The sequence below is a fragment of the Phocoena sinus genome, chromosome 4 (genome assembly GCF_008692025.1).
Source record: "Phocoena sinus isolate mPhoSin1 chromosome 4, mPhoSin1.pri, whole genome shotgun sequence".
In the NCBI taxonomy this organism is placed as follows: Eukaryota; Metazoa; Chordata; class Mammalia; order Artiodactyla; family Phocoenidae; genus Phocoena; species Phocoena sinus.
In genome coordinates, this window is record NC_045766.1 from 60,819,036 (window position 1) to 60,879,983 (window position 60,948).

General features: G+C 39.2%; 1 protein-coding gene and 1 pseudogene across 5 annotated transcripts; both read left to right on the forward strand.

The window, feature by feature from the left end:
• Positions 1–10,720: 10,720 nt before the first annotated feature.
• LOC116752807 lies at positions 10,721–10,902 on the forward strand (annotated as a pseudogene).
• Positions 10,903–19,258: 8,356 nt separating this feature from the next.
• KLHL24 (kelch like family member 24) lies at positions 19,259–58,815 on the forward strand. Of its 5 annotated transcripts, XM_032630267.1 has the most exons (11): positions 19,269–19,378; positions 24,105–24,235; positions 25,662–25,703; positions 29,441–30,421; positions 39,768–39,829; positions 41,113–41,155; positions 42,169–42,353; positions 43,507–43,625; positions 47,223–47,411; positions 48,514–48,702; positions 53,743–58,815. In XM_032630267.1, the coding sequence occupies exons 4-11, from the start codon at positions 29,502–29,504 to the stop codon at positions 53,941–53,943; spliced, it is 1,908 nt and encodes a 635-aa protein (XP_032486158.1). In that variant the 5' UTR covers positions 19,269–19,378; positions 24,105–24,235; positions 25,662–25,703; positions 29,441–29,501; the 3' UTR covers positions 53,944–58,815. The 5 variants fall into 5 exon arrangements, with proteins under 5 accessions (XP_032486160.1, XP_032486158.1, XP_032486159.1 ...); XM_032630269.1 differs by lacking the exons at positions 39,768–39,829; positions 41,113–41,155 and having other exon boundaries at positions 19,259–19,343; XM_032630268.1 differs by lacking the exons at positions 39,768–39,829; positions 41,113–41,155.
• The last annotated feature ends 2,133 nt before the right edge of the window (positions 58,816–60,948 follow it).

Genomic DNA, 60,948 nt, shown 5'->3' on the forward strand with positions numbered 1-60,948 from the left:
AAGAAAACACTGGTCCCTAACCTCACTCCCAGGGTCTGTATGTCAGGCTTCCCTCAAACTCTCTTAGCCCTAAGCTCTGGTTCTATGGAAGCATGAGGGCTGTAATCCCTTGTCAGTCCATCAGTTAACCACATCACTCCCTCCTAGGCAGACTCTCAAATGAGCCCCCTTTGAAATCCTAGTCTCCTATGAGGCTGGAGGTGGGTGACAGAGGCTGATAGTCACAGGACCATCTCTGCCATCTTTTAGGAGGCCCTAAAGGTATGTCTAACAACATTCTTTAGAAGGGGGAGAGATGTTTATCACTGGCTTTGAGAATTTAGCCAAAATTCTGAGACATCAGAAAAATCCCATTTCATACCCTTTTATAACAGCAATTCAGTTCTATTTCTTGACATGGTTATTGGTTACTCAAGTGTGTTCACACTAAGAAAAATTCATTGAACTGTGTGTTTATGCTTTGTGTATTTGTCTTTTTGTAGGTTATGCTTGCATAAAAGTTTACTTACAGGAAATGATTCTGAACCCATTGTGTGTTGGATTCTGTGTCAAGCATTTTACATATCTTATCTCATTTAATCAGGCTGACTACCATTCATTAAGCACCTACCGTATGTCAACACAATGCTATATTCTCTCTTTTAATTTTTATTGTGATATATAACATATACACAGAACATGTTCAGTTTAACAAGTAAAGTGAACACACATGTAACCACCACCCAGATAAAAAAAATATATTGCCAGCACCCCAGAAGCCCCTCATGTATCCTTTCTTGGTAACAACCCCCTGCAATATTCTTCATATGAATAATTTGATTTAATCCTTACAACAGTCCTGGGAAATTATCAGTGGTTGCAAGCTGGAAAATCCCCAGAGCTCACCTAGATCTAAGATACATTTGAGTTCTGATCAGGCAGAGTGCAGAAACCCCACTGAGCACCTGGGTCATTCAGTAAAGACCCCAGAAGGGGTTTAGGTCTTTCTCTGTCTGACTTATTTCATTTAACATAATGCCCTTGAGGTTCATCCATGGATCAAGCATCTTAATCAGAAACTGAGTCTTAAGTCCCTGTTCAGTTTCTATGATACTGGGTTCTGCCCTGCTTTCCATACCCAGAGGCTGGACTAAGCTCTTGAGGTCCAGTCCCTGGACCTATAGCTCCTGCAATGTTCTGCTTATCTCCTTAGCACTGAATTCCTAGATGTGCCTGGACACTGGCCACTAGAACTTACTCCTTTACCTGCCCCACCCTCATGAGTCCCTAGGCTCTGGTTCCAATCACCCAGGGTCTGGCTCACTCATTCATTCAACAAGCATTTATTGAGCACCTACTATGTACCAGGCACTAAGCAAGGTCCTGTAGACACAGCCATGGACAGGACAGACAGAGTCACTTTTCCAAATACGTTGTAGTCTATTGGGGGATACAGAAAAGTCATAAGACAATTACAGAACATTGTCATAAGTCCTATGAGCAAGCAGGTCCTGGAAGCTTTGAAAGTATAGAGGGTGGATGCTTAATTTGGACTTCAGGTTTAAGAAAGACTTTTTAGAGGTAATAAAATCAAAGCTGAGACTTGAAGGATGAGTCGGAGTCAGCCAAAAGGATAGGAAGAGTAGTAGAATGTTCTAGGCCAGAGGTTCTCAAAATGTGTTTCCAGACCAGCAGCATCAGCATCAACTGGGAACTTGTTAGAAATGCAAGTTCCCAGACCCTCCCCCAGACTTACAGAATCAGAAATTCTACGTTTTGGGCCCATCAGTATTTGTGATTCTAATGCATAGTATAATTAAAGAATCATTGACCTAAATTGGGGAACAAAATGTACAAAAGCCTGGAGGGAATGTGGCTTCCTTCCCCTACAAATCATACCACAGTTATGAGAACGATGATTCCAGGGCCTCATCTGAGATGGCAACTCCAGGCCATCCCTGGATAACAGAAGAACAGAATAGGAAAGGACTATCATTTGTTAAATACACCTATGCTTCACATAGTTTCTTTTATCTACTTCTCACTACATGCCTATTATCATGCCCTTTTCACAGATTTGGAAACTGAGGTTCAGAGACAGTAAGGAGCTTTGCCTAACCTCACTCAGCCAGTAAGTCCCAGAACTGGGATTTGAACCCAAAGATTTTTCTACACCAGCCTACTGCTTCCAGGGAAGAGAGCTCAAGATTGAGAGATGAGGACAAGATCAGAACATGGGTTCAGCTCTGGGTGAGCCATACCAGATAGGGTGGGGAAAGGAAATCCAAGTCTCTCCCTGTGTTCCCTCCTCTCAAACTCCCACTCCCCAGAGAGGACATGACCAACAGGCAAGAGCAAGGAGGCCAAGCTCTTCCACTCAGGTCTGAAATGGAAGTAAGGAAACCAAGTCCAGGTTTTCTCAGTTGAAAAATCCTTGTTAAAGCTTAATCATTAAAAAAAAAAAAAAAAGCTTAATCAAAGTCTATGTTTGAGACCGAAAGCTTGTTGGAAATAAATGGTATAATTATCTGGAAAGCAACTTGATAATATGTAGTAAGAGCCTTAAGCTTTCAGATGCTAACATAATTGTATCTGTAAACAAAACATAACCATGAGAAGAGTTGTGATATATTATTAAGAAAAAAGGTGGAATAAAATTATTTATTCAGTATGATTCCAATCATGTTTAAAATGCCAAATAAAAAGACTAGAAGTGAACACACCAAAATGTTAAGATAGTTCTCCTCCCATCTAATACTCACAAAAGAGCTTAAATTTAAGAGAATGATTTATGTTCCAAGATGCTCTTTATAGTATTTTAACAGCAAACTAGAAGCAACCTAAATAGTCCACATAATCAAAAGGGATAAATAAATTACATTTTGATCATGTGATAGAATATAAAGCAATTATCAAAAGTGACAGTTGAAAAAAGTATTTTTGCCAAGTCCTTGGCTCCTGCCTGCACTCCTCTGCCCTGGAGGCAGGGTCCAGATACCCTCCAAAATGATGGTGAGAGGCAGGGCCACAGAGGGCAAGAATCAGCCACCTCTTCTGGGGCTTCCAGGAAATTTTCAGTTATGAGATAAGGTCCTCGCTTTCCTCTCTCAGAGAACTCATGCCACTGTGTTAGGTATTAAATATGGACCCAGGGAACCCCAGACTAAATGGGGCTTAAACAGATTTAGACAGAATGCAATCTGTTTAAATCTGGTCTCTTGCTGGTTTAACCCCCAGCACCCTACACGTCTTAGATGGTGAGTTTCCTGTAAGTAGAAATGTGACCAGTTGACCTCTGAATCCCTGAGGAGGAGAGCATCATCATTTCCATTGTCAGCTGTGATTTTATCAGGGGCTGCCCCTTGTTCTGCACTGGGGCAGGCCAGGCATTGGACTCTCTACACCCAGAGTCATCCAGCTGCCGCCCACGACTAAATCTGACCCATCATCTGCTCTGTACGTAGTTTTACTGGAACATACATACACAGACACACACACACACACACACACACACAGTATATTTGTGGCTATGAGAATAGCCATGATATTTATTTTTTATTTATTTATTTTTTAAACATCTTTATTGGGGTATAATTGCTTTACAATGGTGTGTTAGTTTCTGCTTTATAACAAAGTGAATCAGCTATACATATACATATGTTCCCACATGTCTTCCCTCTTGCATCTCCCTCCCTCCCACTCTCCCAATCCCACCCCTCCAGGCTGTCACAAAGCACCAAGCTAATATCCCTGTGCCTTGCTAGCCATGATATTTATTAAGGAACAAATGTGGGGAAAAAATTATATATACAGTGTGATTCCAATTTTAAAATGCTTAATGAAAAGAATAGGAGGAAACGCACCAAAATGTTAAAATAGCTTCTCCCTCATCTAATATGACAATCCATTATAGTAATTATGCCCACTCCACAGGTGCAGAAGCAGGGTGATTGCCTCTGAAGAGTGGAATTGTGGGCGGCTTATTCCTTTTCTTTACCCTGCTTTCTATATTTTCTATAATTCCACCACTTGTTCTTATCCCAAAAGATGGGAGGCCGAGTCCTGAAGGAATAATCCAAAGATGATCCCTTATCCTCAAATGAATCCCCTCTGCCCAAAGGTACAGCCTGCCATCTGTCATGGGCCTCTGGGGAAGTGAGGATGCAGGTGGGCATTGGGCTTCCCTGAGAGGTCTGGTCCCTGCAGGCCTAGAAAGACCATCCTGTGCATGTAGCTGTCTGTAAAATTTAATTAATTTTAAAATTAAATTTAAATGCAAAAACCTGAACCATCCCTGATTAATTAAACTTTATCCCATTTCTTTTTCTAAAAAAACCTGATCCAGGGCTTCCCTGGTGGTGCAGTGATTGAGAGTCCGCCTGTCGTTGCAGGGACACGGGTTCATGCCCCGGTCTGGGAAGATCCCCCATGCCACGGAGCAGCTGGGCCCGTGAGCCATGGCCGCTGAGCCTGCGCGTCCAGAGCCTGTGCTCCGCAAAGGGAGAAAAACCTGATCCAAGGAGGGCTGTGCCCTCCTCTCAGGGAAATTTGGAAATTCCCTGGTGCTGTCTCCAGCCCTGCAGCCTCCATTTCTGCCATATCCACTCCTCTGGTTCAGAATCTTTTTGTAAATCAGAGAACCCAGCTTCCCTCTGAGGGTTTACTGATCTGATACCTCTTTATGCCCACAGCTCCCCCGGATCCTGTCTGAGCCCCTTGGTGACCCAGCCCTTGGCTTCTGCCAAGCCCCTGATTCCCTGCTCTGCCCCTGCTGGCTACCCACCCAGCCAGCACACTCACACCAGCTCTTGATCTTGTCTTCAGCACACAGATAGACACAACATTTTGTTAGTGAAGGTAGAGATGCAAAGGAGTCAGATTTTATTTCTGATGGTGACATCAGCAGGAGTTTGTGTAGCTCCTGGCTAGAGTTGACAGCACAGAAACTAGCTCAGGCAATTCGAGTGCTCTCCATTTTTGCTCTTTCTCTTTGTCTGCACTTTCCACTGCCTCTCTTTTCCCACCAAGCTTTGCTGTTACCATTAGATGTTGTCTCAAATAGAAGTTCTCTGATTCTGAACGGAGTCAGACCCATCAGCTGGACCTTGAGTCCTCCAGCTCCCAGTGGTTCTTTAATAAAGGTTGAGAACTTGTGAAATAAACAGAGGGAAAGGTCTCTAGCAGCACTGGCCAGCTCCCTGCTCTGTAGGGCTTTATACATTACCTCCCTCTAGGTTGCAAATTCACTTTACACTCTAGGGCAAATTTCATTCCTGGGAAGTCTGAGGTACCTGGACCAATAATTCAGGCCTCTGTAACCTCATCTTGTGGCCAGTTCCACTTTGAACCCACTAATGGAATGGGAATGGTTTATAACCAAGGCCCTGTCTTGAAACCTCAGATGACCTTGATCCCCTTCTTGGGTTCCCAAGTCCAAGCCAGGTTGGCATCCCAGGGATATGAAGGCAGTTACCCTACAGAAGAGCCATGTCCTTCTTAAGTACTGTCTCAGATGCCTTGACAGGTGCTGTTGTGAAGTGTTGTGAGCAGAGGTAAGAGGACCCACCCTGGGGTCTTGGCTTACCTCTGGCCTAAGGTAAATGGGATGGACCTTGGGTGGTAACAAAGGGGTGTCAGCCAGACCTCAATGGGACAGGAGCCTTAGAAACTGATCCCAAGACCACCAGCTGCTGGGGTTCTGCCCCGCCTCCTATTGGGCTCTGAGAGGGCTCCTAAATTATGTTGGGTTTAGCCAGCAGAGGATATCTATGACCACAGTTAGGAGTCGGTAAGGCAAACTCAGAGTCCTTTCCCCTCAGTAATAGTCTGGGCTCCCCAGAGAAACAGAAGCAATGGGATTTATTATAAGGAATTGGCTCACAAAATTATGGAGGCTGAGAAGCCCTAGGATCTGCCGTTGGTAAGTCGGAGAACAAAGATGAATGGTATAGCTCCAGCCCAAGTGACCCAACAGCAGGAGAAGACTGATGTCCCAGCTCAAAGACATCAGGCAGAAAGAGAATTCTCTCTTACTCCACCTTTTGTTCTATTCTGGTCTTCAACCAATTGGGTGAAGCCTACAAACATTGGGAAGGGCAATCTGCTTTATTCAGTCTACAAATTCAAACGTTAATCTCATCCAGAAACACCTTAACAGACACACCCAGAAATAATGTTTCACCAAATGTCTGGGCACCCCATGGCCCAATCAAGTTGACACTTAAAATTAACCATCACACCCTCACTGGGCCTCAGTTTCCTCAAGTACATTGAGGAGATTGGATCTGGTGATATTCAATCTTATTTCTGGTTCTATGAATGGGCCTAGGCCATTCTGTAATCAGACAGGATAATAATGTTATCTAAAAGGTATGTGTTGTGAGAAGCAAATTAGATATGTAGGAAAGTGCTCTATAAAATAGTGAGATTATTGATATTATTAAAGTGCAAAGTTTATGTGATTATTATTGCTATTAATTATCATGTCCTCTCCCTGGCTTTTAACCATATACCCTGTTAGTTAATGCTACTACTACTGTCAGTTACATCTTGCAGCCCTACTCTTCCCTTACATCGTCACAATGTTTCACCCACCATCATCTCAGTCATTGTTAACGTTAGTATCTGTTTTAAGATGTAGGTTTCATTATTATTCAAGTATAGTGAGGCCAGCACAGGAGGAGGTGACTGCCATTGAAAAGATAACTCATTATTCAGAGTTCCCAAAAGGTAGGGGCACATCATACCACACAGGGCCACAAGGGGAAGCACTAGTGTGGATCAGGGGTCAGAAAAATCAAGGGGAAAATGTGGGCAACACCCTTTATTATGGTTTTCACAGGAAGGAATAGGTGAGGCAGGGTATGTAGGTTTAGGATTGTCTAGTTTGAATAATTTCAGCAGACTCTGGGGCGTTGGGGCCGTCTCTAGTTGCCAGGTACCTAGCCCTGAGGTGATTAGGACAGGGGAACAGTGGCCCAAAGGTGAGAGTCCTGGGAGCACCCAATAAACCAGGTGGTTGGGGTATGATCTTGAGTTGGTTGGTTTGCGTTCCCAGGGGAATTGTTTGCTTATCTGTAGGAATTTCCTAACCCTGGGAAGACAGAACCTTCTGGTGTCAGCTAAGCTGCAAAAAGTGTCAAAAATAAAAAGACTTAACCCATCCCAATTCTTAATACATACCCTGACTAGGTATTAGTCCTTACTATCACAGTTAATTCAACTGAAACTGAGAGTTCACAGTTAAGAGAGGTCTTTCTTTCTCTAACCTTCATTTATTCACTCAACAAGCATATACTAAGCACTTACTATGTAATGAGCACTATGTTAAGCCCTGGGATACAAAAAAGAAAAACAGACAGTCCTTTTCTTAGGGGGTAACAAAATAAAATAAGTTTAAATGTCTTTAATAAACATTACAATAACAGGAAGTCCGGTGTTCCATAGTAGGAGAGGCCCCAAACACAGCCTGAAAGGGACGAGATTCCATAATGCCCCAGTATCCCTACCTCCGCACCTCCTCCAACTCCATAGTGTGGGGTTCAGGAACAGAGCCTGTGGCTAAAAAACTGAATAAATTTTCCTGTCTTCTCCCAACAGCTCCTCCAATAAGCTCCCTTTGAATAAAATTATTTTCCCTTTCCATTTCTGAGGACTAACCATAAGGAAATCATGCAGTAGAAGCAGAAATCTATATGCAGAAACTGATTCATTGCAGAGTTATTGAAATTGGGGGAAAAAATTTGATGCAACATAAGTATCCAAAACCAATGGAGTAGTTTAACAAAGTATAGCATATCTACCAAGGCACATTATTAAGCAAAAAGAACTGTATAATGATTCAGAAGGAGCACAGACCCCAGAGCCAGATTTTCTACGCTCCAGCCTTTGAGCAAACTAGTTAATGTTCCTGAATCTCAGTTTTCCTGTTTATAAAAGCGGGGGCTGGCTAATAATAGTTGCTACCTCAGAGTGTTGCTGTGGAGATTAAATAAGAAAATGCAGGTTAAGCACTTAATAAACACCTGGAATAGTGCTCAATAAATGTTGGCCATTACTGTTCTCATTATTAATATAAAGTCAAAGAAAACAGTTAATTGGGTGGACTTAATACACCACAGAAGATATTCCTCATAGAGTTTTAAGTTAAAAATATATATATTTATATAATAGTATGTAATCAAATTCTGAGCCTATGTGAAATGTATATGAAATGTTTAAATAGTTGTATTGGTAGCATAATGGCATTATGAGTAATATTTTAATGAAATATTTACTTTAATCTTATTGCAAATTTCTGTTTAATAAGAAATGAAAAGGGGGATATAAAATTAAAATAAAAAGCAAGGGAACACTGAAAGAAATTGTATGCTAAGAAATTCAAAAAACATCAATAAATTTGTCCTGGTATTCATATCTGCAGAGTTGATGAACCTAAATCATCTTCACTTGGGGGACAGATATCTTTTTTTTAGCATATAAAACTCTAACTCTTCTCAATATTTAGTAATAACATGCTGATGTAAGCTAGTTCCAAGCTGCAGGTCAGTGTCATTGGGTCTACCAAGAGGTGAAAGATCAAGACAGATCAGAGAGAAGGAAACAGAGGGCCACCTATTAAATGGTGATATATGAGAGTTTATTTTGCATGTAAGTATTAACTCAAATATGCAAAAATATGTATAACTAGCTATAGACACACTATAAATATAGATACAAAGAAATAAAAGATTGGAAATATATCGCTAACAGTAGCTCTCTTAGGGTTGGAAGATCATAGATGATATCCAATTTCTTCCTTATCCCTCCTAAAGTTTCCTACAGTTGGCATGTAATACTTTTAAATTTGGAGGAAGGGGACTTTAAAAACTATTAATTTCTTCTTTTTAAAGCAAGGGATTATTAGTGAGAAGGTAAGAGGGAGAGTGGGAGCCAGTAATGTCATAAATTCCCCAGTGCATGTGAGCCAGTAAATTCCCCAGTGGGAGCCAGTAATGTCATAAATTCCCCAGTGCTTCCCAAAAGTCCCTGAGTTGGAAGTTAAAAATAGAAAGAGCTGAGGGCTGAATTTGGGGGGGTAATGAGTCCCACAAGAAGGGCTGTGAGCAGGGCAAACTGAGGTGAAGTACAGGAGCGGGGTGACTTGGGGAGAAAGGTGGGTGACTTGGGGAGAAATGTGGGTGACTTGGGGAGAAAGGTGGTTGATTGGGGTCCACCCTTAAGAGTAAGGCTACATAAGCAGGGCGTGCTGGTCCAGGGATCCAGCTTGGAAAGGCTTTGTGGAGGGTATTGCTTCAGGAGTGGGAGAGTTGTTTTAAAGGTTCAGGAGAGAAACCGAGTTCAGTCTGATCACAAAGGAAGCAGCCGTGTCCTCCCCAAATCCCATTAGCCTATCAAGCAGGCTTTTCACTCCCAGAGCTGGAAACTGATTTCTGGTCATTCGCAGCCTCTTACAGCCACCCACCTCCTTCCCAAAGAATTCTATGTGCTCCCAGGAATGTCTTGATTTGGGTGCTTGTTGAACCAAAAGAACTGAAGTCCTTTCAATCAAAAAAATACACAAGGGGCTTACCTGGTGGCGCAGTGGTTGAGAGTCCGCCTGCCGATGCAGGGGACACAGGTTTGTGCCCCGGTCCGGGAAGATCCCACATGCCACGCGGAGCGGCTGGGCCTGTGAGCCATGGCCACTGAGCCTGCGCGTCCGGAGCCTGTGCTCCGCAACGGGAGAGGCCACAACAGTGAGAGGACCGCGTACCAAAAAAAAAAAAAATACACAAACTTCCTGTACCTCTAAAACTAGACAGGCCTTTAGAAATAGTTCACCCAAACACCTTCATGGTGGAAGGCACAGTACTCCTTTTAGAGATGAGGAAATTGGGACTCAAGGAGATTAGGTGATTTGTCCAGGGTGACTGAGTAAGTTATGGCAGGGCTCCCCAGGATCCCTCTCTTTTCTATGTATTTTTTCCATTACCCCATGTTGTTCTTTGTTAAACAGGAAGAATCTTCCTTTGCTAGGATCTGTCAATGCACCATTATGTCCTGTCATAATAGTAATTATCATTATATTTTGACAAAATAATACTTAACCATTATGTCCTGGCTGAATAATACTTAACCATTTATTGAGGTCTATGTGCTCTTTTCATAAGCATTTAATTCTCATAATAAGAAGGTATTATTATGTTTCACACAAAGAAGCTGAGCTTCAGAGCAATTAAATAAACCATCCACTGTCACCCTGACAGTGGTAGCAGAGTCAGGATCTGAACCCAGTCCATCTGAATCCAAAGTTACCTTTCTGATTCTCCATAAAGAAACACTGTTGGCTATATATACACAATGGAATATTATTCAGCCTTAAAAACGAAGGAAATCTTGCTATTTGCAACAACATGTATGAATGTGAGGGACATTATGCTAAGTGAAATAAGCCAAACACATAATGACAAATACTGCATGATATCATTTGTGTGTGGAATCTAAAATATGTTGACGCTATAGAAGCAGAGAACAGAACGGTGCTAATAGGGGCTGGGGGCAGAGGGACAGAAAGATGTGGGTCAAAGGATGTAAAGTTCCAGTTATGCACGATGAATGAGTTCTAGAGATCTAATGTAGAACAACATGGTTACAGTTAACAATATTTTGTTGTATACTTGAAATTTGCTAAAAGGGTAGATGTTAAGTGTTCTCACTGCATAAGAAAGGAAAAGAAGCTGGGGAAGGAGTGGCAGACACCATGTCCAGCTGCAAAAGTGGTAAGAAGAAGCCCAAGAAGCAGGCCAAGGAGATGGATGAGCAAGATAAGGCATTAAGCAGAAACAGAAAGAGGAGCAGAAGAAACTTGGGGAGTTAAAAGCGAAGGCCTCAGGGAAGGGCCCCCATGTCACAGGTGGAATTAAGAAATCTGGCAAAAAGTAAGCTGTTCCTTGTGCTTGAGGCAACGATGGTCCTTAATTCTATTCCTGTTTAAACATTTGGATCCCCTGCCGTAACATCTGTTGCCACCTATAGCTAGAAAAGTGTAGTCTTATTCTTTTTTAAAAAAAATAATTAATTTATTTATTTCTGGCTGCGTTGGGTCTTCATTGCTGTGTGCGTGCTTCTCATTGTAGTGGTTTCTCTTGTTGTAGAGCACGGGCTCCAGGCGCACAGATTCAGTAGTTGTGGCACGCAGGCTCATTACTTGTGGCTCGCGGGCTCTAGAGCTCAGGCTCAGTAGCTGAGGTGCACGGGCTTAGTTGCTCTGGCATGTGGGATCTTCCCAGACCAGGGCTCGAACCCGTGTCCCCTGCACCGGCAGGTGGATTCTTAACCACTGTGCCACCAGGGAAGTCCCTGAAGTGTAGTCTTAGAACCTATTCTACATTTAAGAATAAACTTATGTTAAAAAAAAAAGGAAAAAAGAAACCGGTAACTATCTGAGGTGATAGGTATGTTAATTAGCTTGATTGTGGTAACCATTTCACAATGTGTACGTATATCAAACCATTAAACTGTACAAACTGTACTGTCAAATACACCCCAGTAATTTTTTTAAAGTACATAAATAAAAATACCTTGACTGTACACATACCAAAAAATCCTCTGTTGAGTCTTGTCTTTCAAGGAGCTGATTCTCCATTAAATTCAGCATTCCATAAAATTCTCTCATTAGTGGGCTTCCCTGGTGGCACAGTGGTTGAAAGTCAGCCTGCCGATGCACGGGAAACAGGTTCGTGCCCCGGTCCGGGAAGATCCCACATGCCGCGGAGTGGCTAGGCCCGCAAGCCGTGGTGGCTAAGCCTGTGCATCCGGAGCCTGTGCTCTGCAACGGGAGAGGCTACAACAGTGAGAGGCCCGCGTACCGCAAAAGAAAAAAAAAATTATCTCATTAGTGAAATTGTCTTTTCTTCAATTAAAATGGCAACTTTTAAGCATCTTGACATTATATAAGAACTAAATCCCTAAACTGGATACATCCTAAACACCTCCATAGAGCTTTTACCTTGGATTTGTTTTTACTTCACTTGAGTGTGCAAAGTATTATTATGATGTATTAGTATAATAATGATTTGCACACTCAAGCCAAAAAAAAAAGGAACTCAGGGTAAAATTTTTATGAGAACTGTAAAGGAGAAATCTTAGATACTCCCTTGTGTTTGTTTGTTTTATTTTCCATTCTTTGGGACTTCCCTGGTGGCACAGTGGTTAAGAATCTGCCTGCCAATGCAGAGGACACGGGTTCGAGCCCTGGTCTGGGAAGATACCACATGCCGCGGAGCAACTAAGCAACTAACCGTACTGACCCTGAGCTCTAGAGCCTGCAAGCCGCAACTACTGAAGCCCGCACGCCTAGAGCCCGTGCTCCGCACAAGAGAAGCCACCACAGTGAGAAGCCCACGCACCACAAGGAAGAGTAGACCCCGCTTGCCACAACTAGAAAAAGCCCACGCACAGCAACGAAGACCCAAATTTATTTATTAAAAATAAATTTATTTATTTATTATTTATTTATTTATTATTAATTTATTTATTATTGAAAATAAATAAATAATTTTTTTTAATGGCAATCTTCAAAAGTTTTGCATTATAAAACATCAACTCTGGCATTTAAAATAAAGTAAATAAATTTAAAAAATAAATAGTAAAAAGCAAGGTGACCTCCAATTCCTTACTCGTGTTGGGGACAAAGATCACTCAGAGTTCATCCTGAAAATCATCTAAATTTAGAGATTTCCTACCGGAGCAAAACTTTCATGCACCAGTAATAGAACCAGGCAGCCTTTCCAAAGTATGTCAGGCATGTGCTTGCAATGCTGTCACAAGCAGCGTCGAGTATCTGTCCCTGTGTGCTGGTGACCTAGGAGCCCTCGCTGTTTTCTAGGCCAGTTGCAGAGAGATCTGGGGCTGGAAGCAAAAGAGATTGCACAATAGTTAGCACAGGTGCTTATTTTTAATCACATTAGTCAGGCAAGCACTTTTTAAAACATTTTTTTAAATTTGAAAAGTGTATATATGTAGGTAGTTTTTTTTAATTGTCAAAAGCTTACTGAAAAAAACAAAGGTCTCGACCCCTACTCTTAGTCCCTCGGTCTGCATCTCAAAGGCAACCATGGTTTAAGTTCAGCGATGTGGCCTTTGAGTGTGGATATTTTATGAGCAGAGGCAAATTGCTTTTCTACGTCTTGTGGGCAGTCTCTCTCTCTCTTTTAATCTTATAAATGCCCATTGGGAAAGACAAAAGAAGTTAGAGGACAGCACTCTGGTGAATGTTCAAAAAGTCTGGCTTTAGTTTCTAGCTTTTCTAAATCACTTCATGTCTTCAGGCTTTTTTTTATCAAATATAGTTTACAAAGGCTATATGTTCTTTTACTCCTCCTTTCTTTCCTTCTTTACCCTTCCTAAAGCAAAGGACAGAGCATAGAGGACATAGCTAGAATTGATGGGGAAGGGGACAGTAATAATAGTAATAAATTTGGTTGTTATTGAGCACTTACTATATCCCAGGCACTATATTTTTTTTCTCATTTCATCTTCAAAACAATTCTATGAGGTAGGTGTTTTTATCCTCATTTTTACAGATGAGAAAACTGAGAAAGATTAAGTAATTTACACAAGACTATATAGCTAGTAAGAAAAAAAGCTAAGTTTTGAACCTAGACTCTTCAAGTCTAAAGCGCCAGTGGAAACAGTTAGGTTTCAAATCTTCATAGGGAGATAGAGAACATGACTGTCAAAGTGCTAAGCTATGTAAGGGAGTGAAAAATAACAGCACAAGTGAGGGTGGTCCTGGACTAGCAGTGTGTGGGAACTGCTCTGAGATCTGCATTAAAGTTTTTGGGAGGTTGCACTGTTCGCAACAGATGCTTCAGACAGAGCATCCAATGAGCAGTGAGAATCCTTGGGCTGGAGATAGGTAGGCCAACCTCAACCAACACAATTTCCTAAGAAACTGGATGGAGTCTTTCAAGAATAGGAAACGTCTGCTGCAGATATTCGTGGTCAGGTCTAGCCCTTTCATACCTGCTGAAGGATTCTTGGAAGGCTGCCCATCAAGCAAAAGGGATGGACAAGACACACTGTCCTAAACTGCAGGCATTTGGAAGAAGAGTGCCAGAGACAGCAGAGGAACATCAAGTTGGAATTAGTACATGCCTCTTAAATGTCACAGGGTGGCAAGAAACTGGAGATGAAGTCAAAGTCTGCTGGGACCAGCAGCAGGAATTCTATGTGGACTCACAGCCATCTGTGGGACAGACTGCTGAGCAGCCTGTGGGATTATGGTCATTTTTAAAAACTGGCCTAAACTTGTGACCAGATGCCATGAGCAGGAGAAGACACTTTCCATATGTGTTCATACCTGAGAGGGTTCTGCAGCAAGTCAGAGGACAAGGTGCTATGAGGTGTCCCTTGGAGAATCAGGCCTACCTAGAGAAGTCAGGGCAGGAGTAACTTCCAAAACATCAGGTTTCTTCAGAGACCAGAGGGGCCACCTAAATTCTCATTACTGGGGAAGTAATCAGGAAGAAGAGAGGGAGGTGAAATCAAATGTCCTTGGGGCAGAAGAATGAAGAGAAAAACAGGGACCAGCATCACATGCAGGGAGGATGGAAGTATGTCTCAGTCCCCTGAAGTCAGAGCCCAGGGCTCACGGTGGTAAGCAGTCATCCTTACCTGCATCTGGTGTGGCAAGTTTGGTCACAAACAGGATCCGAGGCACCCAGGTACCAATTCCTGGCACCTCATCGACTTCAACCTGTGAAGGATGGTTTCGAGAACAAAGCAAGCCTTGCCACCACACCCATACCACTCCCAAGAGAAACATTTCTTGTTTCAGAAGGAAAAGCTCGGGAGCAGGGGTAGGGAGCTCACCTTCTAGGTGGCAGAAGACTTACCTCTTTTCCCAGATCTCAAAATGGAAAATTTTCCATCTATGTCTTTCCTTGCTAAATCCTAATACTACTGTGTTTGACTCCAAGGTTTAACTGGCCTAGTAGGGCCCACGACTGTCTGGGCCTGGGTCAGACAGCCTTCCTGGTAACTATAGAGTCAGAGAGAGTCAGACCTCTGTATCCAAAAGAGCTGCAGAGATGAGTCACATCTCTCTTCACCAGAGAAGGGAGGGAAGGGGTAGGCCTCAAGACTGGAGAGGCTCAGGTGCCACGAGCAAATAGTGTATTGTGTTCACTCTTGTCTCCACTCAGCACTCTGAGGAGTTATTGTGTAACAGACTTGCTGATATATTAAACATGTCTGTGGAGGGAAAAAGGGTGGGGGTGGAGTGTGCTGAGATAATTTGTTATTTATGGTATTCTCTATCTTCTGAAGAGTGGAACTCTCTTGTTTGAAAGGTGATGAGTGTGAAAATGCAAAGTACTGAAAAAGATGGCGGGGGGCGGGGTGGAAGGGTAGAGGGGATTGTCTAGGGGGAAGGTGGCAGAGATCACGGAAGGGGAGGAACCCCGATCTTGTGGCTGGAGAGAGGCCCAGAGAAAGGGTGTATGGTGGGAAAAGAGGAGTAGTTGGTACCAAGGAGGAGCTGAGGTGAGGGGGCAGAGATGTTTAAAGGGAATTGTTAAGGAGTTTTGCGGTGTGAGATGCTGTATAATTCTCTTTGTGAAACCTTCAGTAAAATCTCCATTCATCAAGTGCTTTGCAGCTGGGGCTTGTTGCAGGGAAGGGGCAAATGTGCCGAGCCCGTAGCTGGTCAAAGGATCCAGCTGCATTCAAGGGCTGGGTATAAACACAGTGCTAGTGTCACATTATAAAGGATGTGGGAGGTGTGCACAGCTTCACAATGGGTGAGGGAGAGAGGAGAGGAGAGGATCAGAACAGGTGGCACCAGAGATGGGCCTTAAAGGATGACCAATATTTCTACTGGAATTTGGGACAGGGGGACTTCAAGTGCAAGAGACCTAGAGCAGAGGCAGGGAAGTCTGAAAGTGTGTGGTATGTTTAGGGAGTGATGATTTACTATGTCCCAACTGTTGTCTGCATGGGGAAGAGGAGCAGGCTGGAGAGAAATAAAAGAATGGCTGGAGGAGCTATGGAGGCTTGGCCACCTTCAGACCTTAAAGGCTGTCATGAATGCTCTGGAGAGCAAAACAAGAACTTCCATGTGGTAAGTGCAAGAAGACAGAATATGCAGCAATATACTGTATCCCTGAAAGGAGAGGAAATTGGTCTGAAGACCCTCGGATTCCCCTCAGTAGCTACCTACTTCAAATGATCAAACTGACCTGGATTGTAAACACTGCATAAAATACATCATGTTACAGGGGGAGGGGGGAGGGATGAATTGGGAGATTGGGACTGACATATACACACCACTCTATATAAAATAAAAAACTAATAAGAACCTGCTGTATAGCACAGGGAACTCCATTCAATACGCTGTAATGGCCTATATGGGAAAAGAATCTAAAAAAAATAAAAAGAGTGGATATATGTATATGTATAACTGATTCACTTTGCTGTACACCTGAAACTAACGCAACACTATAAATCAACTATACTCCAATAAAATTTTTTTTAAATCATATTACAATCACTCAATTTCAGCAGATTGCCCCTGGACTTGACACCTCTGCTTCTGTTCCAGTCCCAGCTGAGGAAAACGCTGCCAGGCGGGCACGCTCACTGATTTGTGGGGTACGCATAACTCTCAGGGCCCTCTACCAATGCCAAAACCACCTCTATTCCGGGGACTGCCTGAGGAGCTCCCACACCCATCAATAGGCCCTTGCCTGTCTCCGGGGCTGCTGTCCTGTGAGTCCCCTCACTCCTTTCCACTCTCAGAATTGTGATTGATCACTCTGCATCCATCTGCCCCAAGAGAATCTGAGGACCTCATCATGCAGGCCAGTCCAAGGGCGTCCCAAGTGGTCTGGAGGCACTTTTATTTCTCTCAAGGCCCCTTTACCTCAAGAAGTAGAGATCACTCACCGGTTAACAGATACATATTGAACATCTACTTGGTATACTGCAACACAAAATGAATAAGACATCATCCCTGACCTCAGGCATTTCAGAGGATACTCAGTTGGGAAAGGCATGTAAATATATAGCTGACCCTTAAACAACAAGGGTTGAATTGCAAAGGTCCACTTATATGCAGATTTTTTTTCAGTAGTAAATACTACAGTACTACACCATCCAGGGTTGGTTGACTCTGTGGATGTGGAAGCAATACAGAGGAACTGGGTATGTGGAGGACTGACTATAAACTATACACAGATTTTCAGGTGCGCAGAGGATGAGAGCCCCTAACCCCTGCATTAGTGTGATGTCACACAATTAGTATGATAATTGCTGGGAAGGAGGTAAGGATGGGCTGCTGCGGGAAGAAGGAGGGGAGATACCTAGCCCAGAGGGCAATGAGGATGAATGGAGGGTTTCCTGGAAAGAGGACTCACAGGTTGACTCCTGGAAGGAAGAGCAGGAGCTAACCTAGTGAATGGGGTGAAGGGGAAGAGGGGGCATAAGAGGCATAGGGAGCAGGATATGGATGGGAATGGCCTGCAGACAGAGAGCGAGAGTCCTTTGGGCAAGAGTCCTGTGGGAAGTTCACTGAGGCTGGTGTTCAGGCTGCAGAGTTGGGCCCCAGGGTGCATCAGGAAGACCCTTAAATGCTCTCTCAGGGAGTTGGAACTTTATGATGGTATTGAGGACCCCCCAGGTGCTTAGCTGCCTTTCTACCCAAGGAAAAATGAAAAGCCATCCAAGAAAGGAAGTTGTATACTGTTTAACTCATCGTTGAACAATAAATACATAGTCTTAATAACATAAACATTAAATAATTAGTTAAGCAGAAATGTAAGATATTGGAAGGATGGGGGACAGGGATGACAGCTCCCTTAATGGGAAATAGCCATACATTATATGGAAAGATAAATGTAAATATCAGAATAGCTCAAATTGTTGAAAGTGGCTGCTTCTGGAGAATGAAGAATGAGGAAGGGTGGGAGATGGTACTCCTGTTGTACTACTAGACTTGTAATATTTAACTTTGTAAATACACTTTTTAGATAATTATGTACCTATATTAATACATATATATATATATTTTAAATGTGTCAACCCCAGCCTCAACACTTAATAACTGAGTGACGAGGGCCAAATGTTTATCCCTTATGTGGCTTAGTTTCTTCACCTGTAAAATGGCATTATAACACTATCTTGCTGGGTTATTATGAAGATTAAAGGATATACGTAAAGTGCCTAACACTCTGTCTGGAGCTTAGTAGAAACTCAATAAATGGTAGGTATTTTCATTTTTAATAACAGATGGAAAAGAGAACTAAAAAGCCTGTTTAAAAGGCCTGGACACAAGCCTTCTATATTATATACACCTCTGATCACTGGAACACATCCTCTTATTTAATAAAAGCATGACTATATTCATAAATTATGGAAGAGAGAGAAGTTATAATTTTGATATCAGAAACCAAAAACTAGTTAAATGTTTCAAAATCTGGAGGTGTACTCAACCTTGAAAAAAATATTTGCTGAAACAAAAAGATAAAATAATGTCTTTTGGTGTATATATGTCAGTCCCAATCTCCCAATTCATCATGCCCTCACCCCCGCCGCTTCCCCCGCTTGGTGTCCATACATTTGTTCTCCACATCTGTGTCTCTATTTCATATACACTAATATGTATAAAATGGATAACTAATAAGAACCTGCTGTATAAAAAAATAAATAAAATTAAATTAAAAAAATAATACTGTCTTTTGGGGAATCAGAAAACAGGGATTTGTGAAAACTTTGTCTGATTTGCATGTACTTTTAAAATAGAAAGTTAACCCAGGATGATACAGGTGACAGTAATAGATTTACAGTGAAATTTAGTTTCCCTGCACTGTCTAGCTTCTAGGGTTGTAGTCCCTTTCATCTCTCAGATCCTCAGATTTCCCGATTCTATACCAAGGGGTCAAATTAAAAGGTCTCTAAAGCCTGGTCCCAAACTCTAGGGTTCTGAGAATTCTTGATTATGTGCTTTTGCCTAGGGACGTGGCAATAAACATCCGACTGAGGTTTCCCACTAGGCTCCTAACACGGATGCAGTTTCTTAACCTATCTCTACTTAAAACTGTTTCCAAGTCAATAGCCCTTGGATTGGATCTCAAGCCCCACGTCCGACACCCGCCCTATAGCGGGAAATCCAAGCTGCCGGGGCGGCCACCCCCCCGGAATAGGAACTACAACTCCCAGGGTCTCCCGGGGCGGGGGGCGCCCACTCGGATTGGCCAGGGTTGCGTGACGCTCAGTGTTTTGGCCCGGGCGGTCACATGTTTCCTTTGTTGTGAGGTGCGGAGGGGCCGGTGGCTCGAGGAGACGCCGGCGCAGGAGACAGCGCTTCGCCGCCGGAAGCTTAGGTACGGCGGGGGCCGCCTCCAGCCTTCAATGAGAGGTACCTGGGGATGAGAGCTCCGGGACCGGCCGAAAGGCGAGGAACCGGCCAGAGCCGGGGGCGGAGGGGCGGCCGAGGTCTTGACCACGGGGATGTCTGCAGGAGGGAAGCCTAAGGCGGTCGGCCTCTCGGAGCCAGAGGAGGGGTCCGAAGAGAGATTGCGGGTGGGGCTGCAGGGCCCCTGTTTGGGGCGAGAGGTCTCCGGGGCTCCCCTGGGGGTTGTCAGCCCCGGTTCCGCAACCACACTCTGAAAGGAAGGGCACCCCCAACTCCTGGCACTACCGCCCCGGAACCGCGGCGCTGCTGGCGCACCCGCCGGGGGCGGGTTGGGAGGGGCATGGCCGCCGGGGCGGGGGGTAGCAGGTGCGGGTCACCCTGAGGGACGGGGAGCAGCTGGCGGACAGGGCTGGGGAGAGGGGTCCCGCATTTTGCCGATGGGCTTCGAACGGAATGTCGCTTTTTTAATCGAAGACCTTCGATTAAAGGTCTTCGCTGAGAATGCGAAGGTCTGAAATCAAACCTTCCCGCTTGGTGGGGGCGACAGTTTGATCCTAAGAGGGAGGACTGACGGGTCAAGTTAGGTCCCAGGGCTGCAGGCTAGAGAATCCCCATTAAAGCAGTTGCGAAATGTGCTCGGCGCCGTCACCTGACCGTTACCCCCGCCCCCACCGCCAGCGAGCCTTTGTTTACCACCGCTCGCCTGGGGGCCCGCTCCGGGAGCCCGGCCCTGGAAAGAAGGTTCCCCGGAAGCGGGCGCGGGCGGGGGAGCGGGCGTTCCGTCGGTGGAGTCCCCGCCTAATCTCCCCTTCCCACCAGTCCAGGCCTCGGTTTCTTAATTTAGTTCCTAATGGTCCCGCCCCCAGGTTCTAGACACTCGGGGCGAAGACTGTTAACGCGGCGGGGATTGGGGCCCTGCGGGTGCTTTCGGGCGGAACGACTGAGCGAGTTCCGAGTGTTTATTGGTGGGTGTCTTGTCGCGAGGTGGACTTGCCCAGGCAGTTCTTCCCCGCCCCCTTGAAGGTGATCTGGAGGACACGCGGGAGCGCGCGCTCGCCTCTTGTGCAGCTGCGACCCGAGCGGAGCATCTGGCGGCGCGCGCTGCCGAGCCTGGGGACTCGGGAGCTAAGCCCATATGACCCGCTATCCTTTGGTGGCTGCCGCGGCTTCTGGCTGAGCCTGTTCTGGGGCCCGCGGAGGACCGGAAAATTACCCCTCTTTAACTCCTGTCGCCCTGTCTACCCAGATGGTGGGAAGAAAGCCGTCAGGCGAATTAGTTCCTGCCTATTCTGTAAACAGGTTTTAAATAGCTAAATAAGGACCGTAAAGCCACATTTTAGAGTGCCTCACAGTCACCCCTGAGGCGGCGACCTTTCGCAGTTAATGTTAGTGGATTTTAATGATTAATCACTTGCTCTCTTGAACAGCTTTTTAAAAATCATCTCTTAGTATTTGCAGCTACAGACTGTTTATGTCCACCGGCGAGGTTGGTTTTTGTCAAATACGTAAAATAGATGAAAAATCTGCTTGCTGTCGACTAAGATGTAAAATTAGAATTCTATTTTTTAAAAAAATAACTTGAGGATATCCTCCCCCCCGCCCCCCCAAAAAAGTTAAGATTCTTCTATACCCCGGTTTAGATGAGTTGTTTCCTTGTTTGGGGGATTATAGCTCACTCTTCTATGATGACAGTAATAAAATCTACAAGAACAATCATTTTAGCCACAGTGTGTTGAAGATGCGGTTTTCCTAATCTGTGATTTAATAGGTAACTTGGGTTTTATCAGGTTTTGTTTTCCTATAAATCTGTAGGAATTCACCCAAGACAGTGCATTTCTGTAGGAGGTAGATTGAGCACCCTGAGTGAAGCAGGAATTGACTATGAACAGTTCTCATTGTATGCATTCTTAATTTATTTTTAAAATTCAAGTTGGGATGACTATGCCCGAAGGAACAGCTTCTGTGATCCTGAACTGCCTCATCTCTTGTGCATTGAAGGCATTTAACATTTCTAAATAAGTACAAGTTGCAAACCTCTAACCTTTGTAAAAAATAAAACCACCACTCATAAGCCTGCTTATCCAGACAAAGCCTACTTATCCAGACAAACCTGTTTAGTCTCTAAACAGGAAGAAGAAATAATATTCTGAGTTGGAGTTTACTATCAGCTTTAATTTAAACTTTCTTGGCTTTTGTCCAAGTTGCTAAAACCTTAATGCTTTTTCAGAAAACTTTGTATTAGTTTCTTTGTTTTTCTGCCATTTTATTAAAACCCAAAGGTCAAGCCTGTGAAAAACAAATACTATTCATTAAATGAGGGACTGCAGTTATTTTTTTGTATATACTCGTTTTTTTAAAAAATATTTATTTATTTGGCTGCACCAGGTCTTAGTTGCAGCGCGGGGGGGTCTCTTAGTTGCAGCATGCGGGATCTAGTTTCCTGACCAGGGATGGAAATCTGGCCCCCTGCATTGGGAGCGCAGAGTCTTAACCACTGGACCACCAGAGAAGTCCCTGTATGTACTTTTTTCTTACCTAGGAATTTGGGACATCCTTTTTCAATAAATATTTAGGTATGGACTGTATAAAAAATGTAAATAAAATATCCTAGTATATCCTCATAAGTATATGAAATATATAAGCATATATATTTTGTATGATTCTATTTCTGTTGTGACTGAAACAAAGAGTATGTGGCCACTTGACAACTGTTGATATTTTAAAACCCTATTCTTTCTCCTATTAAAAACAATAGCTAGGGGCTTCCCTGGTGGCGCAGTGGTTGGGAGTCCGCCTGCCGATGCAGGGGACACGGGTTCGTGCCCTGGTCCGGGAAGATCCCACATGCCGCGGAGCGGCTGGGCCCGTGAGCCATAGCTGCTGACCCTGCACGTCTGGAGCCTGTGCTCCGCAATGGGAGAGGCCACAACAGTGAGAGGCCCGCGTACCGCAAAAACAAACAAACAAACAATAGCTAAACTAGCTTTTTTAAATTAAAGATTGTCACTCTGCCTAAATTCATCACCCAGGGGCTACAATTTTTCAGCATTTGGCACATCTTAAAGTCTACTAAATTGATGTCTAAAAGTCATTAGGCTTTGCTCTTTACTCAGTGCTTTCTAAAACTTACTTCTGTAAATAATTTGTATCACCACTAAGGTAAATAAAAATCACTGACTTCAAAGTGCTTTTATCCATAGAGAGGTCACGAAAAATATTGGATCTCAAACTTGTTCAAGTGGCAGAGTACTGGGTCATGTCCTTGCAGATTTAATTAATTCTAGTAAGAGAACCAAAAACAATTTTTTAAAAAAAATTTATTTTGTTTATTTTTATTTTGGCTGCGTTGGGTCTTTGTTGCTGCACACGGGCTTTCTCTCGTCGCGGCAAGCGGGGGCTACTCTTCATTGCCATGCTCAGGCTTCTCATTGCGGTGACTTCTCATTGCGGAGCACAGGCTCTAGGTGTGCAGGCTTCAGTAGTTGTGGCTCGCGGGCTCTAGAGCACAGGTTCAGTAGTTGTGGCACATGGGCTTAGTTGCTCTGCGACATGTGGGACCTTTCCGGACCAGGGCTCGAACCCGTGTCCCCTGCATTGGCAGGTGGATTCTTAACCACTGAATCACCGGGGAAGCCCCCAAAAACAATTTCGCTAAAAGAAAGCATAACTATATATCTACAGGTCTTAAGATTTTAAAATAAAACAATGCATTAGATATCTTCTAGCAAGATAAAACCAAGGACATTAAGTTTACATGTCAAGTAGGTTCAGTAGGACAGCTTTATATCAAGTATGATGATTAACAATTTTTTTTTCTTCCTTTGGGGATTGGGGAATATTAGTAGCCAAAAGTTTTAAAGCAAGGGAGAGAAACAGTGAATGGAGAAGTTCAATTTTTTTGTTCTGTGATTTGGGAGAAGACAGTATTCTTTTTTTCAGTTACATAACCATAATTGTTTAGTCTGACACATTGCTTAAGAACTCCTAAATTTTTCATCATCAGATACCTCTTATTTCTCTTTCTCTCATTAATCAAAGTAATAATGTATTGACTATTTCAGGTTCATGTAAACAAGGAATAATCACTTGCTATAATTCTAGACAAAGAAATTTAAGGGGTTTTTTTTGGTTTCTGATATCTTATGGTGAGTAAGTATGTTATTGGTGGTTTCATTAAGAAAAAGAGAAATGTTGAAAATAACAGCTTGAAGACTGGACTTTAGGTGTTGCATTTGTAAAATTTGGTTCAGGAACCACTACAAGAGTAAAGGTTTAAATTGAAGAGTATAAATTTACAACTTTTAAAAAGTGGTCATTAAATAGAATGGTTCAAATAAATTAGCGTTTGAGAAAATGTGGTGAAAAAAACTGCTTGGTTTCATATACTTCCATGTTAAATATTTCCTAGTTATTTTTAAATAATAGATTTACTATGTTACAGTGTTTTCTGACTTTCCTTCTGTTGAGTTACTGTATATCTTTAAAGATAAAACTCTTATTCTTTAGTAATTTTGCTGTTTCTGCTATGTTGTTCTTCATTCAAAGTTCAATTTGAGAAAATGGAGTAGTGTGGAGCATAGCATGTAGCAATTCATTACTGCAAGTTGCAGAGACCATGTTAGTCAAAATGTTGTTAGTTTCCTTTACCATCTGGTGTTTATTAGTCTTTGTAAACCCCTCACTAATCCATGCTATCTTAAGGCTAATAGTAACTTGTTTCTTTGTATAGGGGTCCTGCATACTAAAGGAAAAATAAGCTTGATTGCTGTTCTACACTCTAAAATCAATTCTGATACTATATAACACCTTTGGACTTCGTACACTGACCTCCTCGGTCCCTAGCCCTTACTGATTAGGTTGGTAAGTATTACCTAAAAACGCTGCAGAAAATGCCCGGGTGAGTTGCCTTGCCCTTCTACTCCTTAAGGTATAATTCTAGACTAGATCAGTTATGAGAGAATGTATTCCCATTTGCACTCCAGCAGAAAAACAATTTGTGTTTTCTGCTAGAGAAACACTGAGAATTTGAATCCATTGTAGTATCAATCTTTGAGTTCTTGTTTGATTCTAATCTTAGCCAACCCCACAGCATCTAAAATTGGATCTGAATCCAATATTCACCACCCCAGTGGCAGACAGGGGGTAGGCTCTCTAGAATTGTTTCTTGAATTGACTCGAATCCCTGCATTGGCTCAGGATCTTACTGTCTTATTGGGGGAAAAACTTACTTAGCTAGGACTAACAATCCCCTAATTTGACCAAGTTGAAATATTCTTTACCAAGATATACACAAGTTAGATTGACTCTGCAAATAAGGAAACAAGCAAGATAACATTCACTTCGCAATCAAACAATAATCAGGGTATAGAGATGTGTGTTTGTGTATACATGTAGAAAAAAAATCAGTAGTCCATATCTTGGTTTTCTGGATCCACTTTTGAATTTGCCTAAACTTGTTAAGAATTTATGAGTTCTATTTATAGATATCTAGGCCAGAAACCAGAATCACTTGTGCTTAAATACTATTGGTATTCTGTGTACAGTTCAAGGTTCCAGTATTCTCTCTTAAGCATTCCTCTCTTCCCCTTCCAACAACAACAATGAAAAATTGTGCTGAATTGGTTCGTTTCTACAGGTACTAAAGTCTATACGGATCAAAAAAGCAGAAGAAATATGCATTTATATACTAAAAGATTTAACAATAATTACTTGATAGCATGGTGATTCTATATGGATAATCTAGATAACTAAGAATTAAAAAACTGAAATGTTTTTCCTGAATTACCCAGAATACTTGAGATTTTGTCATTGCTTTCATAGTTATATAAAATATATAATGACTAAACTGTTGCTTTGGGGTAGTATTGGTAGACCAACTCAGAATAATTTAATGAGCCCAAACTCAGATGAAACATTAGTTACCAGACAATTCTTCAAATATCCAGTGCAGAGTTATCATAGGATTATGTTTCTTCATCTCAATTCCACCGTTAGCTTGATGTTGACATGAATATTTGTTTACTCATCTTTCACTCAAGAAACCTTACTGCAGGATAAAATTGTCAAGTAAGGAAGTTGATAAATAAGGAAACTATTTTAGATATAGCATAAAGTTATTAATTTGCTTTAAGGATTATTCAGGATTGGTTTTCCTATGCAGAAGTAAACTTCCAGTCACAAACTGAAATCTACTAAAACTTTCTTTCAACATATTAGTAAATAACACCGATTATACACAAAATGATTACTATCTGATTTATGTGTTGCTGTTTTCCATTTATTTTAGGTGTGGAAAAACTGGGGCTTTGATCAAGCAAATGCTAAAAAGGTATTATATTTATAAAGTTTATAAACTCTCTAAGCATTGTTATTAGAAAATGTAAATCATTTTCCTTCAACCAGGGGTCACATACCATCAGAGTAACAGGGAACAATTCTATCCTCAAGATCAGATAGGAAGGCAGCATCACAGACTTTTCTGTTACCAAATAAACTTCTTTTTTTTCTTTTAATAAATTTATTTATTTTTGGATGCATTGGGTCTTCGTTGCTGCATGCAGGCTTTCTCTAGTTGAGAGCGCAGGCTCAGTGGTTGTGGCTCATGGGCTTAGTTGCTCCGTGGCATGAGGGATCTTCCCGGAACAGGGCTCAAACCCATGTCCCCTGCATTGGCAGGCAGCTTCTTAACCACTGTGCCACCAGGGAAGCCCCCAAATAAACTGTTTACACACTCATTTCTACTCCTTCCGAATATCCTCACTCCCTATTCTACCGTTTCTCCAGTCCAAAAGACACTAAAATAAGTTATCTCCCTTCATTTTTCTGGGACATAGGCCAAAACCAGGTAATTTTTAAATCTACCTAGCAATCAAAACTAGGTCTACAACATTTATGAGTTCTGTAGTTGGAAATAAACTCTAGAGTACTCTTAACCAGAAGAATCTTTCTCTTAAAAATCTTCCTTTCAAGTGAGAGTTTAGTTCCAAGAATAAAGCTCCTGAAGGAAATGAGAGAAAGAAAGGGATACTACCTTTTCTAGACAAATTATGTGTCTTTGGCAATCAGTCATTGAGAGTCCAGTCACCCTTGCATCCACTAACTTATGTAGGTATTATTTTCAGTCATTATATTTCTTGGGAACAAACATTGTCGTCATGTTTTGCCTACTTATTTACTACTTTTTCCTGATGGGAATAATGATGCTTTGATATTTGCTAAATTTTTAGAAGAATTCAGTCTAATTTTAAAGTCTAGTGAATTACATCTGGAAGCCCAAAGGATACACTCTGAAATGCATCTCATATTCCTAAGACACAATTGCATAAATCATTTAGTGTGTCATCAATACAAAGAGTTTATATTTCATGCTGTTGTGGACTAGTTCATGGAAGAGTTCTCAGAAAGTCCAGAGAAAGTGAGGCTGTCCAAAAAGCCACACAGAAGCTTCTTGGAAGGAAATAGCCCAGATCTATGAGATAGTCTCTTTTACATACAAAGCAGTAGACAAGTATCTTGTTGCTGTTGAATGCATTTAATACCAGGTGATTTTATAGCTATTCTAATTCAGGATTTTCTGGTAAAGCAGTGGAAGACCTCTTGGCAGTCAACAATCAAAGAAAATAGCCATGAGAATTCAGGGGCAGAAAATAGCATAAAAAGACCTTTAACTCATATAAAATTTTAATCAGCCTTATATTAATCCAACTCACTCAATATGCTATCCCCAAATTTATCAGATACAGATACAATAAGATACCAGATAACGAATACCAGATACAGTAAAATTATTGGATACAGAAAGCAGAGTGTCTTTTCATTTATGTTTTCCTACTTGTCCCTTTTAGCCAAAGGGAAATTCTTAGTACTTGCAGTATGTTATTTTGTTTTGCATCTGAACCACATTTTCATTTAAACTTTGAGAAAGCAAAAATGTATGGGGAAAAAAAAAAAAAAAAATGTATGGGGGCTTTCCTGGTGGCACAGTGGTTAAGAATCCGCCTGCCAATGCAGGGGACACGGGTTTGACCCCTGGTCTGGGAAGATCCCACATGCCACGGAGCAACTAAGCCCATGTGCCACAACTGCTGAGCCCACACACCACAACTACTGAAGCCCATGTGCCTAGAGCCCGTGCTCCTCAACAAGAGAAGCCACCACAATGAGAAGCCTGCACACTGCAACAAAGAGTTGCCCCCGCTCGCCGCAACTAGAGAAAGCCTGCACACAGCAATGAAGACCCAATGCAGCCAAAATTAAAAATAAATAAATTTATATATTTTTTAAATGTATGGAGGTAGAAGCCAATTACAAATAACACTTTGGATCACATATCAAGTTATAGAGATTCGTGAAAAGAGAGTAGGAGTAGAAGAACCACCTTAAAAATAAAAATTTAAGAGAATTGATAGCTATAGTCCAGTGCCTCAATCCATCAGTTACCTATTCAGAGCCGTTTTTGAGGGAGATTTGAGGATGTTTCTTATCAGTGAAAGGGAGCAGGGCATAAATAACATATATTTAAAAAAAATAAAAACCCAGTACTATATAATTATAGTGCAGATTTTGGGTAAAATAGAGGAAGACAGAAGATAAATACTTATCATTTGACATACATGCCTCCTTTTTTCTATGCCTAGATGCAATGATACTTGAATTTTTTAATTTTCTTTGCGTATTTTTTAAAATATTTATTTATTTGGTTGTGGCAGGTGGGCTCCTTAGTTGTGGCACATGGGCTCCTTAGTTGCGGCTCACCAGCTTCTTGGATGTCGGCTCCTTAGTTGCAGCATGCATATGGGATCTAGTTCCTTGACCAGTGATCGAACCCGGGACCCCTGTATTGGGAGTGCAGAGTCTTATCCACTGCACCCCTCTTTGCATATGTTTTTTGTTTGTATGTTTTTTTTGTATTTTTTTTCCTTTTCCAGCAGTAAAAACATTTATACATACATACATCAATACTATAATTTGTGCCTACGTAGCATACAGAGAGCTTCATAAGTCTCCCAGCTGCTTTAGATAAAAATTCTTAGAGACCTACCTAGAATGGGGAGAATCTGAGAAAAATTCTTATCAGATACCCCTAGTCCAGCTCTAACTCTTGCTTCAGTTTTTTTTAACATCTTTATTGGAGTATAATTGCTTTACAATGGTGTGTTAGTTTCTGCTGTATGACACAATGAATCAGCTATACATATACATATATCCCCATATCTCCTCCCTCTTGTGTCTCCCTCCCACCCTCCCTATCCCACCCCTCTAGGTGGACACACAGCACCGAGCTGATCTCCCTGTGCTATGCGGCTGCTTCCCACTAGCTATCTGTTTTACATTTGGTAGTGTATTTATACCCATTTGCGTATGTTTTGATATCTGCTTTTTACTTACTATCTGGTTAATGCTTCCCTGTGTCATTAAATAGTCTATATAGTTTTTAATGGCTGCAGGGACTGTGTTCCATCCTTAATATGTACTGTGGTTTAATCCGCTATTGTAGGGTACTTAGGTTGTTTTAAGTATTTTCTATTAATACAGCATTGAACAACTATAGATAAATCTTTCCATATAATCCTGATTATTTCCTTAGGATAGATTGCTAGAAAGCAATTTATCTACTTACTGTTCAAACAACATACATATTTTTAAAGGCCATTGATAGATATAGCTGAATAATTCTTAGCAGCACTATGTTAAAATAATAAACATTTATATTAGGGTTTGAATGTACTCAAGTTCTGTGTCTTACAGCATTCTGACTTAACTCTACATTAAGTAACTGAAACCCAGTTGTGTAAAAGGGAAACAGAAGGTTATTAGTAATTCACAAACTTACATAGCATCTTTTCAACTGGGGGGGTTTAAGGACTACTATTGCAAATTACCCCTAATGTTCTAATTGTATAAATTTTTTTTATCAGTTTTTATTAAAATGAGATATAGTGCTCTAAAGCCTGTATGAAATATATTGATTGTGTAATTTTATTGTAGTGTTTACATCAAAATGAAATGTCAATTGAGAACTGAACTTTCTACATATTGAAATGGGTTAATTTTTTTTACTTTTAGCCACATAAGGAAGATCCTTAACAGTTATTTCTCAACAATTATATAGTCAACTGATGTAACAATGGTACTAATATTGGGACGAAGACTAAACAGAGAGGATCTCGGAGTGCGTGATTCACCAGCAACAAAGCGTAAAGTTTTTGAAATGGACCCTAAATCTCTGACAGGCCGTGAGTTTTTTGACTTCTCTTCAGGATCATCCCATGCTGAAAACATACTCCAGATATTTAATGAATTCCGAGATAGTCGTTTGTTCACAGATGTTATCATCTGTGTGGAAGGAAAAGAATTTCCTTGCCATAGAGCTGTTCTCTCAGCCTGTAGTAGCTACTTCAGAGCTATGTTTTGTAATGACCACAGGGAAAGCCGAGAAATGTTGGTTGAGATCAATGGTATTTTAGCTGAAGCTATGGAATGTTTTTTGCAGTATGTTTATACTGGAAAAGTGAAGATCACTACAGAAAATGTACAGTATCTCTTTGAAACATCAAGCCTTTTTCAGATTAGTGTTCTCCGTGATGCATGTGCCAAGTTCTTGGAGGAGCAACTTGATCCTTGCAATTGCTTAGGAATCCAGCGCTTTGCTGATACCCATTCCCTCAAAACACTCTTCACAAAATGCAAGCATTTTGCATTACAGACTTTTGAGGATGTGTCCCAGCATGAAGAATTCCTTGAGCTTGACAAAGATGAACTTATTGATTATATTTGTAGTGATGAACTTGTCATTGGCAAAGAGGAGATGGTTTTTGAAGCCGTCATGCGTTGGGTCTATCGTGCTGTTGATCTGAGAAGACCACTGTTACATGAGCTCCTGACACATGTGAGACTCCCTCTGTTGCATCCCAACTACTTTGTTCAAACAGTTGAGGTGGACCAACTGATCCAGAATTCTCCTGAGTGTTACCAGCTGTTGCATGAAGCAAGACGGTACCACATACTTGGAAATGAAATGATGTCCCCAAGGACAAGGCCACGCAGGTAAGAAGACTGTTTACATATTAACTATAACACAATTAACAAAAATTTTTGTTTTTAAAATATTTTAAAACTCCCTGAGTGTAATCTCAGTGTAGTCATTTATATGTATCATCCGCATGTTGCTTTATATAATTTGAGATTTGTTTTGGATTACAAATCATTAGAATTTCTCTCCCAGTGAAGACTAGATTCAACAATAGCATTTTTCGTTACTGTTATTCTGAGCTACAAGATGGCACTGCAGAGGGTCTTTGCAGCTATGTATGTTTCAACATATTTCTTTAATTCTCTTAACCTTTGTAGGGTAACAAATTTATTCCACTTTTTTTTCCCTAAAGATCTTTGGATGTAAGGTAGCTAGACTTTGTTAGGCTCTGTTGGACTGCCTCTACTTATAAAAAACAATTTGTATATTCACAGACTAACCATTTTCCTAACAGACAGCATGAAATATAGAGGTGAAGTAAGTAAGCTAATATAGATTGAGGGGGTTCTCAGATGTAAACCAAGGCTTCAGATCTTTCTCATTGCCACAGTTACTAGATTTAAAACACCTATAGATTTTAATTCATAACTGTAGAAAAAATAATCTCTATGCATTAATAAGGGAAGGAATAGTATTAAACGTGTTTTACTGTGAATAAGCCAAAATTGGCTGTTGTGAGAAATATTATAGTAAAGAATCTTTTAAATATTTTTCTAACAAAGCTAACTTTTTTGGTGTGTGGTAAAAAACACATAACATAAAATTTACCATCCTAACCATTTTTAAGTGTACTGTTTAATAGTGTTAAATATATTCACATTGTGTGAAACTGATGTTTATTTTCCCATACCATCTCCACTTTTTCTATAAATTTACTATAGCATAGCTCTCAAACCACAATTTTGGCATTGATTTTGATTATCATTCTTTTGGCATGTGATTAAAATTCAGCATATTGTGAGATAACATGTCTTTAAAATCTACACTAGTTTGGATATAGCAATATTTAATCTGTTTCTTCATATGTAAAATGAAAATTATGATAAATGGTGCTTACTTCACAGGTTTTGCCATTGAAACTATTTATGCGGTAATCCTTCAAGCTTCTCAGCATAGAAAGTTGGTACATAGGAAGTGCTTTTAAAATTGGCCATTATTGGGCTTCCCTGGTGGCGCATTGGTTGGGATTCCGCCTGCCGATTGCAGGGGACGCGGGTTCGGCCCCGGTCTGGAGGATCCCACATGCCGCGGAGCGGCTGGGCCCGTGAGCCATGGCCGCTGAGCCTGCGCGTCCGGAGCCTGTCCTCCGCAACAGGAGAGGCCACAACAGTGAGAGGCCCGTGTAACGCATAAAAAAAAAAAAAATTGGCCATTATTATTTATATAGTGTAGTGTTGGTCTGACCCACTTTAAGAAAACTCCCAGTACTTGACAGTCTGAACTTCTTTATAAATTGGATACAATATTGAGTAACTATTATTACAAAAATTAACGTAGGGGCTTCCTGGTGGCGCAGTGGGTTGGAATCTGCCTGCCAATGCAGGGGACACGGGTTCGAGCCCTGGTCTGGGAAGATCCCACATGCCGTGGAGCAACTAAGCTCATGAGCCACAACTACTGAGCCTGCGCGTCTGGAGCCTGTGCTCCACAACGGGAGAGGCCGCGACAGTGAGAGGCCCACGCACCGCAATGAAGAGTGGCCCCCACTCGCCGCAACTGGAGAAAGCCCTCGCACAGAAACGAAGACCCAACACAGCCAAAAATAAATTTATTTAAAAAAAAAAAAATTAACGTAATATTTCTTCATATTAGGGTTAGAGTGCATTTTCTCTTCAAAGTCAGGCTACTTTAGTTAAAAGTAATTGTTTTATAAGAAGGAAATATAAGGACTTCCCTAGTGATGCAGTGGTTAAGAATCCGCCTGCCAATGCAGGGGACACGGATTTGACCCCTGGTCTGGGAAGAACGCACATGCTGCGGAGTGACTAAGCCCGTGAGCCACAACTACTGAGCCTGCACTCTAGAGCCTGTGAGCCACAAATACTGAGCCCGTGCACCACAACTACTGAAGCCCACGCGCCTAGAGCCCATGCTCCGCAACGAAGAGTAGCCCCCATTTGCTGCAACTAGAGAAAGCCCGCACGCAGCGACGAAGACCCAACGCAGCCAAAAAAAATAAAACACAATTAAAAAAAAGAAATATAAAATACTTTACTCCCTAGACTTTAACAAAGAACAAAAACTGCAGTTTATTCTATAAAATATACTGATGGATTTTTTTTAAGTTCTTCCATTTAGGACTGTTAAGAGACTTTGGCTGAGCCTGAGAATGTGACAGACCAAGGTTCTTAAATGTATTACTTAAGAAAGCTAAACAGCTTTGGGGCTGTTCCAGAACTTTTCTGGGCAAATAGGGTCTTTCCAAGGGTAGAATCGTATAGTTTTACAAACAGAATCCCCTGTGGTAGGCAGAATGGTTTTGGGTCAAATAGAGTTAATAATATTTATCCCCCATAATCTCCCATCTGCATAGGATTAGAATAGGGACCAAGGAATATATGTTGTAGAATCAAAAGTCATTTATATTAAAATTATTTGTTTATAAAGAATATGACCGGAATGAAATCCAGAGTGCAGCCTAAAGGTAATTAGGCTTACGTTATAACTAGAGAATTTTCTGATTTTCTTAGTTATTTGATTTACAAATTACAATTTTAAGGGATCCAGTTTTTTAAGGGGACCAATCCATGTCATACAGTTGAAACACATCTATATAAGATTATGATATCACTTTTCTTTAGGAGGCCAGTAGGAAAAAAATCAAACTATAGTTTTATTGAATTTGCAAACTATTGTAAATATAATAGCAGATATTTATTTTATGTAAATCTTATATTTTATGTATTACGTGAGGAATCTGGAGGAATCCTTTATTTTACAACTCTGCCATCACCTTCTATCCTTTATATTCTGTCTTCCACTTACCTGTTACTGCACGTTAGTACTAATCACTACGAATTTCCTTATCTGAACAATATGTATTATTTATACAGGTTCTCATCTTTCTGAGAAGCTACAAACTTTGTAAGAGGAGTGATGCCTCCACTTCAACTGCAGCTCACTCCTCTGACTTCTGCTCCAGTCAGTCTACTGAAACTCCTCTCAATCAGGTCATCAGTGACCTTCTATTTATTATTTGTTAGCCTCTTTTCAGTCTTTATTCACCTTGATCTCTGTTTAGGATCTGACATTTTTAATTGCTTTAATCTGTCTTGAAACTCTCTTCCATTAGCTTCAGGAGTACAATTTCCCTCATGGTCCTCTTCTCCAGCTACTCATTTTCAATTTGATAGCGCTTTTTCTAGTGTCTGAAATGTTGATATTCCCTTGGTTAACCTCTCTTCGTCTTGCCTTGATACTTTCCTAGATGATCTCATCTATTCTCATGGTTTTGATTACCATGCTTGCTACTGACTATCAAAACTATATCTCCAGCCCAGACTTTTTCATTCATTCAATCATTCAGCCAATGTTTTTTTTTTTAATTATATACATATACATATATAAAATATATATATTTACTTGAAGATGCATCTTTAAAACAATAACATAGGCAAAATTAACCTCAAAGTTAAGAATAATCCTTTCATATTATTTAATATCCAATCCATATTCATATGTCGCCAGTCTTTTCCAAACTGTCCTTTAATGACCTGGATCCTAGTCCAGGACTACTTATTGCATCTGGGTTATTTCCATGAAGTCTTTATTTCAAAACAGTTTCTTTTTTATGATTCTGACTTGTTCATGGTCAAGTTGTCCAGAAAAAGATTCCACCTTCTGTATTAGTCTGATTGCTTCCTTATGGTGTCGCTTAGCTGCATTTAGCTGTTTCCTGGAAACTGGAAGTTAGCTTCAGCTCAATGGAGACAAGTTAATATTTTTGATTAGAATTCATCTAGGTAATGTATATATCACATGGCATCACATTGGGAGACACAGCGTATCTGGTTGTTCCACCATTAGTGAGGGCAAGAGATCAGCTCGGATTAGGGCAGTGACAGTCCCATCCCCCACTGTGCAGTTAGGTTATACTCTTCACATCATCCAATATTTCTTTAGTGTTTATTGTGTGCCAAGTATTTTCCAGAGCTCACGCCATAGTGGATAGTCTACCTATATACACCCATGTGTCTCTTAAATGGCAGAAAAACCCCAAGATACATTATATTAGAAATGGAGTGTGATGGCAGGTTTCTAGGAAGAGGATATAGAACATAAGATCATGAAAACTTTGATAATCGGTACTGCCAGTTGTAAACCTTGGGTATATAAAGAAGAAATAGTGGAGACCAATCACAGAAGGAGTAAAGCTTAGGAATAGTTGTTTTTACTAATATATGTTATACAACTTTAAATTTCTGTACTAATGTATAATACTGTTTTTAATAAACACATGGTGCAAGCCCCACGATGTGTCAAAAGTACTGGCTTCAGAATCAGCTAGACCTCTGGACTAGAACCCAGCTCTAATAACTAGTTAATTCTGTGATGCTGGGCAAAGCACTTTAACTTCTCTATGTGTCAGTTTCCTCATCTGTAAAATAAGCATAATACCATCTACCTTGTAAGATTGTTGTGAGGACTAGAACTGTCATATGAAAAATGCATAACCTAGTATTTGACACAAAAATGCTTAATAAAAATTATTGCTGGTTTTGTGAATAATCAAAATACATTTTAAATTTGAGCTATACTTTTATAGAATAGGAAATGTGGTTTGAGAGACAGAAATGCTTGCTATCAAATGGTTTAAGTATAAATTGTTCATACTATGGAAAAATATCTGCCATACTCCATTAAACAATAGAGATAGCTAAGGTTTAATAAGTTCATCACTTTGAGTTTGGAATTGGTTAATTAAGTACTTGTCTCTTCTAATACTTTCTACTACCTCTTGTCTGATAAGCAGTTACTATATAATGAAAATAGGAACCTGATTGTCATAATGAGGACAAGGTTCAAGTTCTTATTGAGTAAATCAGTGAGAAGACTAAGGTTAAGATTTTTTTTTAAGAAATAAAATTTTAGAACTGAGTGTTCTTAATTTTTGTTCCAGTCCCTCTTAAGACTGATAATCTACTATATCATTGGATGCATGATTTACCATTTTTATACATGTTAGTTCATTATTATTTTGAATTTTTACATAAAAGTACTGTATACATGCTTAAGTCTCACTCTACTTGACCCTTGATATATCAGTTCTCATCCCAAAGGATATCTCCCTGTTACCAGTATTTTTTAACTTTTTAGAAATATTCTTTGCATATAGAAGTGTGTGTGTGTGTGTGTGTGTGTGTGTGTGTGTGTACACATACGTCTCTACTGTTTTTTATACAGACAGTAGTGTACTTCTCTCACAGTTCCTGCACCTTGTTTTTAATCACTTAAAAATATCTTGGAGTTGGGCTTCCCTGGTGGCGCAGTGGTTGGGAGTCCGCCTGCCAATGCAGCGGACACGGGTTCGTGCCCTGGTCCAGGAAGATCCCACATGCCGCGGAGCAGCTGGGCCCGTGAGCCATGGCCGCTGAACCTGCGCGTCCAGAGCCTGTGCTCTGCAACGGGAGAGGCCACAACAGTGAGAGGCCCACGTACCGGAAAAAAAAAAAAATCTTGGAGGTTGTTCTATATTAGCACTTATAGGTCTTCATTCTTTTTTTTTTTTTAACTCTTCATTATGGAAAATTTCAAATTCATTCTTTTTAAAGAGATGTATAGTATCACATTTATGGATACCATAATTTATTTAATCCATCTCTTGGTGATGGACATTTGGGTTGTTTCTAGATTTTTTTCATCGCAAACAGTGCTCAGTGAATATTCTTATACATATGTCTGATAATTTATAGCATAAATTAGCATAGAAGTGGAATTGCTCAGTCAGAGGATATGTGCATTTTAAATTTTGGTAGATATTGTAAAAATTGACTTCCAATTTATACTTCATCTAAAAATACGAAAGTCCCTATTTCTTCACTCCTTTCCCAGCACAGTGTATTATTAGTTTTTGTAAATCTTTGCTACTCTGGAAAGTGAAAATTTATATCCCATAATTTTGATTTGCCTTTCTTTAATGTGGAAGATTGCGCCTCTTTTCCTGAGTTTGAAAACCATTTGTAGGTTGTTTTTTTCTGCAGTTCATTGAACTCTAGTGTATCAGAATTCTGATTGCAAGTAATTGAAACCAGCTCACCAGCATAAGCATAGAAGGCAGATATATGTATTAAAAGGGTCCAGGAAGTCGTTATCTTGTAGAACCTAAGGGCAGAAATTCAACAGGACTTCCAAGAAGACTAGAACAGGCTATGGAAAAGCCATCAGAAACCAAGCTGTGTCTTAACGCTTGCCTCTGCTTTTCTCTGCATGTCTGCATCATTCTCTCTCACTAGTCTGGTTGAATATGACCACTCATGGGGTTTGGTTTCTATATTACAAGTTCAGTCACTCAGAGAGACTGAATGTCTCCCATCTCATGTGGAGAGAATCTCTGATTCAGCTAGACAGCCTTCTCTGAACAGTTTACCTGTGGCCTTGGGAGCAGGATCTTGTAGCAGAAAAGTGATAGCAGAAATGCTTGTCCCATATGTAAGAGCAGGACAACCCAGTAGTGGCTATTAATAGTAAGGTATGGGTTTTCTCCTTTTTTCTTTCTTAACTTGAGGCAAAAAAGAGGGGGTGGAGTAATTTATGTTAATTGGAGATAGAAAATAATATCCATATTCCCATCTCTGAGAGGTAGCACACTGTGGCATTTGGCTTTATTCTTTCCTTTTATTCTCTAGGAATTTATTATTTCTTTACAAAGTTGTAATCTATTTCATAGTCTGCTGTTATATTTAATAGATGGTAAACATGTTTTCATGACATGAAATCTACAGTGAACCATAGCCATCCCACCCAACATTTGAACTCTTCCTGATTCTTTACCAGTAAGTGGGATGAACATCTTTGTGGCTATATAAGCACATCTGTGATCAGCTCCTGATAATAAATTCTTATATAATTGCTTATTTTTAAGAGTAAACATTTTGAATCTTTCAGTACAACCATTTCTTTATAGAACCCATTCTGTCTGTTCCAGTTTCAGGTGGAAAGCCTTACCACACAAGCTGAAACTGTCCTTACTAAGTTTAGAAAGCCATAAGGTTTATGGCTGGCATAAGCCTCTTAAGGGGTCATTTATATTCGTTTATATTGATGAACTAATCCAATGATTCCTCTAGGCTTAGAAACTTTTTTTTTTTTTTTGATACAGTAAGATCAGACTGTTAGGGGCAGATTTGTTAATTATGAGAGACTGATTAACTCATTTATCTTTTAGTTTATATACATGTATTGGCAATAAGAAGTGGAACTGTCAAACAGACTAGATATTTTAAGTCAACCTTTCCAGCATATTCTCTTACTATGTGCAGGTTACCAGTTGAGAGGCCAAAGTTTTCAAAAAGGTTGTTTAGAATCCAAACAAAAGGATCTAGTAGGTCTTTAGAACCAGAGTCTTCTCAGCTAGTATGGCTTGAGAAAGTCTCACCCACCATAAAATATTCTTACCAAAAACCCAGTAATGTTCTAGTTAGCTTAGCTAAGGTTTCTCTTTTCCTTTAGACAATAATTTGAATGGGCACAGAAAATGTTTGCCTCTGTGATTATTATTTACTCTTTCATTCATTTGTTCACTCATTTACTTATTGTTTCTAGGGCTGACCAATCCCCTCTTTTGATATATAGTTAATATATTAAGTTTATTAACTGTCATATCCTGCAGACTAGAGAGCCATTTGCTCTCTATGGCTTAAAGTATCGTATCTCTATTTAAGTTCAGTTTTTGGTGTGATGGCTTGGTTTTCAGGTATTTTTGAGTCTTGGAATGGTAAATAGACTATGTCACTAACACCTCCCCCTTCTCCCTTCCAACTTCCCACTATATGGAAACATTTCCTTTTGTGTTTTTTAAATACACATTTTAAATAAATGTGTTATTTTTCTAATTAGCCAGGATCACCTTTTGACCCCCTTTTTATTTTTTTTAAAGATATTGTTTGTTTGTTTATTTGTTTGTTTGTTTTTGCGGTACGCGGGCCTCTCACTGCTGTGGCCTCTCCCGTTGCGGAGCACAGGCTCCGGACGCGCAGGCTCAGCGGCCATGGCTCACGGGCCTAGCCGCTCTGCGGCATGTGGGATCTTCCCGGAGCAGGGCACGAACCCGTGTCCCCTGCATCGGCAGAGGGACTCTCAACCACTGTGCCACCAGGGAAGCCCTGTTTGTTTTTTTAAATGAATTTATTATTTATTTTGGGCTGTGTTGGGTCTTAGTTTCTGTGCGAGGGCTTTCTCTAGTTGCGGTGAGCGGGGGCCACTCTTCATTGCGGTGTGTGGGCCTCTCACTGTCGCGGCCTTCTCTTGTTGCGGAGCACAGGCTCCAGACGCGCAGGCTCCATAGCTGTGGTGCACAGGCTTGGTTGCTCCGCGGCATGTGGGATTTTCCCAGACCAGGGCTCGAACCCGTGTCCCCTGCATTGGCAGGCAGATTCTCAACCACTGCACCACCAGGGAAGCCCTGAACCCTTTTCGTTGATGAAAGTTAGTTTGGCAGTTCATCTGTCTCTGGCATGTTTGCATTGATAATAAGTAGGTCTGTTATTTCAGCTAACAAGTCCTTTATTTCACCTTTTGAGATTTTTTTTTTTTTTTTTTTTTTTTTTTTGTGGTACGCGGGCCTCTCACTGTTGTGGTCTCTCCCGTTGCGGAGCACAGGCTCCGGACGCGCAGGCTCAGCGGCCATGGCTCACGGGCCCAGCCGCTCCGCGGCATGTGGGATCTTCCCAGACCGGGGCACGAACCCGTGTCCCCTGCATCGGCAGGCGGACTCTCAACCACTGCGCCACCAGGGAAGCCCACCTTTTGAGATTTTTAACTGAACCTGGTAATTACTATCCATTTTACTGATTAGGTTTAGAATATTCTGTGGATTTATAATTATTTTATCTTTCACATAAATCAAAGAATGTGACTTTTTAATTTGATCTTTTCTCAAGTTTATGATAAAAGAGTGTGATGGCTTTTTAAAAAATATTTACCAATGTAGATAAAAGATAATTTGCTTGTCCCACTTTCATAGGAACAAATGGTGAGACGTAATACTAAAGCAGCAAATATTTGTTAGTTTGTCACAGCAGAAAATCGGAATTTTCATTTAAAAGGGTTAATAAAGTAACATTCACCCTAAAAAATAGATTGCATGGGTATCCAGAATTTTATTCATCCTGTACTATCATCTTGCCCGCTCTTTTATTCTAGTCACCGTTATCAGCTGCAGCAACTCATTTCCTTTAAGGCAATCATCTTCCTGCCTGAGATAAGTATTTTTCTGAGCTCAAGAAATAAAAATAACTATTTTATTGAGTTAACAGTCTCTAATGAGAACACCAGATTTGTCTCTAATTAAGTTAAAAGCCATTTGGTTGCAAATAAGACCTTCAGTCAGGCAAAATTACTAGTTTGCTGATCCTTTCAGATACTTACACATATAGACACTAAAATAATCCCTTATTTAGTGAGACTAAATGTTTTAGCCATTAGATTTTTGTGCTGTTTTCTCTTCTTGTTCCAAGGTGCAAAACAGACAATATATGTTTACTGGGCTAAGAAGTCTTGAAAAAGCAAGCAAGTGCAAGCAAAGGGAAAGTATAAAACAAGTAAACTGCTATAAGGAAAGTATAAAACAAAATTCTGTCAAAATTCTATGTAATAATTAACTTCATTTTGTATTAAAACTATTAGGAGTGACTGAACCCCAGTGACAGTATTTAACAATTTTTGTTTTGCTCAATCAGTAAATAAGACTTTGAGGAATATCACCTGGGTTTGTCTTAGAAGTATTTTAAGTAAGATTTTAGGAAATAATACTTCGATGGAAAGAAGGATAAATTAGTCATTAGTTATACTACTAAGTGTCTGGTGTTGTCCACTATTTACTTTTAATATTTTCATTTGGGAATTATTTGGAAAATAGTAAAATTATTGATAGTATTTGAGTCCTTCTGATAATATTTTACTATATTCTAGGTTAGGGTAATATAATTTGCTGGGTTCCTGAAAGTAATTTTTATTGCATCTGTGAACAAAATTCTTTTCTACAGTATATATTTTTGATTTTATAATGGAAAAAGTATGCCTGGCATGGACTAGGTGAATGATTATTAGTTGAAATAGCTGTAAGTGTAGCTAGAATATAGCAGCTCTGTTAAAGGGACATACCAATGTCGCTTTACTTTGTTTTTTTCTAGTGTAATTGTAAAACATCACTCTAAAACTACAAATAAGTGTTCTGATGTTGTCTTTTTTCCCTCCACATTTAAGTAAGAGAAGAGGCATTGTTAGCATTTTTCTTAGTGAGACTTAATATCGTAGCAGTCATAAAATGCAATTACAAGACTTTTTCATTTCCATGAGCCTTATGAACAAAAAGAAAAGGCTTGGATAAGCTTTTAGTTTTTCCTGTCAGTATCTTTTTAAACTACAAAGTAAAAGAAGCCAGTAATTAACGTAAACTTTGGATTCCCTTAGTGCTCTTAAGTTGTCTTTTCCACTCTAAAAGTAGCCCATGCTCATTATCGTTTTGAAAATTTGTGTTGATACAAAGGAGGAAGCCTCACAATCCAGAGAAAACCATCATTAGCACTTTGGTACGCTCTCTCCAGACACGTTATTTACATAGTATTGATCAGACCTTCTGTACAATTTTTCATCTTGCTTTTTTCCTTTAGCATTCTTTGTTATAAACTCTGTTAACATCTTTAGTGACCACCCAACACTTTGAATTGGATTACCTTAATTTACTTAACTTTAGAAAAATTACTTTTAGGAAATTCCCTGGCGGTCCAGTGGTTAGGACTCTGCGCTTTCACTGCCTAGGGCTCAGGTTCAATCCCTCGTTGGGGAGCTAAGATCCCGCAAGCCGCGAGGCACAGCCAAAAAAAAAGTTTATTTATTTATTTTTGTTTTACGGTACGCGGGCCTCTCACTGTTGTGGCCTCTCCCGTTGCGGAGCGCAGGCTCTGGACGTGCAGGGTCAGCGGCCATGGCTCACGGGCCCAGCCGCTCAGTGGCATGTGGGATCTTCCCGGACCGGGGCACGAACCCGTGTCCCCTGCATCGGCAGGCGGACTCTCAACCACTGCGCCACCAGGGAAGCCCAAGTTTATTTTTAAAACTAGTGTCTGAACAAGTACATATACTTCTCTGAAGGGTACTTAGATTGTACTGTGAATGTTTTTTTAGAACTAGCAATCTGATGAAAAAGCTCCATTTTCCTACACTTAGAAAAAGTGCATTATCTTACCTTGTGTGGTTATGCATATCTGAATTGCTGCCAGACTGCATTTGAAAGTCATCCTTGATACTACCAGGGTTCCAATTGAATTAGGTAGGATCTTTGGACCATTTTATAACTTTTAAGTTAAAACTCATAGAAAAAAATACCCATAGAAATTTTCTGTGGAAAGATGATATCACTAAATCCCTTGTAAATGTTCTCAAAGTCAGTAATTAGCAAGCTGTATTAGTTGGCATATACTGAGAGAATAAACAGTTTACTTTATAATAGTGTTCTACTTTCTTTATGACAATGGTATGCTTTTAGGGTTTTAAACGATCTTGAGGGTATCTTAATTTTGCTTTCTTATAATAATTATTTTAGGTCAACTGGCTATTCTGAGGTGATAGTTGTCGTTGGAGGCTGTGAACGAGTTGGAGGATTTAATCTTCCATACACTGAGTGCTATGATCCTGTGACAGGAGAGTGGAAGTCTTTGGCTAAGCTTCCAGAATTTACCAAATCAGAGTATGCGGTCTGTGCTCTAAGGAATGACATTCTTGTTTCAGGTAATAAAGAATTATTACAGTAGCTACTTTTAATTTAATCACAGCTTGGCCATTTTAAACCATAACAGTGTCAAAAGAAAACAGTGAAAGTAGATATGCCCACCTTAGGCAGATCATATTATACAACAAATAAAACTGAAAATGACTTTTTGCTCTTAAAAACAGGCACAAGATGATGCAGAATGATTTACAAAAGATTCCCCAGAAAATGCCTTCAACTATATCATATTTTTAAAGTTTATGTTATTGATTTACAATGTTGTGTTAATATCTACTGTATAACAAAGTGATTCAGTTATCATATATAAATTCTTTTTCATATTCTTTTCCATTTTGGTTTATCACAGGATATTGGCTATGTTCCCTGCACTAAACAATAGGCCATATCATATTTTCAATGCTCTCAAATGCATATAGAATATGGTACAATTTTTAAAACTTTTACCTGTTTACTTTGTTTTAAGGAACACTGTAACGCATGCAAAATGAAAAGTACTCAGTTAATCATCTCTAATCCACCCATGTTTTCTGAAATTCTCCCCAATGTTTATGAAATAGGATTTTCCTTAAAATTCTTAACTTGAACTTTTATTATAATATGTTACCTCTAGAATCAAACAGACAATAAAGTGACAGACTTATATATAAAGTATAACTATAGGATCTATAATCTGAAGTTTAATTAAGTTTGTTGATTAATTTGTTAGTTAAATTTAATTTTACCACCTTTGCAGGTTACTGTATTACTACACGTTGAACAATATAACAACGCATACTTTATTTTGTACAATGGTATGCTTTTTAAAAAACGGGTGATTTTAAAATATCTTTCTAGAATAACTCTTTTGTCCGGGTGCTTCTGTTGTCTGACTCTTAAATGAACAGTCTTACACATTTGGTAAATTCATATTCTGCATTTTATTATTTGGGGCATATAGTTATTATTTCTCAGGATAACAACTGACAAAGTTAAATCTGCTCTGTAGAACCATTTGCATTTTAAGTTTTAAGAGGGTCCTTGTTTCATTTATTGAACTGAATCCTCAAATTCTTGGACTGGGTGAATAACTCAATGTTTTCATTATCTATGCCTTTGGCAAAGATCCCTTGGTGATACACATGTTAGTGTGTGCGCATTGTTTTGCATTTAAAGGTGGAAGAATCAATGGCCGTGATGTCTGGATTTATAACTCACAGTTGAATATTTGGATCAGAGTTGCTTCTCTAAATAAAGGCAGATGGCGTCACAAAATGGCTGTCCTCCTTGGTAAAGTAAGAGAAACCACTTTTTATTATTATTGCTGTTACATTTCCAGAATGAATACCACAGATGAATCCTTGATTTTACTCACCCTCTGGGTATTTTGAACTCAGATTGTATTTCCTTCCATTTCTAACCTCAATACATAAACTGAAGATATAAACAATTTGACACTGTACTTTTGAATGGATATTTTGTTCTCCCAACTAGGAATTTGTAGCAGTGCAGCACATTTCTCTTCTCAGGCACCAATACGGTCTAAATGACTGAGAAGCACTGGAAAATAAAGCAGTTACATCAAGTACAAAAACAGGCCAATGTCTAATCCAAGCAGTCTTTTTCCTTTTACTGACTTTGGCATTCAGGCCAAGATATATTTATGTAGAGTGATATTATTTTATCTTTTTTATTTGTACAAGTAGGGACAAAACAAATAAGTGTTAAGATAAACTCACCAACATATTTTAAAGCAAACTTATTATTGGCTGCAGCTAATAAATATGAAAAATATATAATTTGATTCTGGACCATTTACTGTCCTTAGGAACTTGAGAATCACTTGTAGACTAGTGATTTTTGAATCGCTAGTAGACTAGTAACTTTTTTGAAGTTAAATCTAATATAAAAAGCTATTACATAAAGCAGATAAAAATACAGCTGTGTATCAAGGGCTAACTGGGACTCTGTAGCCCTTCCCTGCCTCTGTCTCTATCATCTCCAAAGCCACTGCAAATTAATGAGCAATCTAAATAAAAGCAGCATACTTGCTCGCACATTTTTTTTTGAAGTATAGATGATTTACAATATTGTGTTCAAGTGTACAGCATAGTGATTCGTGTTTTAGGGGTGTTGTTTGTTTGCAGCTTATATTCCATTATAGGTTATCATAAGATATTGAATATACTGCACGTATATTTTTGTCTGGTCCCCTAGTACTCTCTTCTAAAAAGATTGCTGCCTCTTAAGCCCTCTCTTGAAGACATTTTAGAGCCACCAGTGAGAAAGCAGAACTGCTCTAGTTGGAACAGAGATAATGTCAGGAACCCTTCCTACTCAGCCACCCATCAGTTCTGATTCCCTCCTCCTATCTCCCCACAGAAAGGTCTTGAAATCTCTATACTATAGAATACTAGAGCTTCTCAAAGCGCAGTTTGAAAGGGATTGTTAATTCCTAAGGATATTGATCTACTGTGTTGCTGCTGTCTATAAGAGCAATGAAATAATGAGGACTTTGAGGTAGATGTAATGGAAATAAAATACTAATAGAGTATTTTCTAAAACCACTGGTTTGTTAGTACCTACTATATTATATACAGTTTTGGTAGCTATACCTCAAGGATGACAAAATATTACTGGAAAGTGGCAGCTAAAATAATTAAGGTGTTGAAAAGCGATGAGGTCTTACTAAAAACATTATAATTATTTAGTCTGAACATACAGAGGCATGTGAAAAAGATTGATGTCTCAAATATCATATATGGATTGATGAACACAAATTTATTTGACAAATATTAGTATATTTGACTTGAAGGTGCCCAAAACTTGGAAGCACTAAATCAAGAAATAAAAGGAATCCTTCCTACCTTACACAGCAAGTACTCAATTCATGGAAAACAGTTATCCCAAAAACTACAATATAGGCTGAATTCAAACACAGAAAGTTATTTAAAGTTGTAAATGCACTCTGTTAAGGAAACCTAGGATGATTTGGAATATAGAATCTTAGAGCAAGAAGGCATCTTATAGAATATTTAATGTAACTTCTTTAGTTTACAAAGAAACTGAATCCAGAGAGATCGAGTCATTTGCCCAAGGTTGCACAGAAAGTGATAAAGCAGGGGTAAAAGCTCAGATTTTCCTAATCTAGAGGCCTTTTATCTTAAGGCGCACAGCATATATTTTTAGTTTATGCAGGTAGGGGAATAGTAATAAAGTTTAATCTTCAAAATTATATTATGTGATAGGTACTATTATTGTCTACATTTTTAAATTGAGGAAATTAAGATGGAGTCTCAGAGAAGATAGGTAAACTGCCCAAGCAAGGTCTTACTTGCAGTGGCAGAGCTAAATATGGACCTACCTCTCCTGATTTCAAAGCCCATACCTTTAAGTACTACATTGTGCCACAGTTTCCATACCCCTTCTAGCTGCATGACCTTGAATAAGTTACTTAACCTCTCTGGGCTGCCTGGTGTTGGGAGAACAAACCCACCAACAGATAATTTTCACATAATGTGAGAAATGCAAGATTGAAATAGCATTGGCTGCTGAGGAAATTTGGAAGAGTACAGAAAGATAGATTTGTGGACACACTTAAATGACAATGTATAAAGTTTGGCCTTGACCCTTAGGCATTCATTGTTAAACTAGTAAAAGGAGTTGATGAGGTGTTTTAGGAAGATTATTCTGTGGTTCAGAGAGTACAAGAGTGGAGGCCAGGAGTTTGAGAGGTGTGAAATGATATGGACCCCAAGGATGGTGGCAGTGGGAAACAAAAGGAAGGGACAGACGTGAGAGATGCTGTGAAAGAACGCTTGGTAGAACTTAATAGTTAATTAGATATGGATGCAGAAAAGAGTTGATGATGACTGTTCATTAAAAGAATTATAGGTGTTAAACAGGAGAGCTTTTTTTTTTCTTTTTTAGGAGAGCTTCTATAGGTTAAAAGTTTCTTGTATATCTTGTGATGCTTAATGGATTATTCTGCATGTAACTGACTTAATTAATGGCTTGTTGATTAGTTCATCTGCCCTACCTTCCTCATATTTGTGAAAAGAAAATGTACATGGAAGCCCTTTGAAATACACATTCTAGAGTTCATAATGTATCAGGTACTTTTCTAGGTACTGCAGGGACTAAATTAAAAAACAAGATAGGCCCTGCCTTCAAAGATCTCACAGTCTAGTAATCCTTACTTAATACTTTAGTTTCATAGCTTTTATTACTTTATAATATTCAAGTATTTTCACCATCCATGAGTATGAGCATTTATGCTAAATCCTGTAATTCTCAGTGCAAGCAATATTGCTCCTAAGGGGATGAAGATTGGTTCTTGGGCAGGTGAAAAAAAATCATACTGTTTCGTGTATAAAGCACAGATACAATATATAAACAGATATACAATATATCTGTGGTATTAAAAATTTCACTGGAGGGGGCTACTATGAAAAAAATGTCTAAAAAGGCTCCTTGGTGGTGGTGAGAGAATGATAATTTTTTTTAAAGGTCCAGAAACTGAGCTAAATATATTGCAATTACAGTTAGCAAGGGCTTTTTAAAGGGGAGAGATCCCTTAATTCTTTCTTTTTTTTTTTTTTTTTTTTTTTTTTTTTTTTTGCGGTACACAGGCCTCTCACTGCTGAGGCCTCTACCGTTGCGGAGCACAGGCTCCGGACGCGCAGGCCCAGCGGCCATGACTCACAGGCCCAGCCGCTCCGCGGCATGTGGGATCCTCCCGGACCAGGGCACGAACCCGTGTCCCCTGCATCAGCAGGCGGACTCTCAACTACTGTGCCACCAGGGAAGCCCCCATCCCTTAATTCTTTAGCCAACTAATTAAAAATTCAAACTTTTGATAATTAAGATTTCTCCATGTATTTTACGTATAGGTATATGTTGTTGGAGGCTATGATGGGCAAAACAGACTTAGCAGTGTAGAATGTTATGATTCCTTTTCAAATCGATGGACTGAAGTTGCCCCCCTTAAGGAAGCAGTGAGTTCTCCTGCCGTGACTAGCTGTATAGGCAAATTGTTTGTGATTGGTGGAGGACCTGATGATAATACTTGTTCTGATAAGGTAAGCCATGCTCTCTCTCTTTTTTTTTTTAAATAGAAATTACCAATGATATACACAAGAAGAGAAATATGGAAGGCCTATCAAGTAGGTAGTTTGGTCCCTTAGAGTGAGGGGGCTTTTAAAAATTGTCTGGTACTTTATACTTAGGGAGGAAAACATTTGAGTTTCAAGTTACTAAAGTGAGATCATAACATATCCAACAATTTTCTGTTAAAAGTGTGATCCAGTTTTTCTGAGATGAAACGGATCTCAGCGTTATACTATAAACCATTTTAAAACTTTTTACTGGTATAGTTTACAAAATCAAAAAATTATTCACATAAAACAATTGGGAAGTGAATTAGCAAAGGGTAAGATACTGTACTGCTTCCAACTGGGTCATTTTCTGCATACTTTGAAAATATTCTTAGAACAAAGAAAAGAAAACCTCTCTAATGTAAATATAGGATGGCTCAAAGCTGCTGCAGTTCATTGAATTCGTGAGACGAAAGAACATATGCCATCCTGACATCTCAGAAAATACCCCGTTTATTCTGCAAACAAGAGTCTAATGCCTAATTCATTTAGCAATAGTTTACTGAACTTTGTCAATCAATAAATTCTTTTCCTAAATTAAATTTTAATATAATGTCAAACGTTACATATTTAGAATTCATTAATTCAGAATTTGTGATAATTCAAAGTATACTTAATTGAGGTTCGCTGGTGTTCTTCTGAAGAAAGGACTCCCTAAACATGTGAAGAAATTATATTCAAATTGAGGCATACTTATCCTATATAACAGAATTTATAAGACTGTTATTTTATTTTATTTTTTTTGAAGACTGTTATTTTTAATGGAAAAAAAAAAAGCAAACCTGCTAGCCATTCATCTTGGAAACGGTCTGTGTTTCTTACTCTATTCTGCTTGATAGTAATAAATTTGTATTTCTTTTGAGAATTTCATAATTCAGGTATTTTACTCTCAAGCCAGCCTCCCTTAATTCTGTGAATTAATGGGATTTTATTTTTAATCATGTTTCTGTATATTGGCAGACTATTTATTATGTAAATTTGCATTTTTGTTGAGAAATTTTAATTAAGTACTTCTATATATTATTAGGTTCAATCTTATGATCCAGAAACCAATTCTTGGCTACTTCGTGCAGCTATCCCAATTGCCAAGAGGTGTATAACAGCCGTATCCTTAAACAACCTGATATATGTTGCTGGTGGACTGACCAAGGCAATATACTGTTATGATCCCGTTGAAGATTACTGGATGCATGTACAGAATACATTCAGCCGACAGGTAATAACATAAAACAGTCCAAAAGAATAATCAATGTAGGAGAGACCAAGTACAGGACCAGTATGAATATACAGTAACTTTACTATTTATGTGTTTCATGTATGCTTGGATTATTTCCCCCCCCAAAAAAATTTTTTTTTAAATAAATAAATTTATTTATTTTTGTCTGCGTCGGGTCTTCGTTGCTGCCCACGGGCTTTCTCTAGCGGGGAGAGCGGGGGCTAATCTTCGCTGCAGTGCGCGGGCTTCTCATTGCGGTGGCTTCTCCTGTTGTGGAGCGCGGGCTCTAGGCGCGCAGGCTTTAGTAGTCGTGGCACGTGGGCTCCAGAGTGCAGGCTCAGTAGTTGTGGCACACGGGCTTAGTTGCTCTGCGTCACGTGCGATCTTCATGGACCAGGGCTCAAACTCATGTCCCCTGCATTGGCAGACGGTTTCTTAACCACTGAGCCACCAGGGAAGTCCCTCAAAAATTGTTTAAACTCCACATAAAGCATATGGTATTCTTGTTTTGAACTCCTTCCAAGGAATTTATTGAAATAACTTACTTTTGTTTTTAATTTTTTAATTAATTTTTATTGGAGTATGGTTGGTTTACAATGCTGTGTTAGCCTCCACTGCACAACAGAATGAATCAGCCACACACATACAGGTATCCCTTCCCTTTTGGACTTCCTTCCCTGAAATAACTTACTTTTTACCATCCCATGGTAAAGTAGGTATTGCTCTTGGGCTGTTGGGTTTTTTCCCCCTTAACCTTTTTGAGACTCCTACTCCAGTTCTTATTCCTCTCTCTAGCACATTTTCAAAAGAGAAGAAATTCTCTCAAACTGGTTTCTTTCCTTCTGCAGTTAGAAACTAGGTAATTTGTTGTTTTTGCTATGAAGAAAATGGCTGTACTTGGGTCTCTTTCATCCACACTGCACTTGTACCCTTATATGGCCTTTACCCCTGCCCCATAAAGGCCTTCCCTTGGCCTTCTGTTTCATGGCTGTACCCTCTTTCCTTCCACCATCAAAATGCTTGATGGCTCTGATGCTGGAAATCTGGCTCTACCTGTACCACTCTAGAGAGATTGTACTCCCAAAGGTCATTAATAATCTCCTGAGTCTCATTCATGTTCTCTTGTTTTTTTCTACCCAACCCTTAAATATGGGTATTCCTTGAGCCTCTTTTCCCTGCCCTTTTTCCAGTTTATACTCCGTTCCTGAGTGATCACATTTACTGCCCAGTACTGATGACTTCAAATCTTATTCTCCATTAAAGCCTCTCTCCTGTGCTCCAGACTCAAATTTCCAACTGCCTATTTGATGTTTTCTGTGGCATTCCAAGACTTTAAAACAGAATTCACCTTCTTCCTCAAGTTTACTTCTTCTGTTTCCAAACAACCTAGTGAATGGAAAAACTCTGTTTCTCCCTGACAGCACTTCTGACACCAGATATGTGGGTTTATTCCCACGCCAACCGATCTCTGTCTTCAGCTGGTGTCTTACAATTCAATTCAGTTCTGACATGACCTGAAATTTGCTTCAGGTTCCACAGGTTAAGGACTCAGTCCCACAAGACTGCCACCCCTTCACATGCCAGTCACAAGTCTCAGGTTTTCACCAGTACTTCTGACAAATCAGCTATAAATCAAGGTTTCCACAGCACCCCCCCTTGGGTTCAGTAATTATGCTCAGGAAAACACTTACTTATGTTTACAGGTTTGTTATATGATAAAGTATATTACAAAGGACATAGATGAACAGCCAGATAAAGAAGTACCTAAGGTCAGGTCTGGAAGGGTCCTAAGCAGAGAACCTTCTGTCCTCATGGATTTGAGGTGCACCACCCTCCTGGGACATAGATGCATTTACCAACCTAGAAGCTCTCCAAATCCTATACTTTTGGGATTTTTATGGAGACTTTATCATGTAGACATGATCAGTTATAATTCAGTTTCCAGCCCTGCTCCCCTCTCCAGAAAAGGGAGGGTGGGGTGAAACTTACAAGCTTCTAATTATGGCTTGGTTTCTCTGGTGACCAACCCCCATCTAGGAGCCCAGCAGCAGTCCCTCCTTAGAACAAAAGACACTCCTATCAACCAGGAAATTGCAAGGGATTTAGGAGCTCTGTGTCAGGAACTGGGGGCAGAGGCTGATATGTATTTTCTATTATTTCACACCTAGAAACTTCATTTTTAAAATTTTTCTTGATTTCTCTTAAATTGAATCAATCCATCATATCAGTTCTGTGTCCTCAAGAGTTTCTCCTATTCTTTTACATTCCTGTGGTTCTTGCTTTTGTTCAGGTTCTCATCAGTTCTTACCTAAACTAAAACAGTATTTTCTAAGTAGTGTTCCTTTCTCTAATGTCTTGCTTTTCTAACCCATTTTACCACCAGTTATTTTTCAGCAAATCTAATTATGTCTCTTCTCTGGAAACGTACTGAATAAAATATAAAAGTTTTCCCACTTCATTCTAGGTCTCCTGTTGTCTGACCTCTTCTTGCCTTTTCAGCTTCACTTTCTTCACCTTTACCCAAATTACATTAAGTATCTGTTGCTTGCATTTACTCTCCAGATGGTATGTGTTCTTGCCTTGATTCATGTTGTCCTCTTAGCCTTTAATGCCTTTTCTACCTTCTCTATTTGTAATTCTACTCATCTTTCAAGTACCACTTCACAGTTACAGCAAACTGAGGTTGCCCTGTTCAGAATTAATCTCTTGTTTTTCTGATCTGTCACTACACTTAACACCTCTATAATGCAAGTGATAAATTTCCTTATAGTTATAAATGTTCATTTCTATACTGGAATTCAGTCTTCTTAAGGATACTGTGTTTTCTAACTCATCTCATGTATCTTGCATTGATTGATTGGTGCTCGGTAAATTTTTTTTTTTTTTTGGCTGCATTGGGTCTTCACTGCTGTGCTCGGGCTTTCTCTAGTTGTGGAGAGCAGGGGCCAGTCTTCGTTGCGGTGTGCGGGCTTCTCATCGTGGTGGCTTCTCCTGTTGCAGAGCACTGGCTCTAGGCACACGGGCTTCAGTAGTTGTGGCATGTGAGCTCAGTAGTTGTGGCGCACGGGCTTAGTTGCTCCCCAGCATGTGGGATTCTCCCGGACCAGGGCTTGAACCCATATCCCCTGCAGTGACAGGCGGATTCTTAACCACTGCGCCACCAGGGAAGTCCTGCCTACCCTTTTAATACTAATCAAATGAAAAACGATAAATCAACCGTAATTTCATGGTAGACAGCTATTTGAGTCAAAGGTTGTGGTGTTTTTAAATGCTTAGAATGTTGAATGACAGAAAAAGAACTGAAAAAATGAGCTTTTTTCCCCCCAGTCCTAATGGACCCAGCCTTTTTCTCTGTTTTTACCTCGCCATTTCCATGCCTTTTGACTTTGCATAATTCCTAAATTCCACTACTTGCTATTTTAAACATATTTTGCTTTTTAACTTTCATCAGGAACTTTTTTTTTTACTGACTGATGAAGATTTCTTTTTTACCCTTCTTCAGCGGACTAGGTATTTAAAATGTCGTTAAAGTTTAGAATAATAATTGAAAAGAAATCTGATTCTTTTTCTTTATTGTCGGCATTTTAACATTTAAGCATTAAGCATTATAAAAATAATAATTAAGGAGAGGGGTATATTTTACAATATTAAGATTGTGTTTCATTTAAGTCATGAAAAATAACATTAAAACTTCATGTATTGATGAATTATTTTTCTTACTAGCTGCCATTACTCTTGAGACTCTCATAGAGTGAAATAAACTACTATGCAAGTAATTTCCTGATATGAATGAATATCTGTTCTGAAGGTTGCTTGCTTCATTTAATTCTGAGCACTATTTATGAAATGATGTTAATAACAAGATAGATCCTATAATTATATAGTTTAAGAATCATCATCAAAGTGACTGTAAAGTTCAATAGTGCAAGCCAGCTTGTACTTGCAAACTAAGGATGTTGTCTTTTATTGTGTTCAGAACTTTCAGAATTTATAGAAAGAGCTCATTGTGCTTTAGATGGAAAATGTTATAGTCTGGTACATAATTGGTACAATTCATGGGTGGTATTCTACATAAAAGTTTGTCATTCACTGATGATAATGGGCCCCAAGTCAATATGGGTGTATATAAACTCTAATGTAGACATTTTAAAATACTCACTAATTCTTCTAGACCCAAAGATACTATCCTCTATTATAGAAATCCACCAAGATTTAATTTTTTCTACAAGAGTGAAATTTATGTATAGCAAATCTGATCGAGTAAAAATGTTTATTGTACTCACTGGTAGAACCCATCTCATTGTTGGTTATGTGGAAACAGGATAATATACAATAACTTTCTGAATTAAAGTGAAATTTAAATGGAAGAATAATTGACCTGCAGCATAACCAGATTCATGCAATAGTGAGACAATTTTAGTATAATTTCTTTCTTTGAAGAATCACTCTTATCCTTGCAAGAGTATTTGTTTTATATAGTAATTGTATTACTGACAGAGAAGAGTAAAATTTAGCTAAGAGTCTCATTGCATGGAAAGTTAACTATAAAATGTTATCTGGGGAGTTTCTGTGCCCCATCCAAGGCCCCTAATAACAGTGCTTCTTTAATTTGGTTATAACTCTCATTCATTCTTTCAACTTGTGGGTAATCCCCTATAATGAATAATGTTCCTACCCTTTGATCATGTAATAGCCACTTTCTATAATAAAGGACCTTCCTGTAATAGGAGAAGCAAATCTTCAAGGATGTTTTCATTCAACTACCATTAAGTTAACTAAAACCCTTCTCTCAGACCACCACCCCCACTTCACCTCCCATATCTTGACCCCAATTAGTGACATATATTCTATCTTAACACTCCCTTCACCCATGCAAATTTACCTAGTATTCACACATAGAGCGGGAGTTGGGCAAAAGGGAGCTTATTATTTCATGTCTCCTTTTTTGACTTGTTAAAGCATGTCTTATTTTACTTTTCAGTTTGCTACCAAATCCCTTACTGTCAACAGTTAATTTTTTTTTTTAATTTGGTTGAACAGGAAAACTGTGGTATGTCTGTATGTAATGGTAAAATATATATCCTGGGTGGAAGACGGGAAAATGGAGAAGCCACAGACACTATCCTCTGTTATGATCCTGCAACAAGTATCATCACAGGGGTAGCTGCAATGCCCAGGCCAGTGTCCTATCATGGATGTGTGACTATTCATAGATACAATGAGAAATGCTTTAAGCTCTAAAACCAGGATACCTCACCCAAGAAGCCACAGCAATCCAAGATGAGAGGTTTTAAAAACTCCAGAGTGGGAACTTGACATATCTCCTTTTTGCAATATGCACAGAAAAGTAAAAATAATAATTGTCGTGCCTTTCTCCCCAAAATGTCAATCTTTCAAACTGTAATAAAGCCTTTTCTGTAATTGGGGAAAAAAAAATTGTTGTTGTTGAAGGTAATAGTGGTCTTTGCTTGGGCTTTGAGAGTGTACCTTTGTGAGTATTTGTAAGAAACCTATGTGGAGTAGGAAATAATGTCTGCCTGCATACCTTTTAGGAATTTGTGATGGTTTCTTCATTTATGTATGTTTATCTGCAAGACTGTATATTCCTTACTTTGTCACATATATGTGTGTGTGTGTGTGTGTGTATATATATATATATATATACACATACATATATATATATATAATTGCATGGCAAGTTTTCATTTAGGTTGACTCATATAATGCTTAGAATACTTAGAATCATTCTAAGGTAGAAAAACCAGTTTTAAAAATCTTTGTCACTAAAAAATACATCCAAGTTGATTAATTTTATTGTGGGTTTTTTTCTGTAATTGATAAAAATGTAATGATGACAATCTGAGTATCATAAAATACTGAATTATTATGACTTCATTCTTAGAATTATTTTCTTATATTAAAGGTATTTTGGGTGGAGGAGATACAAAAGCAAGTGCCCTTAAAATGGAGATTAAAATTACATGTTAGTTCCTAAGAAAAAATCATCTAAGACCATTGAAGGGAAAATGACCCACTGTGGCTCTCAAAAGTATTTCTATATCATCTCTAAATCCTCTAAGGGATGCGCCTTTTCTTGAACATGGCAGAAGAGTTGAAATCCACTTTGCAATATTATCTTGTGAAAAACAGGGACAGATTTTCTCTGTAGCCCAGTAGGGTTTGACCTCATTACTATGGTGCTTTGGGTGAGGACCTCTTCCTGGTTATCCTACTTTTTTGTGAACAGCTAAAAATCCTGGGAGTCTCTACTGTTAAGCTGCCCTTAAAGGATAAAGCAGGGACCACCTGTCTCAGTGGGTCCATATTTCTTTTAAAATTAGCTATTTGAAGAAACTAACAGCAGTAGTTGCAGTCTTCTAAGATAAATCTTTCATTTGGTACCCATTGTGTAAAATAGTGATCAATATTCTCAAGCTTCTCCACATCAAATTGCCTTTGTCTAGCTGTTTCAACTCCAGTTTATAAAGCTTACTGGTTTTCAGAGAAGAGTGTAAAACTTTTTCTAAGGCAAATGGTATGGCAGGAACTATAGCGTACGTGATTATTGATATTCCTGGGTGGACAGATACAATTTAAAACATTTTAGGGATGTTCAGGTAGCCTGCTGTATTTCGACTTCCCCAGGCACTATTGTTGTCTCACATCATAATTATGTATTTGCCATAGGAGAAATGATGCAAATATGTGATTATAGTGTCACCAGATTTCTGTTAAAACCAAGGTAGTAATCAAAAACCTAACATTGATAAACTATTCTTTCTTTCTCATTTTAGAATGATGCAAAGATTTCAAATAAACCTGTACAGAGTCAACTTTTAATGCCTAGCTGGAATCTGAATTCTGAGGAAAACTCTAAAACACTTAACAAATCTTTAAGGAATTTTTATTTTTCAGATCATAATTTGAAATGATGTATACCTTTTTGTGATAATTATCAGAGCAATTCAGAAACCAGTTTTCTACCATTTTAGTTGAAAGACAATAGTAGATACAATTGGGATACTTGTTGGTAATTTTAGAGTAAACTTCTACTTCTGCATCATACCTTTTGTAGATAATGGAACCTATGTAGTTCAGAAATTCTTTGTGGTATATGAGAAAAGTGTTTTGTAAATGCTGAGAATTATACAAATGATACTTGTTATTTTCATGTGTATTTGTAAGATCATGCCCATCCATAAATAGACACTTCACACAAAGAAGACTTTCTCAACATAACCTGTATTTTAGTATTTTCGTCTATTATAAAAGTATTAACTATTTACTTGTATTTTGTTATACATTTATTTTTAATGTTCAGGTGTCTGTTGTAGTAAATTTGAAATCCTATAAATCAGAATTTGTTTAAACATGGACCTCATGCCAATATTGTTTAATTTTTTTCTCTACATAATTTAAAACTACATAAATTAAGTAGGCCACCAAGAACTTAGTTTGAGTCCTATGAAATTAAAGTAACAATTTTTAAAGTTACCCAACTGATACTTTAATTTTCTTAAATTATTTATTTTCCTTTACTGATTTTTGATAAATAATGATGTTAGCATTGATAAAGTAATAAAGAATTTTAGGGTATAATTAGTATATCAAAAGGGATTTATCAACCAAAATGGTATCAGATTATATTCATGCTGTCATCACATAGTTGACAGATTTTCTTTTGGTGGGTGATGCTCGTATAAGCCTTTGGGTTAGTGTGTATGTATATAGTCAATACATGTGTGTATATATGTAGATAGATGGTATGCTCATCTACACACATACAGACAGACATCAAGAATTTTATCAGTTTCTGATCAGAAAAAGGCACATAAAGTAAAAATTAGTTGACCTTATTAAATTCAATTCCAGAAGTATATTTTTTTAATTTGGGCATTTCTAGAATACTTTGTTACATATGAAAGTACATGATGAATATTAGGATGATGACTCATACAGTCAGAATCTATATAATGCATATACAGTTTTACAAGATCAGAAAACAAATTGACGGGAGATACAAGTTTGCTAAACCTAGCCATTGATATACCTCAGTGGGGAAGGAATTCAAAAGTATTTTTTGTGGGTCAACAGAAATGTACAGTTTTTTCTCCATGAACTTTAATCATTTTTCATGTGTTCCTATATGTGAGTGAGCTATAAAGTGGTCTAATTTTTACAACAAAAAGGCCTTCTTCCTTTTCTACTCTAATCTTCCCACTGACTTCACTGCACAGGTATGAAATGGTAGCCTATTGTATCTTCAGTAACCTTTTTTTTTCCCCTAGATGACTGAAATATAGGTATTTACTCCATTTAAACCAGGTGTTAACAAAAAAGTGATGTAAATACTCAGGGAGGGTATTAACTTGTCATTTTTGCCTAATTGGAGTGTTTAAAGTGCCATATCTGAGTAACTTGCAGTTCATGATTCTAGAGTAAATTCAGTTTGGTAAAGGGCTTCACACATGGTGGTGGTTAAACATTCATTTTTTTATATTTAGAAAGATGAAAATGTTTTGTGGACTGATACATTTTCTCTTAGTGAATATGAATTGTTTATGTATCTCTACTGTCATACCCTTTTGAAATGAAACTCAGGAAAATACAAAGGTTCAATTATACTACTTTTGTCAGTGTACAAACCAGGTGTATTTTTTTTTTCCTGTTGTGTGGATATGGCAATAGATTTTTTAAAAAGAAATGTGAGAACCCATACATGAAAAGAGAGGGTTGAATCATCAGTGTGTGCCTTTGTTTCTTGAGATTTATATGTGGAAAAGATACCTTCTACTCCAGACTGTATTTTCAAAGAGAAGAGATTGCTCTTTATGTGGTGCCAAGTGATAAGATAACGTCTCTTAAAGGCTTCCTGTGGACTGCCTTTATTTTCCTAAACTCAAGACACCAGTTAACCTCAGCATAATTTTGGCCTTTCTTAGAATTTCTTGTGCATTATATTGAAAACCAGGTTTATATCACCTCACCCCATTATTCCTTTTAGTTAAATAAATTCACCATACCAAGAAACCAGAATGGGGCAATTTGGTTGGCCTTTTAAGGCAGTAGGTTTGACTAGCTAGCTATACTTACTGTCACATCTAATGCTAGTCATCAGAAACCACTTGAGCCAGGAGTGTGAACTGATAATTCCAGAGACAGTTTCAACATACTTCAGACTTTTTAAAAATGTTTTTTATGAATGTTTTACATTTGTGTGATTGCCTTAGATATTAAATTTTTGTAGTGCTAAAGATCATCATTAAAAAATGTTTTGAATACCAGTAGTTATAACTTATTTTATGTATTGTCCCAAAGAAAAGAATTTGTTTTAATGTTTTCAAAATAACTGCATCTGAATTTGTTTATATGCCTTAAGTTCTCTAGTGCTATTTCAACTTTTCTTTCAATCTAAATAAAGCTTACCTTAGATAAGTTTCATACTTGTTTCCTATAGAGTAAGTTTCCCTTCTTGAATTTTTTAATGAGCACCAGCCTTGTGGTTGCTTGAAAGAAAATGTTAAGAAAGGTTGTTGGGTGTTTGGAGTTTTATTATATTGGGGGACTTTTTTTGTTTGATGCCAAGGTGCTTTTTAAGATATTAAGAAAAACATCTATCTTATGTTGATTAAACCCTTGTAAACATCATTTGCAATATCTGCATCTAAAGTCAAAAAAGTAAGTCTACTTATTTTTGTTTCATTCTTACGTACTGTTTTGTTTCTTTTGTTTTTTCTTCTACAGGCTCTTTCATTTATCTTTCCTGAAAAAGTTCTTAGTCTTTCTTTCTCCAACACCCCTCCCCATGGTTTCTTAATTTAAATCTTGTTGAGAGTTTCTGGAGCTATCTAAGACAACACGATTATAGAGTTGAACAAAAGCATAATATGCTTTACAGCTTGTACAGACTTGTGGCAGCCAAGTGTCTTTTGCTTTCAGATGCTCCAGAGTCTTCACAGTGGGGAAAAAAAAAAAAAAAAGCTTTGTATTTCTTTGTTTTCAATTTAGTTGCAGCACACTAATACTTATATGTCTTGTTTAAATATACTTTGTGCATAGTTGTCTTTAATTTTTAAAAAGTTGTATCTAATAAAAAATGTCTTTTAACCATTATTACTTGACTATGGTTGTATTAAATTTTATTTACCAAAAACTCGTTTTGTCTTACCTTAAATATATTCAAGTGGTTGTTTGAAAAAGGAGTGGGGGAAATTACAAGTTAATATATGTATTTACTAGTGTGTTCACAAAGTAACTAAAAGGCTAAACAAGAAGCTAAAAACGTTGGTGTGTATGAGGAATTGGTGGCTTAGGGACAAGTAAAAAGGCAACTTCACTGCATACTCCTATAGAATTGTGTGTAATTATATATAAATATGCACATAATCAATTTTTTAGTGTGAACCACATGTGTTACTATTCAGAATTTTTTTATTATGATTTTAATTTTTAATTATGAAAGTGATCCATAACATTTGCACTGTAGTGTTCTTTTGATTTGGCTCTCAAAAATACCCTTATAGTAATATCAAGAGTTAAGAAATTTTATTGCAGGTGTCGAAGAGGGCACATTGTTTACTGCAGAGGCAATGTCTAATTTTACATTAGCAAAAGTAAAATCTTGAAAAGATATGTTACAGAAGTGTAAGCAGGGGCTTCCCTGGTGGCACGGTGGTTGAGAGTCTGCCTGCCGATGCAGGGGACGCGGGTTCGTGCCCCGGTGCGGGAAGATCCCACATGCCGCAGAGCGGCTGGGCCCATAAGCCATGGCTGCTGAGCCTGTGCGTCCAGAGCCTGTGCTCCGCAACAGGAGAGGCCACAACAGTGAGAGGCCCGCGTACCGCAAAAAAAAAGGGAGTGCAAGCAATGCTTTAGCTTGTTATGCTTAGTTTTTATATTGTGCCATCAAAATAAAATGGCAAGTTAGAGTGTGTCTTAAATAAATGTTAAAGCTGTTTTCATTTCAATTAATTCCTCTGTAGCCACACCTGGAAAGTGGATAGGCATCATCGGCTCTGATTCCAACCGGTGCTCTGCCATAAAGCCATTTAACCTCTCTGAGCCATACTTTGCTTATTCTAGGAAATGCAGTCATAATACTTACTTTACAGGCTTGTTGGATAATGGGATGTATGTTGAAGAGTGAACAGAGTTCTGGCACAGAAGAGGAGAATATAAATGTTGATTCATTTTCTATGCATTTTGTCTTCAGGACAAAAATGCAGTATGCAAAGTTAGGGAAGGAGTTGAAAGAATTAAAAGCATTTGTTAGCTTATATTTGGAAAACCATGAGCAATGGGTAGAGAATAGAAGCCTCTCATAATTTAAATTTTCTCTTCAAAAAATAACCTGTGCTCTTAACAGAATGAGGGGGAAAAATGGGCTAAACCTGCCTTCTGCCTCTCTGCTATTCATTAACTGTTAATGGAAACTGAGAAAATCAAAAGGCATAATTTCCTCCTAATTATGTTGGGATCTTTTATATTTTTTATATGATGTTTTGACATCTTTGGGGGACCTTGCTGGCTGGGGAGAGACTGTTCCTCCCAGGACTGGCTAATTCCTAGAGGCAGTAAACAGCTTGTCAGTGAGCCCAGCTTTCATATATAAACCAACCAATCTCCTGTCCAAAACTCCAGCCGCCTCCTTAACTCTCACACACCAAACCAACATTTCCCGTGCCCTAAATCACCCTAGGGCCAGGTACCAGACTGCTAAGAACCACCCCTTGTGTCACCAAACCAGCTGGGATCATTCAAACTAGCCAACCCTAAACTGTTTACCCTGCTATGCCTTGATACCCATGGAAACCCCAGTAAAGGCTCTGTCCTATGCTTCCCCCTCATTTCTTTCTGCCTCCTGACTGACACTGGTGCTTCCCCTGTGGCCCTGTGTGACACACTGTGCCTCTTGTTTCTAGGAGAACTATAACACTAAACTTTTCTTTCAATGGCACTGACTGCTCTGTGTTACCACCCAGTCACCTCTATAAATTAAGACTCATAAGTCACATGTTCATGTTTATGTTTGAATAGCATGTTCAGCACAGAGGTGCTTAATGTTTTAGTGAATAAAACCACCAATTCTGTTTTTTATACGAGAGGCTCTATACCTTAAAACAGGATTTTTTTTTTTTTTTTTTTTTTTTGCGATACGCGGGCCTCTCACTGTTGTGGCCTCTCCCGCTGCGGAGCACAGGTTCCGGACGCACAGGCTCAGCGGCCATGGCTCACGGGCCCAGCCGC

What these genes read in the sequence shown, in the direction of transcription:
- KLHL24 (XM_032630267.1), top strand. Translation starts at nt 29,502, where the DNA reads ATGGTACTAATATTGGGACGAAGACTAAACAGAGAGGATCTCGGAGTG. An exon ending in ATAATACTTGTTCTGATAAG is followed by an intron (nt 47,412 to 48,513) that starts GTAAGCCATGCT and finishes ATATATTATTAG; the next exon opens with GTTCAATCTTATGATCCAGA. An exon ending in AGAATACATTCAGCCGACAG is followed by an intron (nt 48,703 to 53,742) that starts GTAATAACATAA and finishes TTGGTTGAACAG; the next exon opens with GAAAACTGTGGTATGTCTGT.